Here is a 66,853-nt window from a genome sequence, read left to right on the forward strand (position 1 = left end):
GGCCCTTGGCACCCCGAGTAGGGAGGCGCCCTTGCCCACAGCAGGGCCATCTTCCCAGGGACTTGCCACCCCCTCCCCGGCCCCCTCCCCAGGGGCCCCCAGGGCAGCTGCCTGTGAAGGGACCTTTCCTCCTGCTCTTGGGGGGAGGGTGCGGGGTTCCTAAAATACCAGCCCCCCTCCTCACATACAGGTGAGGTGACCCCAGCCTGGGGGCTCCTGTCGCGGCTCCTCAGAGCCACCTCCTGGGCTTCGCCCCAAGGAGATACCAGGGCCAGAGGGAGGAAGATGACCAGAAAGGGCTGGAAGGGCACGGGGTGCAGTCTGCCCTCGCAGAGCTGGGAGAAGCCCACGGGGAGGGCCTGCAGGGCTGGGAAGACCCAGGTAATGCCGGAGGCTGGCGGCCTGGGGGCGGTTTCCCTAGGGCTGGTCAGGGGGCCTTAGAAAGGGCCCTAAGCAGCCTGACCGAGCTCTGGGGGCGGCAGAGGCCCAGGCGACCCCCACCCACCCCTCAGCTACTGCCTCAGCGGTGGGGACAGTGAGGATGCGGGGCGAGGGGCAGCCCTACAGCGCAGTCAGCCCCAACCTGGCGTCCAGTGGCCCCGCACTTTGAGCCCCCCAAATCAGCTCGGAAGCTGCCACGAGCCTGGACCCTAGCGGCGCTGAGGCTCGGGAGCCAGGGAGCCGGCCGGGGGGCGGGGCCGAGGGCCGGGTGGGGCCGGGCTGGAGTGTGAGGCCGGCCGGGGCGCCCGGCCGCTGGGGGCGCCGCTGAGCCGCGGGTGGCGGGTGTTGACGCTCTCCAGGGAAACGCACGGGCCACCGCAGCCCGCGGCGCAGCGTTGGTGGGGCGCCTGGGAGCCCAGCCCCGCGGATCCTCCAGAGGGGCGAGCCCACCCCTGCGCCACCCACCTCCAGCCAGTTTGGGGCTGCGCGTGAGCCTTTGCCCTCCCTGTGCACCCCGCACCAGCCAGTGGCCCTGTGCGTGCAGGAGTGAGTATGTGTGTGTGTGCACGTGCACCCGTGTGCGTGCGTGAGCGTGTGAACCCGTGGCCCATGTGCTCGTGCGTGAGTCTGGCTGTTGGCGCTGACGGGGTCCGGGCTGGTCTGCGCCCTCTCTGGGAGACCGGAGGGGCAGGGCTGATGGCATGGGAGCTGCTTCTTCGGGCCCCAGGGTGTGGGAGGGCAGAGGGCACAGCAGGGCTGGTCCGCATCTCAGAGCCAACCCCGGCCTGGGTCCAGGGCCCCTCACCACCGCCCAAGAGCCCCGCAGGTGCCCCTTGGCAGCCCGGCACCCACTCCCGCCCACACTGGGCAGGCGAGGCCGCTGGGTGGAGTGTGGCCCGAGGTCTGGTGGGCCTGTGGCATCAGTGCTGGGGGGCCAGGGGTGCTCATGTGACCGGAGGTAATGAGGGGTCCGCCTTCCTGAGGGGCCTGTGCCAGCATGGGCTGTTCACGGTCCCCTCTGCGGGGGAGGGGGCTGAGGCCCAGAGGGAAACGTGGGCCTGGAGCCTGGCCAGGCAGAGCCCAGTCAATGCCCCAGCCCAGGGAGTCCGCCCGGGAGCAAACTCCACCCTGACAGCTGAGCCCACCCTGCTCTCCCTCAACAAGGCACCACACTGACGCTAGGGTCTCAGTGGGGAGGGCTGGGTGGCTGCTCGGAAGCAGGGCTGGGGGCTGCAGGGCCGAGGGGCTGACCGCTGTCTGAGCACTGGCCACAATCCCCACTCGACTGCAGGTGCCCGTGTGGACTGGACAAGGACCCATCAACGGCACAGGAGTGATGTCGGCCCAGGAGCTCGGGGCCTGCCTCTGCCGGGAGGGCGACCGGCACCTGGCCCTGGGGGAGCCGCCGCTGGCCACCGCCTTCTACCTGGCTGCATTCAGCTGCCACGCCCCTTCTGCGGTGCGCAGTGTCCAAGCTGCCCTGGCTGAGGCTCGGGGGTCACCCGTGGTGGCCACCCTGGAAGCCTGGTGCCGAGGGGACAGCCAGATCCCAACCATCCACTGGGACGGCATGGCCGTGGTGTCCCTGACGGGGACCCTGGCCTCCGCCTTCCTGGCCGCCCTGTGCCCGGACCACCCGGCCGCAGTCCTGCACTCCCTGGAGGGGCTGCTGGCCCACGGGCGCCACGGAGAGGCGGTGCGGCGCTGCGATGCCTTGCTGGACGCACACTCCCAGCAAGCCCTGGAGCTGCAGCTGACCCGCGCCCTGGCCTGGGTCCTGTCTGGGGAGCAGGTGGGCGCTGGCCTGGCCGACTACCTTCAGGCCTTCACCTCGCGGGCCGACCGCACAGTGGCCTTCGTCCTCACCCACCAGCAGCCCTACCTCCCAGTGCTGGTCAGCGTCCTCCAGGACCACATCTCAAGGAGTCAGCAGGCTGGGGACAGTGCCAGGCAGCAGGACACCGACGGCCAGAGACTCCTAGCAGCCCTGGACCCCGGGGGCAGCTGGAGCAACGCCCTGTCCCCCGAAGCTCTGCTCCACAGTGGCCGGTATAAAGACTGCCGGGCAGCGTGCAGCCGGGCCCTCGCGACCGACCCGACCAGCGGCAGACCCCAAGGTAGGAGTGCGGGTCGCAGCTCCCTGAGGGTCAGGGTGAGAGTCACTCCGGCCGTCCCTTCCCAGCACAGTTAAGTCTTGCCTGTGGTGGGGGCAAGAGGTCGTGCCGAGGCCAGGGACACCACAGGGACCAGAAGGACAAGCCCCTGTCCTGACAGAGCCCCCAAGAAAGGAAGCAAACCAAATATGTGCTTTGAGAAATGTAACACGCAAGGTGTGCCTCTAGCCAGACAGTCAGGGAAGGCTTCTGGGAGGAGGTGTCATTCGGGCTGCAACAAGGATTCAGACAGCAGAAACTGCAAGTGTCAGGCGGCTGGAGGAGAAAGAGCCTGGCATGTCCATGACCCTGAATGGTGGCTGTCGGGGGTGGGGGGCAGGAGGGGCAGCGGGAGACCAGAGGCCCTGAACACAGTAGCCGTGGCTAAGTCCTCCTGACCGGGAACACCCTCTGAGTTTACCCAGGGCAATGAGAGCCATGGAGGGGCGGGGGGGATTGAGACTTCGGTGGGAGGTGCCCCTCCAGAAGGAAGCTGCGGTAGAAGCACCCCAAATCAGGATGAGTGGGGAACCACCCCAAAATGAACACATTTTGGATGTTAAAAAAGAGAGAGAGAGAGAGAAAAGAAAATGTGTATCACGCCCTTGAAATGGTGGCACCGGTAGGTGCTCCACGGGCTGTCCCTCGCACTGTCAGGTGGACGTGTGATTGGCCCGCTGGACACGTGGGCCGGGTGGTGAAAGGACGCTTGGTTTGAAGGAGGGGTTGTGGAGTCGTCCACTCCAAGGAGACACTTCAAGTCAGGAGTCTGGATGGAGGACATGGGGCAATGGGACACTCAGAGAGGGCGTGAGTGTGAGGGGCCACCTGTCACACACGAGCAGGCAGACCCCATGCTGGGGGCTGGATATGACGCGTTTTCACGGAGTCCCCTCAGCTGCCCTCGGAGTGGGTGCGGCTGTGTCCCTGGGGCCCAAGGGGCTGCCGAGGCCACACGGAGTGTTCGTGGCAGGCTGGAATCTGGCCCCCCGGGTGTTCCTCACCACCCATCACACTGTCCCCCAAAAGAGGGCCCAGCAAAGGGGACGGGGGCACAGGAAGGAGGAGGAAACCTGGGAGGCTGCAGGGCGCTGGCAAGGGCACCTGCAAGGCACAGAGCAGTGCTGTGGGGGGGAGCCACTGCCGGGGGTCCGTGAGGACCGAACAGGGGTGTAGGTGCCATGGGCCTTGGAGGGGGTGCCCCAGTGTGGGAGGGGACAGAAAAGGGAGTGGGCAGGTTGATTTTGGACATATGCTAGACCAGACACCCCCAAATCCTCCCACTGTAAAAACGCTCGGCAGAATCACAAAGGATCCTGAGCTCATGGAGAGGAGGGGACCCGCCCGCCCAAACGGAAACGTGTCGTCGCGGCTGAGCAGGGAACAGTGCCACGGCAGGTCGGGCACTCAGCAACTCCCGGGGGGTCTTCCACTTTACTGACCAGTAGGGCCCTGCAGAAATCCAGAACCCCCCAAAGAGCTGCAGCCCAGACAACAAGTGTGCTAAAAAAAAAAAAAAAGAAAAACGGTGCCCCGGCTCCGCAGGGGAGGCTGCCGGGAAGCCTGCCTGTCCCGACCCGGCTCTGACCTGGGCAGGAGCTCCTTCCCTGAGGATCACTGCGTCCCCTGGACCTGAGTCATCTGTGTCACAGGGAGTCACCTGTCCCCACCAGCAGCACAAGTGGGGATTATGGTGCGAACAACGAAGTTTCCCATGACGTGCCTTTTACTAATGTCGTTTCCCATAACACACGCTTTCGAATCTTAAGGTTACTAACCAAAAAGCCCTTGCAGACATCGAACAGCCTCCCTATGTTTGGAAAGCGTTCTGCCCTTCTCAGCAAGCAGACACGCGGGACAAGACGCCGCGTCCAAGGGGCTTCCGCTCAAACCCCCTGGGGCACAGGCCCCTGCGCACCGCGGCTTCCGGAGCACTCGCCCTCCCAAAGCACCCGGGCAGCCATCTCCTGTGGGTTCAGCGGTCTTCGTTAAGACCTACACGGAAGGGCCATCTACATCGAAAACACCCTGGTGAGAGGGCCGCATGTTACTTCTAGGATACTGTTCATTGCCAACAGCTACTGTTCCTTGAGGATTTATACTTAGCCCCAGCTGCTGTGGCTTGGTGCATTGAGTGCCAGCCTGTGGACCAAAGCGTTGCTGGTTCAATTCCCAGTCAGGGCAGCTGCCTGGGTTGGGGGCTGGGTCCTCAGTTGGAGGCACGTGAGAGGCAACCGCACATTGATGTTTCTCTCTCCCTCCCCCCCTCCTCTCTAAACATAAATAAATAAAATCTTTTAAAAATAACTTTAAAAAAAACTACCAAAAGCGTAATACTTAATGGTGATATTTTAGAAATCTTGCATTTAAAATCAAGAATAAGGTGGCTGCCCACTCTACCATTAATCCATCATTGTACTGGCGATGCTGGCCAATGCAATAAGATAAGAAGGGAGGAAAACAGGTAAGACAGAAAAGAAGAAACAAAGTTATTATTCCACACAACATAAGTAGCTATGTAGAAACCCCGAAAGAAACAACAAAAATGTATCAAACACAGGAACAGGATTTAACAGCTTATACAAAAAGCATTTACATTTATAGACACCAGCAAGAAATAGAAATTTTGTTGTTTAAACACCTACCATTTACTAAAGCAACGGAGACTGATTGATTTCAGCATCGTCTGATTTTTATGAAGAAAATTATAAAACTTTATTAAAAGACAATAAAGAATAATTATATAAGTACAAAGAGATTAGATGTCTATGGTCAGAAAGATTTGATAGTAGAAGAGAAAAGCAAAGGACCAATAGTGGACAAGATGAAGGAGGAAGAGGAGGAGGAGGGAGGGAAAAGGAGAGGAGGGGAGGGGGAGGAGATGGAGAAGGAGGCGGTGCTGTAAGGGTCTGCTCCACCGGCTGGTGCAGAACTCTCCTGACCAACACCGACTTCAGGGGGAGACAGAGAGACCAACAAAACAAACTTGCCGGGAAGAAAGCCACCTGGAAGCTAACATGGGAGCATTACAGTGAATCCCTATAGCTTCGCTGCAAATCCACAGTGAAAGGGGAGGGGCCTTTGTGCCATGGATGTATGCGATACGCTGCTTCCAACCACGCGAAAAAGTGACGTCCACGGGGACTCTGTCGACAGCTAAGGTTTGCAGGAATGAAAGTATGAGACTATATCCACGAGGCCTCTGTGAACAGCTGGGCTTCTTAAGATACAAAAAAAGCAGAAAGCATGAAGGGAAATTTGATGCATTTGATGAAATTAAGAATCTTAACTTTCTGTTTTGCCCCTAACTGTAGAAAATGAAAGGACAAACCACAACAACAAAAAAAGAATATTTGCAAAATATACAATGGGCAAAAAATTAATAACCAGAGCAGCTGAAGAATTCCTACATGTCAACAAGGAAAAAATCAACCTTGATGCAAGAACTGGCAAACGGATCTCCCCACAGAGGACACACAGATGGCTAACGAACTTGTGGGAAACGTCCAGCATCCCGGTAACGACACAAATGCAAATTAAAGCAAGATGCCCTGTGCTACCCACCAGATTGGGGGGGGGGTACTTTGAAATAAACGAGCCTCGTCAGTAATCAGGAAAATGAAAATTAAGCCAACACAAGCAGAGCATCTTATGTCCCCCTTGACGGCCAACATTTTTAAGTGTGATGATGGAAGAGGCTGGCCTCCAGCCGAGCAGAGCAGCGGAACTAGACGAGGTGCCCGCAGACGGCAGTGATGAGGTCGGGACACAACATGAAAGGCAGCCGTGGGCAGGCACGGGCCAGCGGGCAAATGCGGCCGGGAACCGGGCATTGGCCCTGAAATACGGGGGTTGTGGAGGTGAGGTTTGCACACGTGCAGCTTTTCCCCGAGGGAACCCTCAGCCCAGGTTCCATGCGTGTGAAGCAGGATGCGGCAGCTTCACTGGCGTGCGCTGTCCCAAGTCAGGGTGCCCCGGGTCAGGGTGCAGGGCTGGGAGAAAGTGGCTGGAACGTCAGAAGGGAAGTCCTGATAGGAGGAAAAGTCTGTGCGCCGAATCCGCTGCCAGCCTCAGCCGAACACGGGCTGCACGGACCGGGGAGAGACTGGGTGGGTGAAGAAGCAGAAGCTGGAAACTGCAAGCATTTCACGGACATTCCAGCTGCCAGTCTGACTCCGTCCAATTCGGCTGCTAAAACAAAAGTCTCTTCTCTTCAGAGGCGCGTGGCTAGGTCCAGGCTCCACAGAGCGTCAACCGGACGCCCAGCGTACACTTTCTGAAAATGCTAGGCAGGCAAAGAAGCGGGGAGATACAACGTGGGCCACAGTCGGGAGACCGGCCTGGAGATGATCCGTGAGCTGAAACCAGCACACTGAGGACTGTAAAGGAACTGTGAGCACCGCGCTCAGGGCCTAAAGGAAAACGTGGCCGCAATGAATGAACAGACGGGAAATCGCAGCCAGTACACAGAAACTCCGGAGTTTGGAAAGCACAATAGCAGGTGAAACATTCCGTGGCCTGTTGAGGACGGCAGAAGGGTCGCCGAGCTTACCCGAGAGCGCAGACAGAAGACTGTGGGGGGCCTCATGCCCGGGGACAACGCGTACCACCAGTCCAGTGGGGGCGGCCGCAAATGCGGGGGCAGGGCAGAGAGCACACTGCCTGCCGTAGGGGGAGGAACAACCGCTCCCCAGGCCCCACGGGCTCTCCCCCTGCCGCCACCAGCGTTATTTTGTTGGGGGTTGGTCACTGACGGAAAAGGCTCAGGTTGTTTCGTTGTCGTTTCTCGTTTTGTTTCTGTTGCTTTTGCTTTTACTTTGGGCCACCAGGGTTAGACAGGGCAACCTGCCGCTGGCTGCATCGCTGGTTGGCTGATCACAGGGCACTCGAGATGCTCTTCTGTACTTGGCCCTGGGCTGAGAGGTGACGCTTCCCCACGATGACAACAGAGCAGGGCGGTGGCAGAGGGGCTTCCGTGCCTGCTCCTGTTTCCTGGTAAAGGACTATTATTATCGTAAAGGAAACACTCTGACGATTCTGAAGGACCGTGTGCAAAAAGCGCTCCGTGGGGGTTCAGAGGCCTGGGCTGGAGACACGCAAAGGGCTCTGAGGGCATCCCCACCCCGCCACCCCTCCCTAACCTGTAACAGGTAATGGGGCGCCCCTGACCTCAAGCTCCCGCCAGCAGAGGTTTCTGGGTTCTCTCAGGGGCTCGCACCTGCCCGGGGCGCTGCCGCTGCTGCGAAGCCGCCTGGCTTTCTGTACTGACTGCGCGCTCGCTGAGTAATGCTGCCCCTCCCACCTGTTCGGGGCTCTCGGCCCCCTTAATCCAGTGCATTCTCTCAGCCCTGCGACTGTAGCCCTCGTCACCCCATTCTAAAGCAGAAGAGGAAACTGAGGCAGAGGAGGTGGCCTGAGGGCCCCTCTCTTGCCAGCGGCACCACCTTCGCTGGGCCTGACGGAGGTCCCCGTTTTCCGCGAGCGAAGCACTGAGTCCCCACGCAGCCCAGAGAAGAGCAGATGAGCTATCTCGAGACAGCCGCCCCCGCGCAGGTCACAGAGCGGGGCCTCGGCCCGGCCTGCAGCTGGTCTGGGGAAGGGGAACTCAACCCTCATATTGATGACTCAGAGGCCGGGGCTGGGGGCTGGGGAGGAGGTGTTGTCATTAAATCTTCTTGTTGGCAGAGCGGAGAGACTGACTCTGGGCCAAAACTGAGAGGGCAGGGCTGCGGAGGCCTCCAGGGAAGCTGCCCCCCACCCCACCCCCAAACACACACGCGCTGTCCCCCGCCCCATTCCGATGCTGCTCCAGCACCCACAAGCTTCTGGCCTCCTGCCCGCGCTCTTCCTGGGGCGCGACGTCCTGGGAAATGCCACCCGAAGCGCTGGACGGTTGGGGCGCCTACAGCAGGCACCCCGGTAGCACCGGGTCCCACAGGTCCTCTGTTCTCTACTCCAGGTGAGCGCCTGGCTGCCTTGCTGGTCACCCGCGCGGCCGCAGCCTTCTTCCTGGACAGCGGAGCCCAGGACCTGCTTCGGGACCTGCACGAGGCCTTCCGCGAGAGCCCCTCGGGGGCGCGGAGGCAGTTTGAGGCCGTGCTCTCAGCAGAGGACCGGGAGCGCGTGCGGATCCAGGCGCAGGAAGTGGCGGACGTGGGTTTTGCCCACTTCCAAGAGGCCGTGCGGAGCCGCCCCGAGCTCCGCGAGGATTCCGACCGCGAGCTGCTGGCCCCGGTGACCCGCGCTCTCCGTGTCCTGCTGCGCGTGGCGCCGCCCGGGACGCGCCCAGCACTGGGAGCCCGCCTCGCCGAGTGCCTGCTGCTGGCCGGGGATGCGGCGGGCGCCCGGGCGCTGTGCGAGCGCCTGCTGCGGCCCGCACGCCCCAGAGATCAAGCCGGCGAACGCGCCGGGGACCGCGCGCTTCTGCTGGCGCTTCGAGGCTTCTGCGCGCTGCACACCGGCGACTCGCGGTGTGCCCGGGAGGACTTCCAGGAGGTGGTGGAGCAGGGACCGCCACATCCAGCCGGCTGTGTGCGTGCGCTGTGCGGCCGCGGGCTGCTGCGCGTGCTGGCGGGCAGCGCGTTCCTGGGCGCGCTGGACTATGTCACCGCCTGCCGCCTGCGGCCTGACGAGGCTCTGCTCGTCGCCAAGGCCTACGTGCCCTGGAACCAGCGGGGGCTGCTGCTGACCGTGCTGCGGGAGGAGGGCCGCAGAATGCTGCAGCGGAGGCCGGACCCGGGACCCGCGGGCGCGCGGGGCCGACGGAGGCAGGCCGCGGAGGTGGACAGCCCGGCGGCGCCAGAAGGGTAAACACTAGCCCCGCGTGCGCGCTCCTGGGCTGCTTCATTCCGGGCTCCTGCGAGGCAGCCAGGTGTGTGTCTTCCGTCTTGAGGATGGGTCGGCCGTCTTGAGGATGGGTCGGCCGGGGCAGGGAGCAGCTGGGTGATGTCCCTTAGTCGGCGGTGGCAGATTCAGCCCCAGGGCCCAGATCCCAGTCCTTAACCGTGACGCATTAAGGACTGATTTATAGAAAATCGGAAACTGAAGCACGGAAATGGAAAATGACCATCCCCACGGAGAGGCACCCACTAGCCGGTCCTCTGTGTGCGTGGAAACCTGGTTGGCAAGAGGACCTGTGCGGTGCCCGGGGTTTGGACCGCTGGGCTTTTCACTCAGTGGATTGCAAGCGTGTCCTGTGCCGCCGGCCCGGTGCCCGCCATCCAGGACCACGTGTGGTGCCGAAGCTCTGCTCTTAGCTGTCTATGCCCCCTAGTGCTGTCCTGTCACCCCGAGTTCTGCCCTTACCTCCTGAGGCCAAGGGGGAGCCTGGGTCAGGGAATGTGGCCTCGAAGGCGCCGGACTTTGAGAGCTGCCCGCCTGCCTGTCTGGGCTCCACACCCAGCCCCGAGTTTCCTTTGCAACCTTTCACCAGCCCTGCGGTGACTCCACAGCCGTGCTGAGCTACAAGCACCGAGCTGGGGCCTCCTGGGGCTGTGTTTGATGTCACCACACACCTGTGCACACACCCGTGTGCACACCCGTGTGCACACACTCACACACACACATCCGCTGCTCCCTGGCTGTTTGATTTGCATTGCTCTGATTTGCTAGTGAGGAGGAATCTTCTTGTGGGTGCCCCCTTTATATTTGTTCTCTCTGGGGGTTTTCACATTCCAGGCTCCCCACCCCTTCTCCCAGGGGCAGTTCGTCTCAGTTTCCAGGGGCACTGGGAGGGTAGGTGCCCCAGTTGGTTTCCCAGCTCTGCCTAACAGGAGCCCCTGAGCCCACCAGTGCAGACCTTGTGGCCTTGTTTTTGCCAAAGAGGAGAGTCAGGCAGGGTCCGCTGAGGTCCGTCCTGCCACGCCCAAGATGCCTGCCCCACCAGGCAGTTGGTGGGTGAGGGAGGGCTGAAGGTCCTTCCAGCAGCTCCCTGGCCCCCGCATCTCTGCCGAGAGGCAGCAGCCTGGCCCCAGCGCGTGGGCCAGGACTGGCCTGTTTCCGGCACTCAGGGTTGGGGAGCGGTGGGAAGGGCAGACAGAGGGAGGGGCCCACGCTCCACCGCTTCTCTCTTGGCAGGAACACCCAGGGCGTGTACCAGCTGGCCACGCTCCTGATGGAACTGGACGCGGAGGACGAGGCTTCACGCCTCCTGGCCGCTGACGCCCTATACCGCCTGGGCCGCCTGGGCGACGCCCACAAGGCCCTGCTGCTGGCCCTCCCCCAGAGGCCCCAGGCAGCCCCTGTGCTGGTGCGGCTGGCCCTGCTGCAGCTGCGGAGGGGTTTCTTCTACGACGCCGACCAGGTGAGGACCAGGTGAGGTCGGGGCCCCTGGCTCTGCACCCCACGGCCCAGACTTTGAGCAGGCAAAGCTTGTCCCAGCCCCAGGCTCCACACCTGTGCTCGGGTCTTGCGGGTTGTCATAGGAATTAGCTGAAGTAGGTGTCCCAGGCCCCAGCAGGCCTCCAGCACGCAGTAGGTGTCCCGTATTTGCTTGTGTTGTGCCATGAAGGAAGAGTCCAACGCAGACCGAGCTTCACCCAGAAAATTCCATGTAAACTCGTAACTCGGCTTTGAGGTGACCCTGCCCTGGGACAGCAGGTGGGGGGACAGTGTAGACGCCCTCAGGTCCTGCTTGTCTCCCTCTGAGAGTGCTCTGCTCTCAGGAAAAGCAGAACTCTGCCTCCTTTGGGTGTTGTGAGAGCTTCCTGCTAGAATGTGGTCAGAAGGTTACAGTCCAGGGGAGGATGCGGGGCCTTGGGGCACAGGCTGTGTGGCCCGTCAGCGTCCTCCTTCCCCTCCGACCTCACGTGTCTGGTCTCCCTGCCCTGGGCGATGCGCGTGAGAAGGAAGGATGCTTTTGGACCTGTGTCCCCGGTGAGCAGCCAGCAGGAGCACCATCGGATCTCTTCGGAGTGAAGCTGCTCTGCGCTCCGAGGTTATGTCTGTCTGGTGTCTTGCTCCCAGAACAGGCATTGATTGGTCCCAGGACTTTTGCTCCTATCTCCCATGTACAGAGGAGAGGGCGCGAGTCAGGAACACTGGGACACCCCAAACCCCCGCAACAGAAGGGACAGGAGCAGCCCTAAAGGACGCTCACACCTCCAGGCCCCCAGCCTTCCCAGTGCTCCACACCGGAGACAGGCACGCCTCTCCCCGCCTGAGCCACGCCCCCATAGCCACACCCCATTGCAAGCCACGCCCTCTCATTGGCCAGGGCCGGGAACACGGGGGTGGAAAGGACTGGGGCACAAGGAGGAACTGCGCTGACTGTCCTGCCTCCTGCAGCTGGTGAAGAAGGTCGTCCAGTCTGGAGACACGACCTGTCTCCAGCCCACCCTGGATGTCTTCTGCCGAGAGGACCGGCAGCTGCTACGGGGCCACTGCCACTCGCGGGCCCTGGCCATCCTGCGGGCACAGCCAGGCGGGGCCGAGGGCGAGGCTCACACCAGGGAGGCCATCGCCTACCTCTCTCTGGCCATCTTTGCTGCAGGTGGGAGCTGCCTGCCCGCCCACAGGTCCCCCATCCTGCGCCCGGTGCACGGGGGCATCGGGAGCCTCTGCCGAGCCAGGGGTGGGGACCAAGGGTTTCCAAGGCCACCTTTGGTTCACGGGTTCCAGAGTCGTGCGCCCTGAGAGGGCGCTTTGCACTGAGGTCCTGGCTAAAGCCCAGGAGAGGAGCCGGACCAGGAGGAGCCTGAGGGGGGCCCTCACCACACCCTGGGCCCTGCGGGCAGGAGGGCCAGCTGAGGCTCCGCTACTAGCTTTGCTCATCTCCCTCCAGCCTGGGAGGTCAGAGTTCAGCTTCTGCAAGCCCTCTCTGGAAGCAGTGGGCCCACATCTGCATGTATGTGTCCGGCCCCCCGACTCCCCCAGCCCACCCACGGGCCTCGCCGGGCAGGGTTCTGGCCAGAGGCTGGCAGGATAACAAGGGAAGGTTCATTCCCAGGGAGGCGCCGTGAGCTCCTGGGGTGCTCAGGATTCAGCACAGACTTGGGGTCAGAATGCCAGCAGATTTCTGGCTCTGCACTTACGGGGCACCTCCCCTCCAAGGGGGATGATGGGGACACCCCAGTGCGCTGGGAGCGAGGGTTAGGTGCGCTGATTCTTGGACAGCCAGGGACAGAGCCCGGTGTGAGTTCGCCCCCCGCACACGTTAGCTGGGAGGGGGACGCAGCCCGAGTGCCCTGCAGAGCCCGAGCAGTGTTTCCTGTGCCTGTCGCTGGACACACACGCAGAAGAAGCACAGTGGGGAGGGGACTCGGAGGGCTCCTCCCCGCCCTCCTGGCACCTTCGCACTTGTGGCCACTCCATGCCCACCCCCCGAGGTCCCTTTCTCCTCCCGCCCCCTCCCCTCGGATGCGGCTGCAGGGAACACGCCCCTTCTCTTGGAAGCCCCTCCTGCTGCCCACCGGCCCTCCCAGGCATCACCACTGCTCCCTGTCCTGGGCCCCAGGGGTCTGTGAGCCCCCTGAGGGGCCCGCAGCTGTCACAGCCTCTAGGTTTCTCCCCTCCCTGGGCTCCCCACCAGGAGGCGCCATAAGTGCTGGATGAAGACAGACCACTGTGCCCGCCTGTGGTCGGTGAATGGCCCTGACCCGCCCCTTCCTCCCAGGGGGTCAGGCGAGTGAGTCCCTGCTCACCCGTGCCCGGTGTTACGGGTTCCTGGGCCAGAGGAAGACGGCCATGTTCGACTTCAACTCCGTGCTGCGGGCCGAGCCTGGGAACGTGCGGGCCCTGTGCGGCCGGGCGCTCCTGCACCTGGCCCTGGACCAGCGGCAGGTACTGGCCCCACCCTCCCCGGGGGGAGCAGAGTGGAGGGTGCTCTGGGGGAGGGGCTGCCTTCCTTCCCAACCCCCTACAGGAGAGGCAGCAGGGGATCAGGCCATCCTAACGGTGAGACACCCATCAAAGCCCCAGCTGCCCAGCGGGGGTGGGGGGGCTCACGGGAGCCCCACCCTCTCAGCCCCAGTTTCAGAGTCCTTCCCTGTCACCTGGTGAAGGCTGTACCTCCCAGCCCCGGTCGGCACCGGGACATGTGCCAACCCTCAGGGCCACCACGGGCCCTCAGCTTAAAACAATGAGACCTTGGGTGCCACCCTGCCCTGTCTACACAGAGCCTGTGGGTCCGGATCATCAGCGAGCAGGGGCAGGGACTGGGCAGGCGGGGTTGGAGGCCAGGCTGGGGCAGGTGTTTATCACAGAGAAGACACGCCCGGAGGCAGCCACAGCACAGCGACCAGGCACTTCTCAGCCAAGAGCAAGCTCACTGGCCTGTGACTGCACGGGGCTGTTTGTCTGCCTGCAGCTTCGCTGGGCGAGACCGAGCAGCGTGGAGGCAGCTCGCCTGCCAAGCTCCTTCACTTGCTGCAGGGCTGCAGCCCTGGGGAGCAACGGGAGCAACGCAAGGGCACCTCGGCGGCTCTTGCTTCTGCCCATTGGGGTATCCGCTTCCCCCAGGGTGCTGGCAGCCTGGGCACACCTGTGGTCAGAACCCAGCCCCTGGGCGCCCCTGCCTGTGCCCAGCAGGCAACATGGTCTGCGGAGACAAGCCCATTAAGCTGAAATGGGATCCACCAGGAGCACCTCATTTGGCTGACACCCCTACCCCAGTTGTGAGAGAGAAGGGACTGGACTGCCTACCCCTCCCAGTGTCCCCTGGGAGGACAAACACCCTGCTGGGATCCCTTCTGCCACCCACCCTCACTCTGCCCTTGCAGGAGGCTGTGGACGACACCCTCTTGGCCCTGCAGCTGGACACGCACACGGCGGTGCCTGAGATCCGCTCCCTGAAGCCAGAGGCCCAGGCCCTCATCGCGCAGGGCCTGTCCTCCCGCTGCCGGGACCTCCTGAGCCAGTGGCTGGACACCAGGGTCTCCATCAGTGACAGCAACACCCAGGGCCTCCTCGCCGTGGGGGAGGCCCTGATCAGAATCCAGGCGGGGCAGCTGAATGGGCACCTCCTCCTGGTGGACGTGCTCACCGCAATGGGTACGCAGCAGCCGGGCGTGGGCACTCGTGTCCATCCCAGCTCCTCTCAGCCCCGGGGTCTATTCTGTAAAACAGGAGAGAGATCCAAGACTCAGTGGCTTCCCGGTCCGTTCCACCTGAATCCCAGTTCCTGGGACCCAGTCCCCATGTGGGCCTGGTGTGTACATGTCTTTAGCTCCCAGACACCTATGTGGTCTTGCCTGCAGGGAGACATGGGGCTTCCCGCTGCACTCAGGACTCCTCAGTAATCCAAAAGAGGACCGAGTGCCCCCGGGGCCCAGGCCCCTTGCTGGTGGGGCTACCTTACTTCCAAACATGCCCAAATGCTAGCCATTCCTGAAACAGTCTGAACATGTGTCAGCACTTGCTTGAAAGGGGAGGTGTCTGTGCAGCCTGCATGTCCCCAACTTGTCATCCTCACCTCCAGTCCTGAGAGGTGCCCTGACCCAGGCCTCCAGGGAGCCTAGGGGTGGCTCCTGCTCCCTGCTGTCCTGCTCCTGGGGCTGCCCAGGCAAGAGCAGAGCCATGTGACAACCATGGTGAGGGACTCAGAGCCGTGCTGCTCGGCCTGGGGGTCAGAGACTTGGGTGACACCCCCCACCTGGAGGCAGGGCTACTGGTAGCAGGCAAGTCCATGTGACCAGTGTGGTGTCACCATGTCCCTCTGCTCCTGGCTTTCCTCCTGGCACTGAGCCCCTCTGTCAGCCTGCTGCTCCCAGAGCCAGCACGGAGCAAGACAGGCTGTGGCAGGCTCCCCAGTGCCGCGGCCAGTGAGTCCCCTCTTTGTGCTGCAAAGCCACCCTGACTGCCCTTCCTGGATCCCCAACAGGCAGCTACGAGGAGGCTGGCGCCCGCCTGCAAGAAGCCCTACACCCCACCCCGCCATCAGAGGCAGCCCAGGCCCGGCGAGGCCTGCTCCGGCTCAAGAAGGGAGACGTGCCAGCTGCTTCCCGGGACCTACAGTGCCTGGCAGAGACGGACCCTGGGGACCTCGGCTTCCTGCTGCGTCTCCTGGAGGCCTCGGAGCGGCAGAGCCTGGCCCAGGTGCCTGTGCACTCCGCGGAGCCCCACGTCAGCCCTCCCCAGCACCCAGGGGCTTGGGTTGCTTTGCATCCCCTGGGTGCTGGTTCCAGGTGGTGATGGGCTGGGTGGGCATGTGAGCAGGAGGCACCCAGGCTCGCCCTCTAGAGCCCTGACCACGCCCACAATTTTTTGGCTTCTCTGCATGCGGAGCAAGTGGCTTGAGTGGGGGAGAGGGAAGGGACGCCCTCCTCAAAGCCAGGTGGAACCAGCCAGGAGCACCTTGCTCTCGCAGGAAGTCCACGTCACCCCCAGGTCAGGACAGGAGAGATGGGTCCCTTGCAGTAAGAGGGCAGGTGGGGAGCCGAGAGGGGCCTGCGAAGGGATGTCAGGCTCACCACCTCTTTGACTGACTTTTTCATCTTTCATCGCACTCTTGCCGGGCAAGAACGCCAGAGCACCTTCCACCAGGTGCTGGGGTGGAGCCACACCCCGCCCTGTGGCCCTCAAATCTCAGGGGAGACAGCGGGGGTTCACTTCAGAGAGTGTCCATGTTGTAGAGACCCTAGGACAGGGCAATGGCGCACTGAAGCTGAAGCCAGGGTGGGGAGAGACAGGCCAAGGCGCGGCCTGGACAAAGGGCAGAGCTCGGAGTGCAGAGCTCAGAGTGCAGCTGACAGGGCGTGGAGGGGGCGGGGGCTGGGATGGGAGAGACTTTCGGCCTAAGCTCTCCTGGAGCCCACCTCGCAGGAGCCAGCGGGCCAGGGCGGAGGGCAGCGTGTCCTGGTCTTGTCTGACCACCTCGGCCCCTCCGCTGGCCCGAGGCAGAGGGTGGGCACGGAACCTGCGCTCCCCGGTGCAACTGAATCGAGCCTTTGCGCGGAGGGAGGGAGGCCAAGAGCACAGCAGGCTTTAGGGTCGGAGGACGAGGGGTTCGCGCCCGTGTGGCCTGGAGCGTCCAGGGCTCTCGTGGACCCCAGCACTCAGGGTCTGCCGGGAAGAGACACAGTTCTAGGTGTTTCAACAAGGGGTTGGTTTAACAGAGTTGGCTACACGCAAAGGCCAATGCGTCCTTCGGGAGGACGCTGCCACCGGGGGCCGAGGGAGCCAGAGTGAGACAAGGTCATCGGGACCCAGAACGCAGACAGGGCCGCCTCGGAACACAGAACGAGCTGCGTGGGCCGGCCTGGAGGCGGGCTTCCGCCGCTGGGGGTAGGGGAGGAGGAATCCGCGCGGCGCCCAATGACGCGCATCCCCCCGCCCCCCCCCCCCCCGAAAAGGAGCCGGAAGTGGTCGCGCCCCGCTTCCGGCTGCGGCCTTGCGCCTGCGCATGGCCGGTAGTACCGCCCCCGAGTCCGGAGGGCGCCAGGCCCTCAGGGCGGCTCGTCCCAGAGAGGCGGAGGCGAGCTGGACGCTCAGGGTCTGGTGGGAAGGCAGAACCGCAGCGCCCGGGAAGGAGCGTAACGGCGATGCCGCGGACACTGGTCCCGGCCAGGCCTCCCTCCCCCAGCCAGACGCGCACGTCTGCGTCCCAGCCTGGCGTTTGTGCTCCCAGACAGCGTCCCTGCTGTGTCTCCGGGCGCCCCGTGGGGACAGGGCGCGAGGGGGTGTTAGCACAACCCGACTGCCTGGAGAAAAGGGCGGGCGGGACAGCGGTTCAGGCAGGGTCTTGATTTGCCTTATTCTTTGGTGGGGGCCGCGGGGACAGAGAGGAGCCATGTGAGGCCAGCGGGGTACCCACGGGCGGAGGGAGAGGTTTGGAGGGCGGGCTGCAGCCACGCTCAGGAAAGGATGGTGAGTCTGGAGAGCAGACGTCCAACGAGGCCCCGGGGCTCGCGCTGGCAGACGCTGGGGTCAAGTGCGGCGGCGGCCTGTCCCCAGCTGTGTCCCGCTTTGCCGGGCCACAGTGAGAAGCCCACTCGTGCTTCCTGACCTTGGGCCGTGGAGGGGGTGCAAGGACAGGGCTGGGCAAAGGCAGTGTCTGCCTCTGTCACCAGGACCAGCTGGACAGCCTCGAGAGGGCGGGTAGGGTGCGAGGCCCATTAGAGGGGCCTGTGGGGCAGGTGACTTTGGAGAGAAGCAGAGGGAAGAGGTTGCCCGGGTGAGAACCGCAGTGGATCAGGGAGGGAGAGGGGCGTGAGGAGGACCCCCTGCAGAATTTCCGGGCCAGTGGGATTGCAGTCCCGGTATGCACCACCAGGTCTGCAAGTTCCACCGTGGCCTGGTGTGATGCATGCGCCCTGGTGGGGTGGCAGTGGGAAGGTGGGCCAGGGACAGGCTCAGAGCTGGCCAGGTGGAAGTCCCCCAGCCCAGAGCATTCGGGCAGCTCCTCTGCGGTGGCGGGCTGTGCAGGGCCAGTGGGCGGCTGTGACATTCTGGGCTGACCTGTGCTCCCTTCCTCTGCTCCCTCTGCAGGCCGCAGTCCAGGAAGCCCAAAGCCTCCTGACCGCACGGCAGCCCAGGCAGGCACTGGGCTACTGCTCGCTGGCCGTCCTGGCTGGTGGTGGTGGTGCCTGCCACCTGCGCCTGCGGGCCACCTGCCTGGCGGAGCTGCAGGAGTTCGGCCGGGCACTCAGAGACCTGGACCTTGTGCTGCGGGAGGATGCAGGGGGTGGCGACCTCGCGATGCGGGCAGAGGACTTGTGCTGCAGAGGTCGCCTGCTCCTGAGCCTGGGGGACGAGGCTGGGGCCACTGGGGCCTTCACCCAGGCCCTCAGGCTGGCACCTGCCCCTGCCCAAAACAGCCTGCGGGTGCAACCAGGCCGGGCCCCCGCCGCCCAGGCATTGCTGCGCCAGGGGCAGCGCTGCCTGCAGGGCCAGCGGTATGCAGAGGCCTGGGCAGCGGCTGAGAGTGGGCTCCTGCTTGACCCTGAGCACAGCGGCCTGAAGAGGCTGAGGGCGAGGATCCGCAGGGAGGCAGCCTCCGGCTGTCGGCTCCACTGACCCCGCGCTCCCCAGGCCCAGTCACAGGGCCCCCTTGTCACGTTTCCCCTAAACCAGGGGGGTAGTCACCCCTCCCTCCCTCCCTCCAAGGCCTGGAGTGGGTGGCTTCTCAGTGGACAGCCAGCCCTGGGAAGCAGAGCGAAGGGAGACCCAGGAGCCCTTGCTGCAGTGGTGTCCTGGTCCCCTGGGCCCTCGTAGCCCCGGCTTGGGGCCAGCAGGTTGGACAAGGACTAAGGTCAGCCCCAGGTAGCCCTGGGGAGAGGGGGCATGAAGCTGCCTTTGATCTTGGCCTCAGCCTCAGACAGGTCCCCCAAGCACAGAACTCCCCAGCTGGGGCCTGCTGGCTGAGACTCCTCCTTTGATGAAGCTGTTCTCCTGGGGAGCCCAGGGCCCAAACCCACCACTGCAGCCACGGGGACGATGGGGCCCCACCCCCTGCCAAGCAGAGAGAAAGAAAGAACCCACCCCCTTAAGAAGCAAAGAGGCTGAGGCAGGGGTCCACAGGGAGAGGCTGGGCTTCTCTTTGACTCTTCTGTTAAAGCGGTGGGAGTGTACAGAGCACGCCCCCCGTGGATTGAACTTGCCCTCAGTTGGCTTGGAAAACCCTCTCAGGCTGCGGGTGAGGAGTGCAGTCCTGCCCGTGGCCGTGGGTTTGCCTCACAGAGGCCAGGGCCGGGTCACAGGGTTTTCTCCCAGATTCGTGAACGAGCTGTGCTAGATGGACCACTGAAAACCTGGACCTGGGACCCTTCCTGCAGTGGCTCATGTGGACAAGTCAACTCCAAGGCCATGAGGTGGGGGCTGGCCCAAGGGTCAAGGTTAGAGGAGAAGGCCCAGCCCCCAAGCTTCAGGAAGAGGGCTAGTCTGGCAGCATCATCTGCGTGTATTTGCATCTGCTGTGCCCCCCTCAGGGCTTCCTGCCCCCACCTTTCCACTCGGGCACCTCCCGACAAGGTGCTCACCCACCACTGTTGTCTTACACCTATGTCACCATTCTCCGTCAGCCTGGGCCTGGCCTGGCCTTGCTGTCTGCCCTGAAAGCAGGTGGCCAGGCCTGAGGGCTGGGGGGCAGGCCTCATTTTCCTGTGCCACCCCCCCTGCCAGGAGGGTTCCAAGACCACTCAGCAGTGACCCCCATGCCCCACCGCCACCACAGCCTGCAGGGGGCTCCCCAGGGCTGCTCTGGCCCCGAGTCCCAGGACCTGGTGCTCTGCAGACTCACCTGTGCTCCTGGGCAGCCCCCAACCTGCCTCCTGCCACCAGGTCCTCCCTGACCACCTGGAGGCTGGCACAACCCAGGTCCAAAAGTGTCCTGGTAGAGGGCATCCCTCCCCTCAAAGCCTGGTGACCTGACCTCACCTCCGCCCCCACTGCTGGGGACCAGACTGCTCCCAGGTGCCCGCCCCCCCCTGCCCGGAGCAGGCAGCCCAGAAGCCAAGAAGATGGTGCTGACTGCTTACCAACAAGCTTGCCAGCTCGGTGGTACTGTGTGGCATTCCCAAAAGGCTTTCACTCATTCCCTGCTTTCTTCTCCTCCCTAAAGACCCTCCAAAGTAGCCTCATCCCACTGGAAAGGGGGGCTGGAAAAGTCCAGCAATTAGCACACAGTCACAGTCAACTGGGAGGGGGGGTGACTGAGAGCCACACCCAGCTTGGGTCAGGGTCCTCAACAGAAGACAGCCTGGGGACGCTGCAGAGGGGCCCAGCCACCACACCCGGCTCCCTGAGCAAGTCCTGTCCTGACCCAGGCCCAGCCTGCCTCGGGGCACTCCCCCGCCCACTGCAGGCAGAGGCAACATGGACCCTTACCCCAGCCCCGTGCCAGGCACTCAAGTGGGCAAAGCCCAGCAGGCCCCACGCAGGCTCTGGGGCGGGTCTGAAGGATGTATCGCTGGGCCTCCAGGCAGCGAGGCATTTTTTCCACCCCCTGAACATGAAACAACTCTTGGATTCAAGGGGAAATCCAACCTGGAACTGCGGTTTTGGAAACAGCAGTGACAAAAACAGTCTGGGGCACGGCGCCCAGGGTACAGCCTCGGCCCAGGCCCAGACTCCAGCGGAGAAGGCACAGGATGCAGCAGCCCAGACCAGCACCGGTGACGTGCGAGCCCAGTTTGAGAAGTAAGAAAGAGACTGAAAACGAAGGACATCTGAAGGCAGGAGTTAGGATGACCACAGAAGTTAGTAAATGGGGATAGGAAAGTGGAGGAGCTAAAAAATAAATCCAAAATGTGGTCATTCAAAAGTGCCCTGAGTGGATGAGTTGATGGCAAGCACAAGCACCGACCTCTGTGGCGCTGTTGGTCGGGTGACGGCCCACGAAGCAAAGCGTCACTGGCTTAAGTCCAGTGCCGGTCAGGGCACGTGCTTAGGCTGTGGTTGGGGAGCACGCGAGAGGCAGCTGATCCAGGTTTCTCTCCCTCCTTCTCTAAAAAGTAAATCTTTAAGGCAGGAAGAAGCACAAAGACACTGTTGTGAGGTCCTGACCCATTGACAGGGACGCTCCCTGCCAGGAAGGCCCGGGCGCTCTTCCGGGCCTGCTTACCTGCCGAGGACTGCAGACATGTCCCCGTGTGGGGCCAGTGTCGCCACTGGACCGGTCCATAAGGTTGTGACACGAGGTGGTTCAGCAGCGGCCATCAGGGAGCTCTGGGGAACAGGGCTGATCTCTCACCGTCTTGGAGGGTGCGTGTCCCATCCGGGGTCACACAGGAGGTCGAGGGGGGAGAGAGGCCATGGGCCTGGGGCTCTGCCTCATGGGGGTGGATGTCTGGGCTGTCTTGGGATCCCTCCGCGTGGGCTCATTTGGCACATAGGGGGAGGAATTCAGTCTCGGGAGACGGGCGGCAGCATCCCCTGCTCAGACGACTATGTGGCCCCCAGAGTTTTCAGAGAGGAGAACTTCAAGGTGATGGCGGCGGCCTCGCTCCTGGTCTGAAGGTTTGCTGTTGGCTGTGGCACTCAGCTGGCAAAGTGTTCGAGGTGAACGTGTTTTCAAATGGCGATTTCAAACAAAATTGTAAAAAGTGGCAAGGACAAAATGACAGAGGAAACAAAAGGAGCAACGCCATAAGGCTCAGATGACGTGGATTCGTTCTCCGGGAATATCGGGTAACTACACCGACCCCGGAAGAGACCCGAAGTCACGCGGCGGGAAGGGAAAGGCGGCGAGGGGGCGCGCCCAGCGGGGAAACGCTCGGCCCCTAGAGTGCGGTCCTCCCCAGGCCTCCGGCTCCTTCAGAGCCGAGGAGCAGGTTCTGTTTCAAAGGAAACGTGACCTCAGCCGAGTGGAAGTCCTGACCAATTTCGTGCATGAGGTACCGGCTCTAAAACCCCGAACAAAACGCCCGAAAACCCAGACCCGAGGGCAGCACAGAAGGAGGACGCGCCCTGAATGCAGGGCTGCAGGGCTGGTCTGCGCTGGAGCTCTGGCCGGGCTTGACAGCGAGCACGGCGATTCTCGGGAGGGGTGCGGCCGCCGTGGGTGCCCGGGTCGGTCACACGTAAGAAACCTCCCAGGCGCCCTCCCCCTGCACCTCTGGACCCTCCTCCCCGTGCGTCACACCGGGCGAGCCCGGCACCTCCCCCTTGTCCCCTGTGGACCCTGGAGGCCGGGCCGTCCACCAGATGGACCATCGGCGTCACTCCCGGCAGCAGACGCCGGGCGTTTCTCGTGCAGCCTGGTTTCTCATGCGGCCTGGGAAATCCTGCAGTTATTGGGGTGCCTATACCGTTTCCTCCTGGGTCAGCGTTTGCACTTGACCCCTGACCCCACACGCTGGGATCTGACCCTGCCTGCTGCGGCTGGGGTGGGGGGAGGGCTGACTAAGGTATGCGCCCTCTCCTGAGGGCCCCGGCCCGAGCATTTCCTCACAGTGTCTGTGTCAGCGGCCTGAGTCCCCAGCACCCCCCCGCCCCCCCCCCCCCGGCCTGGGTTCAACCTGAGAGGCGGCCTGCATGTGGACTACAGGCTTCCAACAAGACCCAGCACGGGCCTTAGGGTGAGGACCCCAGCTCTGGGGCCCAGGCCCAGCCAGTCACCCTCAGAGAGTCCCAGGGGCCTGGGGGGACCACTCATCCCGTGGGGTTCTGAAACAAGCAGAAACGCACTGGTGGCCCGGTCAGGCATGGAGGAGGGAAGTCCGAGCTCTGACAAACCCACCCTGCCCAGGGCCCCTGGCCCCTATCGGCAGGGCTGGGGCAGCTGAGCCTCACCCTGAAGCCCTGGGCACCCGCCGAGCCCAAGCCCCTCCCCTGCCTCCCAGCCAGGGTGTCGGATCGAGCCTCAAGTCCCCAAGGGCCAAGAAGGCAAGTCCCATGCTAGCTAAACGTGGGTGTCTCTGGTCTGGGGCCCTCCCTGGCAGCTCTGCCCACACCCATCACACACTGGGCGAGGCCCCCAGAACCTCCCTGAAGACTGACAGGAAAGGAGGCCCAAGATGGAGGTCCTGACCACACCGGTCAGCCAGGTGGGCAGTGTGGGAGAAGGGGCTGACCTTCCTTCCCAGCAGTCTCTGCAGCCCCCTTGGATGGAGGAGTCAAGGAGCGAAGGCAGAGAGGACCAGGAGACAGGGTCAGAGGCTGTGGAAGGGACACCCACGCAGCAGGGGGTCGGGCAACCCAGAACTGTCCTCAGCCCCGCCCCCACACCAACCCTGTTGGAACTCGGAACTCAGAGGGCCCCTGCATCACAAAGGGACCTGGCAGCCACTGGGCCTGACGGAGGCCCTGGAGTCACTGCCTCCTGTGCTTGGGAGCCCTCCCTACCCAGCCCTGCCCTCCGGGACGGCTGTTCTGAGCGGCCTGACGGTGAGCCGCTGGGGGCCCTGCCTGCTGGACCAGCTTTCCCGGCAGCACCCAAGAGCACCCTCCACACGCTGAGCCCATTGCCCAGGGGCAGGCAGGGCACCTCCTGTACAGCTTCACCTGTTCCTGGGGCAGGAAGCTCCCGGGCACTTTGCCCTTCCCGTAGGGACCCCCATGTTTGCGGCTGCAACAACCTCGAGGGGCCGCGTGCAAGGCTGGCTGTCGCCTGCCCCAGCCCAGCCATGTGGCCCCTCTCTGTGCCCAGCCCTCGGCTGGAAGGTTTTCACTGCCCTGGAGCAAGCAGGGTGGGCCAAGCAGCTCATCGCAGTGAGGGAGGGAACTCCTCATCCCACCCCTACCCTGGTCACTGGTGAGACCAGAGCCCCAGACGCTTGGCCAGGGCCCAGAGCTGGCCCACTGCCAGACCCACGCATTCACCCACCGCCCATTCAGTCAGAGATGCTCACCGATGCCGAGGCAGCCGGGCCCTGGGAGACGGCGCCTGCCATGTGGCACTGACGTTCCCAAGGGGCAGGTGGAAGTGGGAATGGAAATAAGGGGCGGAGGTCCCCAGTAAAACAAATAAGTCTGGGGTGCAGGGGTGCAGGGGCTGACTGCATTGAATCTGAACCCCAGGGAGGCCTCGCTGGGGGCCCGTGTGCAGGGGTTAAATTGGCAGCAGGTCTGGGTGGGGAGGACGGCAGGGGACACATGGGAGGTGATGGGGGCCTGGGGTCCTGAGCACCAGGCAGGCCTGGCTTCTCTCACACTGGGGCAGGTGACGGGGGACACCCAGAAGGTTAAGAGTCCGACTGAGATGCCCCGTGAGTCAGGACAGAGGGCAGGCCAGCCCTCAGTGTCGGTGGGGAAGGACATCTGGCCTGGCCCCCGTGGTCTTGGCGACCGGATGCTCCCTGCAAAGGGGGTGCCCACACACATGTGCCCACACATGTGCATGTTCACACAGGTGTACGGAGCACACATGCTCTCGTTGCACACTCACATGCATGCTCTCATCGCACACTCATATGGGTGTGAGTGGCCCCTGGCCACTGTTTCTCTGTAGCAGTCCCCCGGATCTGCCACGTGGACCCCACGCTGTGAGCACTAGGGGGTGGGGGGTCCCCAGACCAGTCCCTGCCAGACTCGGGACTGGGGGAGGCTAACCTGTGAAAAAGGCTGCCATCAGGGCCAGCAGGCTGGGTGTCCCCCCACCCCGGGGCCCCAGGCACTCAGAGACCCCAGCCTGGGAGGGTGTGGGCAGCCTGCAGCGTGGGGGCGAGGGCTGGGGTATGCACTTGGCAATGGAGAGAAGGACTGAGCTCTGCACCTGCTCCCAGCCAGCGTCAGGCCCTTCCAGCCTCAGGCAGGGCCTCAGAAACTCCACACCGTGTGGCCCCTGCCCTGGGTGGGCACCGCCCCTGCCCTTGGCCTTGGGGTTGCTCAACTGTTCACTGCTCTTGCCTAGAGACTCAGCGATGGGGCAGCTCGAACACCCCATGGGGGTGGTGGAGATGGCCGGCAGGTCCAGGCAGAAGCGCCCCGGCTTCCTGGAGGGGAGCCTCCTGCTCCTGCTGGTCCTGGTGACGGGTGCCCTGGTGGCCCTGGGCCTCCTCTATGCCCAGAGCAGAGGTGAGTATGGGCACCCTCCCCAGCCCCCTCCCCACTTCCCTCTGAAGGGGCCAGGGGTCAGGGGCGGGGGAAGCAGCCCCCTCCAGTGGGCCAGGCAGAGGTCTGCACGGGGCACCGAGGCTGCAGGCTGCGCTGCCACCCCAGCGAAGGGCCACTGACCGGCGGGGAGCCTGGGCGCCTTGCTGAAGGCTCTGCCCTGGAGCGGGCTGGAGCGCGGCTGGCTCTGCAGGCCCCGAGCCCACCAGCCTCTGCGGGACGCCGAGATGCGCAGATCAGGTCCCCACCTCTCCCACGCCCCGTGCCTGCCCTGCGCCACACAACGCCCACCGCAGTTCCCGGCCGGCCCAGCAGCAGGAGCCCGAACTCCAGCTTGGGACGGGCAGCGTCTCCTGCTGCCTCCATGGCCTCACTCGGGAAGGACCTGCCAGGCCCCTCCTCCCCAGGCCCCTCCTCCCCAGGCCCCAGGAAGGCCCCAGTCACAGGGGCCCATGGCTGCCCAGACAGACAGGCTGTGTTGCTGGTGGGAGCTGGTGGGAGGGTGCCAGGCTGGGGTCCCAGAGAGATGGGAGGGGCGACCGCCACGTGCAGCCCCCTCCCCAGGCCCCTCCCAGGCCTTGAGGAGCAGGGACTGTCCCCCTCTCAAGTCAGGGAGCAAGGCAGGCACTCACATGCACGCATCAGACCCCCGCTGCACCCTCGGGGGCCTGTGCGCCCAGCGGGCACGACAGGCAGGTGCTGTGGGCTCCTCCCGCGGGCTCAGGAGACCTGCAGGAGAGGCCCTCATCCCTCTCAGCCATGGGCACCACAGCCTTTGTGCTAGAATGTTCCCCCACTAGACAGCACCACCTGCACCGTTTGTGGTGAGCCCACCCCAGGCAAGACTGCGCCTGAGAACCAGAAGCAGGCTCGGGGTGTGAATGTGGTGGGCCTCCCCACACTGGGCTGCTGCCAGCCCCACCTGCTGCCCCCGCTGTGGCTGTGGTCCAGCCCCCCTTGGTCTCCTCCCAGGGTGGCCCGGCACTGCCACCTTCTTGGGTGTGGCAGGGGGGAAGGGAGCGGGTGGCTGGTTGCACAGAGAGCCCTGGGGAGCCCAAACCCCAGAGTACCGCTGCTCAGGGCTCCCCAGCCTGCCAACACCCAGCTCAGAGGCTTTCAGGGAACAAGGATGAGGTCGCCCATCCCGGCTGTGGGGTGCTAGGGGACCTGGCCTCTCCTCAGTAGTGAGGAGCAGCAAAGCCCACGTCAACGAGGGGGACTGTCCCTGCCCAGCCTGCCTCCCCCTCCTTGCCATCCCATAAAAGCAAGCGCGGGCGCTGCCAGGGCTCCCCCATCGGGATCCTGGGCCCACAGCCCTGGAACCAATGCCCCCGCCGACCGCAGCCCAGCCTGGGCTCGCGAAAGCGTTTCTGCGCCCGTCTGTTATTCTTTATTTCTGCATGTTTTATTTCCACTCTGGTTTTTTATTGACTCGTGAGTTGTTTAGAAATGTCTTATTCTCATTTCCAAACGCACAGAGGTTTTTTTAGTCACTTTTTAAAATTGGTTTCTAACTTGATGGCCTTTGTTTCTAACTTAATTACTGCTGTCAGACACCACGATTTACGGGGACATAGATGCTTTGCCACCTGCTGGGTCTCCCCGAAGGCTAACCCGTGGTCGGGCTCAAAAGCCACCCGCGCACGTGTCTGGAATAGAGCCGTCAGCTCTATTCCAGATGGGGATGAAGCGGGGACATAGACACAAATACATCCATCAGATGCATCAGATCTGCTGTTTGCTTGTTTCATTTTCTGAGTCTTTTAGTAGGTGAGAGACGCGTGTGTTAAACGTTGCACTAGAGAACTATCCATTTTCCTGGTAGTTAAGTATCAATTCACCTACTCTGAGGTCACATTATCTATGTGAATACAAATTTAAAAGTAGTCTGCCCTCCGATACGTGTAGTTCTGTTCTGACTCCATCTTAATGCTGCTTGTTGCCGCCCCGAGTTCTGTTTTCCTTTCGATTCTCCTTTGCCTGATAGAAGAGAAGACGTGAATGCGCCTCAGCAGCTGCTTCGTCCGTTTCTTCCACTCGCTCTGTTGAAACTTTGTGTCTTTGGCGTTAGATGTGGTATCTCCCGCAACAGCGGTAGCCGGATGCTGTCTCGCTCTGGGACCTGGAAGGTTCAGTCTGTCCGCATCTCCTTCGAGATGCCAGACTGCGTTCCGGCCACCTCTTAAACCTCTTCTCTCACCCCTTTGGACCAGTCTGCTGGTTTCCACTCCCTTCTCCCCGGTCTAGCTTGGAAGTTTTAGAGCTCTGTCTTTTGCATGGTTACCTTAGCTGGTTCGTTTTAATATTTGGTATTTTTAAAGTTGAAGATAAACCCTTTTTGGAAAATGAAATTTTTTTCATTAAAATCCCCCCGGGGAAATACCACCTCTTGCCCACAGTCCTGCCCACCCTGGAAGGCCACTCCTGGGAAGCAGCCACAGTTGATGTTTATGTGCAGAGGCTGGGAAACCACGCCCACTGCCTGGTTTTTTAAATAAAGTTTTATTGGAACACAGCCACGCCGTTCATGTATGTGTTGCCTCTGGGCGCGTTTGTGCTGCCCGAGCTCGGAGACCAGGTGAGACCCCCTCTGTGTGGCCCACAAGTCTGCAGCGCTTCCTGCCTGGCCCTCCACAGGAAAGCGTCGCCGGCCCCTGACCCGGAGTGTGTCCGTGTGCCCCAAACCTTGATGTTCAGCCCTCCCTCCATACCCATGTGAGGTCGTAGGAGGCATCAGGTTGGGGCTAACACCCCGGCTCCTACGTCTGACAGTGCGGCTAGGCAGCCCAGCCCCCTGCCCCCGCTGCCCCACATTCCAGCCTGCGGCCAGGGGGGGTTTCCTTCAGACCTCTGTGCCTCCGTTTCCCTGTCTGCGCAACGGAAGGTAACAGGCACCGTGTGAGAGGCTTGCTGGAGAGTCGATGACTGAGCGTGACAGAAGCACATAGAAAAAGGTCCACGGCGCTGTTCACAATCCGGTCCCGCACCAAACATCGGATGTTGACCTTGGCTTGCTGTGGGTTCCACTTCTGTGTCCCGAATGGGAGGAGGGGCCCGCTCCTCCTGCAGCCCCCTGGGCCCCGCCCCCCCATGCAGGGGCTCCGCTGCCTTTGGACACACCCACAGTGCTCGCTGGCCGAGTTTCCACGGGGTGCTTTTCACAACTGAGCTCTGAAGAACAGCCGGGTTACGTTTTCCTTTCCTGTTATTTGGCTTTCTTGTCGTCAACCGCTACCTCGTTTAAGGAGTTTCCTTCCGGCCAGATTACTTGATTACAGGCCTGTCTCGTCCCCTGCGGAGCTGGACCTCTTGCCTGGAGGACGCGCCCTGTTGTGGGGCGCCGCAGCCCACAACCTGGGCACCAGGCCCTGACATTCGCAAGCGGCGCTCCCTGCTAACAGCTCCAGGTGCAAGTCCACTCGGGACCACGTCTCGAAATCTCAGGAGTCTTTCCCCATCTTCTGATCTTTTCTCCAAACACTCGGTCGGCAGGGAGTAGCTATCAATGGGGGCAGGTTGTCACAGACTGCTGTCTCCCACGCAAGGCCGCACGCTCGCGCGAAAGGGTCCCGGCGGCCTCCGAACTCGAACAGAACCCCGGGAGAGCTCTGCCCGCCTCCCCGCCCCCTGGGCGCCTCCATTGTGTTCTTCTCAGAAGAGGACGTTTAGCAAAATCCTTGAGACCCCGCTCGTCTCTGTAAGCCAAGGACTCCGTCCACACACGGAGCTTCCGCGCGGCAGCAGCCCCGTTGTGATCAGGGGTGGGACTTGAGTCTCACGAAAGCAAGGAGACGTGTTACCCCCCAGCATTCCACGAACCCCCGATCGGGGTGAGTCTTACCCGATTCACTCATCTCTTTTTTTTAACCATTCCCAGTGCTCTGCGTTATTCATGGAAATTTAGAGTCTCATCTGGCGCCATTTTCCTTCCTTTAACACTAACGGTAGTTAAAGTGGGCCAGAAAGGAACTCCCCCAGCTCTTGTTTGTCTGAAAAGGCCGCCACGTGCTCTGAACTGTCAGAGTTCTTTCCCGGGGTGTAGAAGTCTGAGGTGACCACCCCCCGCGCCCCCCGTCCGCTCACCCTGTGGACGTCTGGCTGTCACGGCTCTGGGTGGGGAGACCGCCGTCTGCCCCTCCGTGGGGGCTCTTCTTTCTCTGGGGCCCTCAAGGTGTTCTCTTCTCTCTGGTTCACAGCAGTTGACTGGGGTGTGTCTCGGGCTGGGAGGGGTGCGTGTGAATACTTTGGGAACTACACTGCTCGTGGGCTTGGGGGCGGTGGTTATGTTTCAGTCATTTTGAACATTTCTCAGCTCTTCTCTTTTTAAATATTCTCCTTTCTCGGCCTCTCCCGGGCTCCACATATGTGGCTGCTGGGGGTTTGGTGTTAGCCCACGTTGCGTGGGTGCGCTTTTCGATGTTGGTTCACTCGCTCCCTCCTTGTGACACAGTGTGGAGAGTGTGGCCCTGATTAGAGTTCAAGTTCACTGGCTTTGCCTCAGCTGGGCCCAGTGCTCTGGTCAGCCTAAGGGTGTCTGCACCTCTAATCGTGTGCCTCTCGTGTCCCTTGCTTCTGTGTGACTCCTTTCATCATCTCCGTCTCTGCTGGAACCTCTTGCCCGTTCATCCGGGCCACCCCCCTTTTCCCTTAGAGCCTCTGACACACAAATCGCAGTCTCTGCAAAGTCCCCTCTGAGAGTGCCGACCAGTGCCGGGGCTCCGTCTGCCTTCAGTGCTACCGACTAGTTTCTGCTGTGACGATGGTTCGCTTTCCCTCGCTTCTGGGCCTGCGTGTCTCACACGTTGTCACTGTGCTGGACATTATGAGAGGAAGACCAGAAACTGAGAGAAGAGGATTGTTTGCACCCGTGAATGGGCACGCCTGCCCTGCTGTCAGGCCGTCCGTGTGAGGGGTTGAAGTAGTCTAGCCAGGCGCTCGCTGATTTGGGGGTTCGTTTTTGCTACTTGCTACCCCGAGGGCACCACAGACGTCCACGTCCTCTGGCAATGGGCTAATGCGACCTTAGGCTTCCAGAAGTGGGCCAGGGTGCCCACGGTCTGCACGCTCCTTCTTGCTGCAGCCTCGGCCGTCGGCAGTGCTGGGGGCCTGGGACGCAGAGAGGGTCCCTGCAAAACTGGGGCTTTGCTGTGGCCTACTGGTGCTAGGCCCTTGCTGGGCCAGGGGGATCCCTGACGCCCTGGCCCAGTCTCCGCCGAGTCACGCCTTGCGTGCCGCGGCCCCGGAGCGGGTCCCTCTCAGCATCCCTGCCCTAATCTCCACACCCACCACCTGCTGCCTAACCCCTGGGTTTCTTGCCCCGCCCTAGTGAGAGCAGGTCTCAGTGTGACACCTGTCTAAGGTCCTGGGCAGAGGCCCTGCACCTCTGGCCCTCGTTCAGACCCGTGGGCTTCCGCCCGGTCCCTGGGGGAGAGGGTTCACAACCCACCCTCTGCCCGAGGAAGTCCCCGTGGCGAGGAGGAGGAGCCCGGCCCGCACCTCCACAGAAGCAGAGAACCCGCACATATTAACCCTTTAACGTACGGACCACAGTTGTGTTGTTACACGGGTGAGATCTGCAGAGAGGGGCCGTGATCGGGGCCCCGGCTGCCCGCTTCCCCATGTCTCCGCTTCCCATACGAAACGCACACGCAGGTTTTACCGTTTCCGTTTGTCTGACAAACTCACCACCTCTCCGTGTGCGTTTCCATCTGTCCTTCGGGGGCCCTTCGCTGAATCCGCAGGGGCTTCAAACGGCTCCTTCGCTGACTCTGCCGTCAGCTCACCACGTCTCAGGGCTGCCGGGTTTTCTCTGGGGTATCAGTCAGTCACGTTCGCCCACTCCCTCCGTGCGAGGCTCCTCCCAGCTTTCTGGCGCTGTCCCACCCCTGCCTCTGGGCATGGCCACCTGGTGACCTCTCACCAGTCCACGTACAGCCTTGCCCAGCCCCCAGCTCCACTCCACATCTGGCAGAGGTCGGCGCCTCCCCCTCCCACTGGTTGAATGAAAGAAGCCACAGGGGCCTGTTGTCCCGGGAGGGCCGTCCCTCTGTCCCCGAGGGGGACGCCCACTGAGGGCCCAATCTAGCCCCAATCTAGTGCTCTGGACCACTGAGATGGGCAGACACCACGGGCAGCCGGGACCCACGCCCATTACCCCTGCACTTCCTTGTCCGGTCTGTGGGCCGTCCTCTCTGAAGTTCAGGTTTGCCCCCACGCACGCAGCAGGGAGCTAGCTCTCCCGCTCACTCCCGCCGTACTGGGGCCCCTGTGTGCCGGGCCCCTGCTGATGAGCCCTCAGACAGACGGGGGGTGGGGGGGGTGGAGGCAGCCCTGTACAGGAAGCCCCAGGAGTGCCCCAGGGTGTCAGCACTGAGGAGAAGGGCAGCGCTCTCCCAGCGTCCGTCCCCCAGGCTGCCTGGGAGCAGGAGGCCGGGGGACGGAGCGAGCGCTGTGTCTCTCCCCAGGGAAGCATCTGCCACCCCGTCTCAGCCAGCTGCGCTTCTCCCAGGAACAGGAGACCCCCGTAGCTCGAGAACCCCGAGGTAGACTCGCCCTCCCCACCAGGCATGCCTGGGCGGGCCTGCCCTGGGCGGACGGGTGGGGAGCCCACGGCCGGGCCACATCCACTGCAGGCCCAGGGTGTGTGGGCAGTGTGAGGACCTAAAGTCCCGTGAACACAGAGGACAGTGGCAGGAGACAGGATGCTCCCCGAGTGCTGGGAACCAGCATGAGTCAGCAGTCCCTCAGCTGCCCCTGAGGTCCAGCAGGGACACGGTGATGTAACCACCTGGACGGGGTAAGGGGAGTCGGATCTTGGGGTCCGGGTGTGCAGCACGGGCAGCCCAGGCAGGCTGCCTGGAGGAGCTGGCCCCTGACGGGAGAGCTGGCCAGGCAGGCAGGCAGGCAGGCATCATGACCTGCTTCAGCCCTGGGGCCTGGGCAGCTGTGGGGAGTCCATCAGAAGGAGACTCTGCCCCACTCAAGGCTGCAGGCCCGAGCCACCCAGGGAGGACGGGCGGCTGCCCTCTGGGCTTGTCCTCAGGGTGCCCCGCCGGACCACTCTCAGGGACTGGAGGTGGTGTGGAGGCCGGCCCCCCTCCCTACACGGCTCCCCACCCCATTGGCCCCCACCTGCGCCCCACCTGCTCCCTACCTCTCCAGGGCTCACACTGCTCCCTGCCCGCAGCCATCAAAGTGTCCCATCGGGAGGAAACCTGCACCAGCCCCGGCTGCGTGATAGCAGGTGAGCACCCTTCCCGCCTCGCCTTCCTCAGCCCCGCCCCACCCCGCCCCGCCCTGCCCTGCCCTGCCCTGCGGCTGCTGGTGATGGGGACTCTGGCCAGGCTGCAGGCCCAGGGGAGCAGCCCTGGAGGAAGCCTGCCATTGGGACAAAGGGCGGGCCCCGCCTCCGAGGCGGGGCGGGCTGAGGAATTTGGCTCTGCCTGGGATGCGGGGCCCCCCCCCCGAAATTAAAGAGGGGGGCTGGAGGGATGGGAGCCATCGAGGCGGGTCAAGGCTGTGTGGCTGCTTCGAGGTGGCTCTGGAAGTTGAACCCCCTGCGTCCAACCTCCCTGAGGCTCAGAGAGGATGCGTGCCAGGGGCCCACAGCCGGTCTCCCCTCTTCCTCTCCACCACGGGGACGAGCAGCCGCCAGGATCCTCCAGAACATGGACCCGTCCAGGGAACCCTGCGACGATTTCTACCAGTACGCATGCGGGGGCTGGCTGCGGCGCCAGGTCGTCCCGGAGACCAACTCCCGTTACAGTATCTTCGACACCCTGCGGGATGAGCTGGAGGTCACCCTCAAAAGTGGGCACCGGCCCTGCTCAAGGGGGGGCCCCCGGGGACGCCCTGCAGAGCCTGCCTCCGTCCCTAGGATAAAGGGACGCCCTGTTGCTGAGGGCGTTGGGAGCATGAGGACCCATGACCTGGCCCCCCAACATCCCCCTCAGGCCTCTGTCCAGCTTCTTTCTGGGCCCGCAGGGGTGCTGGAGAGTCCTGGCACTGAGGACCGGCCGGCCGTGCGGAAGGCGAAGGCGCTGTACCGCTCCTGCATGGATGAGAGTGAGTGGAGCGGGGCCACCCCTCGGGGTCCAGGCCGGGGGGCTATGACTGTGCCCGCCCTCCCCACCTGGCCACAGTGCACAGGGTTCCCGAGGGGCACCAACTCACTGCCAGCTGACCATGACCCTGCTCACCCCCTGCCCCCAGCACAGGCCACACTCTGTTCAGACGAGAGGAAGACAGGGAGGCCTGGCTGGGATCCCCAGGAAAAGAGTGGGTGTGGGTGTGGGTGCACATGCATATGTGTGTACGTGCCTGTGTGTATGTATCTAGGTATACGTGAGAGTGTGTGTGCATTTGTGCCGAGTGTGCATGTGTGTTGACTGTGTGCATGTGTGTATCTGTGTGTGTGTATGGGGGGGACCCAAGAACCCCAGAATGTTCTTCCAGAGGGCAGGCCCCTTGTAGTCCAGGCTTCCCCTGCTGTGAGTGCTCTGGGGACCCACCTGTATCAGCACACCAGTTGGTGTTGTTATGAGTGGCTGCGTTTGGCTTCAGTGAATTTTTTTTTAAGACTCTTTCAATGCGTTTGCCCCTTTGGTGATGGGGGATTTATGAGCGCAGCTGCCCACACGGCACGGAGTGCTCAGCAATTTTGGCCAAAATCGGCACGACCCCCGTGCCCCGCCCTCCGCATTCACCCAGTCTCTCCCCGAGCAACTTCTTTTTTGTTTCCCGGATGAAAAGTCCTCAAAGGGAAACGTTTTGCCGACGTGGAAGAGGTGAAACGAATGGCGGAAGCGCTAAAAGGCGTCAAAATGGAGGAGTTCAAACGCTCTTTTGAGCGGTGGAAAACCGTCTTGACGGGTACTCCATCGATGGAGAGGACTTTGCCCATGACTGAAGTTTAAACGTGTGAGGACAAGCACACAGTTTTTATACATCCGTCCCAGGGCTCTGGGGTCTGCCCTTGTGTGTGTGTGTGCATGTCTGTAGATGCGTGTGTGTGCATGTGGGCATGTCTTACAGGAGAAGGTCCCCCTGGCACCTGCTGGTGCTGGGGGTGGGGCTGTTTCAGCCCTCCCAACAGCTGCGGGACCACCGGCACGGGCTATTGTGGGGGGCAGGGGATGAGGACTCGGCTCCCAGGACCAAGTTGGCCAGTGGGGCCTTGTGGCCAAGGAGCCGGTGGGGGCGTGGACAGAAACTTCCCAGGAGCAGCCGCCAGGAGTGGGGGACGGCGGCCAAACCAGCGTGAGGGCAGAAGGGGGACTGGAGGAGCTCTACCAGGCTGTGCAGACGGGCCTTGGAGGCAGCGCCAGAGCCGGCCGAGCCTTGGCAAGAATGCGTGTGCACATGTCTGTGTGTGTGTGCTTGTGTATGTGTGTATGTCTGAGTGCATTGTGCATGCCTGTGTATATGTGCATACACGTGTGGGCCCGTGTGGGCATGGCTGTGTGTGCATGTGTTTGTACGTGTATGAACATGTATGCACATGACTGTGTGCGTGTCTGTGTGCCGATACATGCCTGCACGTGTGTGTTGGTGTGTGTGTGTGGGTGTGTGTGTTGTGGGGTTCACTGCGAGCTTTCTTGGCTCTTCGGTTCCCAGCAGGAGGACTCACACATCCGGGCACCTTCATCCTGTCTGTCCTGAAGCCCCTGCTCAGGGGCTCACAGACCCAGCCAGTGGGGCAGAGGCGGGTGGCCAGCTTTCCGCTCCATGGCGCTGGGGTGCGGGGCCGGCTGTGTTCTGGGGTCTCCTGGGAGGTGGGTTGCTTTCTCACTGGGACTCCCGCTGTGTGAGGGTACTTCCTTGAGCCCCCTGCTTGCACAGGCCCAGGCTCACCCCCCATCCCTGTGGAAGCTGAGGGTCTGTTCGTCAGGCTTGGCCAGACCCCGCCAGGAAGGGGACTTCCTGAGCTCCCCACCACAGGGGGTTCCTGGCCTGAGGCAGAGTGTGGAGAAGGACAGTGGCCAGGCCACCTGTGCAAACCCGAGGCTCTGCCGGGGAGCCAGTCTGTCGCCTCGGGCAGCCGTCCCTCGAGGGGCCCCATCGGTCACCGGCTGCTCCCTGAGTTCTGTCCGGGCTTCCAACAGGGCCAGCGGGAGCCGAGGGTGCCCTGCCCTGCCCTGCAGAGGCCGTGCCGCCGATATCAGGACCCCCAGTGGCCCAGGCCCTTCTCCCCACGAGCTCCCCCCACCGCCCACCCAACACCCCAGCGTTTCTACATGGGCGTCTCCCTTCATCCCCACGCCCTGGTCCCCGCCTTCACCTCATCTCTGGGCCATGTCGTCCCAGGCTTCCCACCAGCTCCTTGCTGCCCGGGAAGAGCGACACTTTTTACTACCTATCCGGCCTGTGCCCCAAGCAGGGCCCCTCCCCTCATGGGTGCCCAGGGGCCCCCAGCATGGCTCTGAGCCCTGCCCACCCCTGTCTGCAGGGCCCCCTCAGACTGGCTCGCCCACCACCACTGGCCGGTTTGTAGCTCCCAGGTCTGGCCTCCCCTCCCGGCCTCCTTGTCTGGGGGCCCCTGTGAGTGTGTCAGCCCCTGCACCCCCTTCCACACCTTCATCCCATCTCCACTGTTTCCAGGCCCTTTCGGGCCCTGGGCTGCAGAGCCTGGGAGGAGGGGCAGGCTCAGCACCGGCCGTGCAGCGTCCCCTGGGGTCTGTGTGGCCACGGTGTCGCACCGGCCGGTGTCTGGGTGAGCGACCACCCACTCCTTCCTCCCCCAGGCACCATAGAGAAGCGAGACTCTCGGCCCCTGCTGAATGTCTTGGAGGCAGTGGGAGGCTGGCCGGTGGCCATGGCCAGGTGGAGGGACACTGGAGGTGAGGCCAGGGCCAGGGCAGCTCGCACAGGCAAGGGACCCTGGCCCTGGGGCCCCTCGGAGCCGAGGCCTTCCAGGCCCAGGCTGGGGACTCCACACCAGCAGCAGGCTGGCTCCCTGGGGCTGTCCCCTCCAGCTCAGAAGACCCCTGGGAGTGACTGGTCTCCCAGACCCAGGCCCAGGACACACCCAGGGCTGCCAAACCCCAGCCCTCACTGCTACCCCCAGGGCCCTGGTGTGCCCTGTGGGGAAGCGTCCCCCAGCCCACAGGCCCACAGGCGAGCCATGCAGGTGTACCCTGCACCCCCAAGGTCTGGGCTTAGGGGGCCAGGGTCCACTGTGCACCGAGCAGCTGGGCTGGGACCCCGCAGGCCCCAGTGGTCTCCAGTCGGGGCACTGACTCCCCAGGCTGGAAGCTGGAGCAGCAGCTGGCCGTGATGAACTCGCAGTTTAACAAGCGCATCCTCATCGACCTCTTCGTCTGGAGTGACGACCAGAACTCCAGCCGACACATCATCTACGTATGAGCCTCACGCAGGGGGGCGGAGCCGGGAGGCAGGTGCCGCACCTGGTGGGGGCTCTCACAGCACAATGGGGGCGGCCAGGGCCGTGGCCCGAGCGGCACATGAGCCCGGGGTGTGTTCCAAGGGCCCTGCTCTGGTCCAGGTCAGAGGTTTGGGGGGGCCAGTGACCGCAGTCCCGATCCGAGGCCCATGTGCTGGGCGGGTCCTCAGGACCAGCTGTTTAGTCCCTTGGCCCCTGGGTCCCAAGCCTGACCTCAGAGAGCCCCTGTGGCCTCGGCCAAAAGGCCGGAGAGACCCGTGGGAGGGTGAGGGCGAGAGCGGCTGGCACACACCCGCCTCCGCGCACTCTGCAGTCCGGCCCCTGCAGCCCTCTGCCAGTCCCTCACCGAGCAGGGCCCGGGCAGCACCCCGCTTCTGGGTGGTGGGGAGGGAGAGCGCCTGACCAGGCTGTGGGGACCCGCGGCGCCTGGCCCCGACTCACCCCCTCTGCGTCCCCAGATAGACCAGCCCACCCTGGGCATGCCATCCCGGGAGCACTACACGAAGAAGGGCGGCAACCAGAAGGTGAGTCGGGCCCGGCCCTGGTCCCCGGCCCCGTCCTGCCAGCCCCCTGGCCGTCACTTCAGGGCCCACCGGGGGCCCAGCTCCCCTGCATACCTGCTTGGCCCTTGTCCCCAGAGCCAGCCTTTGTGAGCACGTGCGCAGGTGGAGGCTGGAGCTGGGGGCTGGGGACGAGCTTTGCCGCCGTGGTCGGGAGTCTCCCTAAGCCTCGGGGATAAGCTCAGCCCGGCAGCCCCGCAGCCTGGGCCTCCAGTGATGCGGAAGCTCGGGACGGGCGCAGCTGGGAGGGGGGCCGTGAGGCGTTCAGCCCGGAGCTGCCTGGGCGCAGCCGCCGGGTCTAGGAAGCAGGCGTGGCCACCTGTGGGCAGGCCTGTCCGGAGTGTGGGCGACAGTGGAGAACCTGGCCTGGGAGGGCGTGACAGTTGGCAGTGCCCCTCCGTGCCACCGCGGCCCACGGGCTGACAAGCATCCTGGAGCCTGCTCCGCGCCATAGGCCCACCCCCGCCCCACAGAGAGCCCCACGGGGACCAAGGTGGCCGGGCCGCCCGACTCCACCTTGCGTCCTTGGGCCCAGGTGCGCAAAGCCTACCTGCAGTTCATGGTGTTGGTGGCCACCATGCTGCGGAAGGACGTGGGCCTCCCTGAGGACAGCCACCTGGTGCAGGAGGACATGGCACAGGTGCTGAAGCTGGAGACGCAGCTGGCAAATGTGAGGCCCGGCCCCTGGGGGAGCTGGGGGAGGGGGCACACGCCCGGGCCCTGGCCACCACCCCCATGTCACCGCCTGCCCCTGCCCCGTGCAGGCCACAGCCCCCCAGGAGGAGAGGCACGACGTCACCACCCTGTACAACAGGATGAAGGTGCCGGAGCTCCAGGCCAAGTTCCGCCTGAAGGTGCGGCCGGGCGGGGGCGCCACATGGGGCCTGGCCCCAGCGGGAGCAGGACCCAGACCCGGCCCCAGGCCCCCCTGTTTCCGGCCTCTCAAATTTAAGCCTCAGAAATGCTCCCGACCCTGAGCGGGGCCCTATAACTGGTCACCCACACAGGGACGCTTCCCCACAGGCCAGCAGGCGTCAGCCAGGCTGTCTGAAGCGGGAGCCACTTCACCCCTGAGGTGGCCGCTGTGCTGACCCTTTTCCCAGGGCCACAAGCTGCGAGGGTTTGCTGATTTGACCGGGCTGGGGAGACCCCATCACAGTCCCCCTCTGACTCCCAGCAGGGCTCTGCCCACCCGGGGCCCTGCCCACCCCTGACTGAGGGGCCCTGCCCTCACCAGGGGCTGAGCCCGGGAGGGGCCTCCTCCTTCAGATTTAGGGGCAGAAGTGTCGTTCCAGTCACTGCCAGCTGCTGCCAGGCCAGAGCGCAGTGGGCGTGGGCTGGGACAGGACCGGAATCGGAGGGAGGAGGCTGGGACACACCCCAGGCCAGAGGTTTCAAATAGTCCAATTAATTGACTTATCAAAGACAGATGCCCCTATTCTTCACGGCTGGTGTTCTTGGTGTTCTGCTCGAGAAACCTTGGCCCCCCACCCGCCAGGGTGGCTCAGGTCTACAATCAGCCCTGAGTTTATTTTTTACGGAGAGCAGCGTAGAAATCGTTTCCTTCCGTGCCGATGGCTGAGTGGCCGGGTGCCATTTATTGAAAAGAGCCCCCAGTCCAATCCCCACTCTGCTGCTATCTCCGCTTGAAACCAAATGCCCGTGTGTGTGTGTGTGTGTGTGTGAACACTCTGTGTTCCCTGGGTGCCTTCGTCCGCCACCTGCCAGCCCCCACTGCCGTCACCACACGCACAATTCGGATAATTCTCTGTCGGACCCAGCGTGTCCAGCAACCTCCCTTGTCCTTCCGAGTCCTCTGGGTTGCTCTTGGCCTCGTGCACTTTCTTACGAAACTCGCCGTCAGCCGCCAGCCCCCGGAGGCCTGCGGAGGTTTGGTGGGGGGCTGCGTGGATGCTCAGAGTCGGTTTGGGGGAGGCTTCCAGCCCATGGACCTCATGGACGTCTCCGTGTGTTTGCGTGTTCTGCTCCTTCTCTCCGTGGGTTTCAGAGTTCTCCATCGCCGGGCCTTCCACCCCTTTCACGAGATTCATTCCTTTGGTTCTCGCATTGCCGTGAGGGGTATCGCTGGGCGGTGTGGCTGCTTCACTGCCGGCACTCAGAGACACCGGTGATGTGTGCGGCGGTTTTACTGGGCGCAAGCATTGGTTCCAACGCCCTGTGGGCCCTTCCGAGGGCACATTCCGTGCGTCCGACATCCCGCCCTGGGTGAAAAGTCTTGTTCCTCCCCTTTCGAGCCCCGCCCCCCCCCGGCCGACTTCACCTGTGTCTCGTCTGATTGAACGTGCTGAGACGCCCAGCCTAGTGCCACAAGCGACATTGGTTTACTGCCTACAACACATTTACATTTTCCCTTCCTTCTTTGGTCGCTTTTTGCTAACCTTTCGATCCCACTCAGGTTTCCAAAAAACGCGACCACACAGTCTCTTCCCTCTCACAGTCCGCGGGCTCTGTGATGAGGTTGCTGGCTTGGACTGTCTGCCCCTTCTCTGGCTTCCTGGCTGTTCTTCGGTGGGGGCTGGGGGCTCGGGTGCCGGCACGGGGCCCAGCTCTGCCACTCTCGCCCGCAGAGGTTTAACTGGACTCTGTTCATACAATCCGTGCTGTCCTCCGTCAAGATCAAGCTGCACCCAGATGAAGAGGTGGTGGTCTACGGCGCCCCCTACCTGCAGAACCTGAAAGACATCATCGATGCCTACTCAGCCAGGTGCAGCCCAGGGAAGGCCCCTTGAGGGCTCCCCATCTGTGCCCCTGCCCTTCCCCTCCCCCACAGCTCCTCCTCTCAGGAGTGTGTCCCACAGAGCCTGGAGGAATGAGGCCCAAGGGTGGGGGGGTTAGCGGCCAGTGGAGCCTCACATTAGAGATGTGAGCCCCTCCTTGAATACCTGGGGGGCATTCTAGAGGTTGTCCCGCCACCCTGAATTCCCGGTTTTGGGCAGAACCTGCCGACCAAGGGCCCACAAGCCCTACCCTCTGTGGGCAAAGACCGCCGCTGCGACCTGCCTGCCCTCTGGCCCCGCCCACAGGACCATGCAGAACTACCTGGTCTGGCGCCTGGTGCTCGACCGCATCAGCAGCCTGAGCCAGCGGTACCGGAACGCACGGGCCAACTACCGCAAGGTGCGTGAGACCCTGCACCAACAGCTGCGGCCGCAGCTGGAGCCCACCCGCCGCTCCGGCAGTCGGTCTGTGACACTGAGCACCTGCTGGGGCTGAGGTCACGGGGTCAGATCCCGGGAGGACCCGCCCGCTTGGGGCAGCGGGACCGAGGGCAGTGAGGAAGCTGGGGATTTGCCGTCTCAGAACCCACAGGTCTGACCTGAGGGCAGGGCGGGCTCCCCTCGGAGGGGAGACTGGAGCCCTCAGAGCACAGAAGAGCTAAGAATGGAGAGACAGGGCAGAGTCCCAGGGGGCAGAAGGAGGTGGTGGGGCGGCCCTGGCCCTCGGGGGCAGGAGGCAAGGTTGGGGAGGGAGGCAGGGCTGCCCTCTGGGCCCCGGCAGAGCCCAGGTCCATGGGCTGAGGCTCTCCTGCTTGTGGTCGCTCAGGCTGCTTGGGGGAGAATAGAGGCAGGGGACCCGCAGGGGCCCTGTGGCCATGGCGGCTGTTCTCAGACCATGACTTAGGGGAGGTGGGGTCGGAGTGGAGGCAGCAGCGTCACTCGGGTGTACAGGGCTTCAGACAGGTGCTGAGGACAGACGGGTGAGATGTCCAGATTGGCACGGGGCAGGAGGGACCCAGGAGTCGGCGGGACAACTCCGCCGTTCTCTGCAGAGCGATGGGCAGGGTGGAGCCCTCCGCTGCCACAGGGACACGCAGGTCGGGGCCCGTCTGTGCCCCTCAACAAGCGTGGGCTTGTTGGGCTGCAGACTAGCCCGTCAGGAGGGGCGGAGCCGAGCCTCAAGCTCTGAGGTGACGGAAAGGGTCACACTGGCTCCTTTGGGGGCAGGAAACCCCACAGTCCCGGCAAGTGGGGCAGATGTCACTCAGAACTCTGGGCTGGCCGAGATAGGGGGCCAGGAATCTGAAGGAGACGAGTTTCCATCTCATGCCCCCACGTCCCTGGGACAGATGGGCAGATGCCCTTGGCTCCACTTGGGTGATAAGAACAATGCAAGAGCTGGGAGCCCGGCAGGCAGGGTCTCCAGGGCCAGCCTAGGGTCAGGGCTGCCTCCCTGGCAGGCAGAGTCTGGCCACACAGCCTGGCCAGGGTGGCAAGGACAGGGGATGGGGAGCTTGGGGCTGGGTGGGTCCGCCCATCCTCCAACTCCTGGCCTGGGCGGAGCCCCTCCCTCAAACCTGCACACCCCGCCCTCCCCGTACCTGTGCCCAACATCCAAGGGGAGTCTCCTAGTTCACCCATCGTCCGCCGACCCTGGGCACCCCAAAGCTGAGCACAGGGAAGTGAATGGGAGCGAAGGCAGTGGAAGGAGCAAACGAAGGAGTGAGTGAATGAATGAATGGCTGCCAGGCGCTGTACGGCAAGACCAAGGAGGAGGCACGCTGGCGGGAGTGCGTCAGCTATGTCAACAGCAACATGGAGAGCGCCGTGGGCTCCCTCTACGTCAAGGAGGCCTTCTCCCAGGACAGCAAGGATGCGGTGGGTGCCTGGCACCCAGCTGTGGTCAGGGACCCCACGCAGCACCCACAGGGACCCAGCCCTGTGAGGCTGAGGCGGGCAGGGCACATCGCCACCAGGGGGCACTGTGACTCAGTGTTCTCATAGAGGGGCCCCAGTGTGCTCCTCCCCAGCAGCACGGGTGCGTTGGGGGTGGGGGGTTGGGAGTAACAAGTTTGCCCTGGTGCCTGCTGGGGGAGGCCAGGGGGGCCGTGCCTGTCAGGGGCTTGTGGCCCCCGGCCAGGCCTTGACCCAACAGGCTGCCTGGGAAAGGGTTCTGTGTCTAGGGGTGAGGGGCCCCAGGCACCCCTAGGACAAAGTGCAGCAGCAGGGACCCTGTCCCAGAAAGGTCACCCCCACACCACCTCCGGAGCAGACAGCAGCCTGGGCCAGGCTTTGGGCCAGGCTTTCGGCCGGTCAGCCGAGCCGTGGACCGTGCTCCCCCAGGTCAGAGAGCTGGTTGACAAGGTGCAGGCAGCGTTTGTGGAGACCCTGGACGAGCTGAGCTGGATGGACAAGGCCACCAAGCAGAAGGCCCAGGAGAAGGTGGGCAGGAGGCCAGAGGGCAGAGGTCAGCGCTTGCTGGCCCACAGGAGGGGCTGCTGCGGGGCGGGCCAGGCGGCGATCCCTGGCATGCTCACTGCACGGGGAGCACAGCGAGTCTGGGGGCAGCAGGCTCAGGAGGGGCCTCTGGGCAGAGACAGGCCTGGGAACCAAGCCTGGGAGACCCCCCAGCACCCCAAAAGCAGGTGAGGAGACCAAGACCTCAGGAGCAGGACACCCACCAGGAGCCGCTCTGTGTCTGCCCCAGCCCCAGCCCCACCGGACCCCCCAGCCAGCTGCTGGGCACAAAGCTTGGCCTGGGCCCAGCCCATCCACGGCCTGGCTCCATTAACCCTGCCCACACAGTCTATGGGGAGGGGACCAGGCCCTTGCCCCTCACCCACACGGCCAGGGGGGAGCCAGGACGCCCACCGTGGGCAGACATGGCCCCCCTCTTTGCCAGGCCATGAGCATCAGGGTGCAGATTGGGTACCCCGACTACATTCTGGACAAAAGGAACAGACGCCTGGATAAGGAGTATTCCAAGGTGCACGGCCCCAGCCAGGGGACCCTCAAAAGCCCCCCGTCTCCTCGCTCAACCCCATCTGCCCATGGACCCACCCTCTGGTCCACAGGCCCTTGATTACCAGGGGTGGGAAGGGGCGGCTCTGTCAGTAATTAGCTACCTCACCAGGGAGCAGCTGCAGCATCACCCCGTTACAGAAGGGGAAACTGAGGCCCCAAGGACAAAGGGGCTTGCTCAGAGACACGTCAGTGTGCAGAACCAGGGGTGCCCACCCCCACCCCTGTCACCCCTCTGCACCCGGATCCTGTAGGCCACACACAGGACCACCCTGCACGTCCCACAACCGGTCCCCTGCACCCCTGGCACCCTGCCCGGGTCCACTGGGCCACAGTGACACCCCACCCTCCCACAGCTGGACTTTTCAGAGCATCGCTACTTTGAGAACAGCCTGCAGAACCTCAAGGCTGGTGCCCAGCAGAGCCTCAAGAAGCTGCGGAAGAAAGTGGACCAGAACCTGTGAGTGGGGACAGCACAGGGCAGAGGGCAGGGCGGGACACCGACCCAGGGCCACCCCTGCTTTCAGGGGCTGGGCTGAGGGAGGCATCACATGTCTGGACTGGCCAGGCCCTGGTTGTCCCCAGTGAGTGCGTGGGGCTGTGGCCTGGGACCTCGGGAGTGGGCTCTGGCAGCCCAGGGGTGGCCCAGAGGGAGGGTCGCTGGGGGCAAGGACTGCAAGTGACCAGCTCACTTCGCCCAGCTGGATCATCGGGGCCGCCGTGGTCAACGCATTCTACTCTCCAAACCGGAACCAGATCGGTACGACCCGAACCTGCCCCCCGCCCCGCCCCGTCCCTCTGATGCCAGAGGTGAGCCTCAGGGGCCCGACCCTTCTTCCTGGGGGCACCCCTGCCCGATCTCTGAAGGCGAGAAGGTGCCATCTGTCCGCCTGTAGGAACCTCACACTGTCCCCCGTGTGGACGTCCAGGGAGGGGAGGGTTTCAGTGGGCAGGGCAACAGAAAAAGGTGTGGGGCGCCCAGACGTGGGTCCTGGACCCGCCACACCCTGGCGCTGCCCTTGGGCTCTGAGCCCCTGGGCTCTCATCTGTGCAGTGGGCGTGTGTCAAGGCCTCTACTTCCCGGGCTGCAGGATTATACAACAGGACCCCAGAGGTCCGGGCACACGGGGGTGCGCCCACTCACAGGCCCTTCTCTCCCCGCCCCTCCCCCACCACACCCACCACGGCAGTGTTCCCCGCGGGGATCCTGCAACCCCCCTTCTTCAGCAAGGAGCAGCCACAGGCCTTGAACTTCGGGGGGATTGGGATGGTGATCGGGCACGAGATCACCCACGGCTTCGATGACAACGGTAAGGGGCTGTGGTGGGGTCAGATCCGCAGCTCGAGTCCCGCAGCCCCTCCACCAAGTGGCAGGTCTGGAATGGGACTGTGCCTTGGGGTCCCGACAGGAGGCCCTGGGGCTGACCGCCCACCCCCTTTGTGGTCAGGCGGGAACTCCGAGGACTGGAAGGGCCTTGCCAGGCCCCCAGGGGAGCTGCGGTGGCAGAGGGGTCTCGAATGGCAGGCTCGGCTCCTGGCTGGGGGCAGAGGGGTGGAGGGCCTGCTCCGCCGTGCTTACCGCCCCTCCCTGGGCCTGTGACCTGCGGACAGCGACAGCGACACCAACACCGTGTGCTGTAGTTCCCAGTCCTGGCTCAAGACGCAGCCAGCCTGGGGCCAGTCCAGGGCAGCCGGCAGCCTCCATTCTGACCTCCTTCCTCTGGGTGGGGCCCCCCTGCCTGGTTCTAGTGGCCTGTCACCAAACAGCGGGCCTACACCTGCAGCCCAGGGAGGCTGGTTGACCATGGCACCTTACGAGGGCAGCCCCGAGTCCCGGGACCATGCCCCCTGTACCGCGGCTCCCTGGGCCACAGCACTTCTGGGCCCCGGGACCTGAGACCCCACGCCCTAACCTCGAGGGTGGTGTGGGAGACCGCCGAAGCCTGTCTCTCCCGAGGCCTGAGCCCTTGTCCCTTGGCCACGCGCTGACCCCTTGGAGCAGGCCAGTGCCCTTCGGGCCCATCCTCTGCTTCCTCTGCTCACAAATGAGCTCAGACGCCGGGGCCCCTGGCTGCAGCGGCAGGGCCACAGGCTCAGCCCACCTTGCCCCGCCCCCAGGCCGGAACTTCGACAAGAACGGCAACATGTTGGACTGGTGGAGTAACTTCTCCGCGCAGCACTTCCAGACGCGCTCGGAGTGCATGGTCTACCAGTACGGGAACTACTCCTGGGACCTGGCGGAGCAGCAGAAAGTGAGTCGGCCGCCAGGGGCGCAGCTGCGCCAGGGAGGGCGGGAGGCCCGGGAAGCCCGGCCGCTGCCCGCCGACCTGTCTCCCGCATGCAGGTGAACGGGTTCAGCACCCTTGGGGAGAACATCGCTGACAACGGAGGGGTGCGGCAGGCGTACAAGGTGGGTCCAGGAGGTGGGGACGGAGCCCTCAGACCGACACGGACTGCCCCCTGCTCGAGCCCAGGTGCCTCCTGTGGGCGCCAGGAGACCATTCCAGGCGGTGCCCTGTCGGGGGTGCCTGGGCAGGGGGCCTCCACGGAGCCCAGCCTGTGTAGGCAACCGGCCGGCCACCGAGTGATTAAGGTGCGAGCACCCGCCCTGGGGGCTCAAAGGGGGGCTCAAAGGACCCTCAGCGGCAGAGGCAGGGCCCACACCGGGACAAGCCTTGGAGTCAGACCTTCATCCCGGCAGCACAGCCCTGACCAGGGGGCGAGCTCCGGCCCAGCCCCCAGTCGGTGCCCAGCCCGGTCGGTGCCCACAGGCTTACCTGAAATGGAGAGCGGAAGGCGGCAGGGACCAGCACCTACCAGGACTGGAGCTGACCTTGGACCAGATCTTCTTCATCAGCTACGCCCAGGTAGGAGCCATGAAGCCCCTTCTCCCCTGCCCCCAAAGTTGCTCCCCTCTCCCATCTTTGGAGTCACCCATGCTGGGGGACACTGTGGGCGGGCAAGCCAGGCAGAACCGGAATTAACTGACCTGGAAGGCTTCCAGAAGGAAGAGGTTGGGAGGGAGGCTGAAGGCAGGGAGAGTTGAGAGGCGGCCGAGAAGGTTGGGAAGGGAACTGCTGGCCTCCAGTGTCCGCCACTGCCCCCTCCCCGCCCTCCGGGCCGTCTCCTCCACCTGCTGAGGTCTCTCCAACCCTTCCTCCAGTGCCCAGCCCCTTGCCTCCTCTCCCCGAGTCCTGAAGCCATGCCCCTCCTGCGCTCACAGGTGTGGTGCGGGTCCTACCGGCCGGAGTTTGCGATCCAGTCCATCAAGACTGATGTCCACAGTCCCCTAAAGTACAGGCAAGTGCTCCCCACACCCTCACACCCCCGTGCCTCCACATGGCTGCAACCTCAGCCCCTCCCTCTGCCCACAGGGTGCTGGGCTCCCTGCAGAACCTGGCCGCCTTCGCCAACGCGTTCCACTGTGCCCGCGGCACCCCCATGCACCCCCTGGTGCGGTGCCGCATCTGGTAGCCAAGGCCAAGCTGCAGCACGGCCCTCACCCACCCGCGGTCCTAGGAATCCCCACCACTCTGAGACAGTGCGGCCAGAGACTGTGCAGCTGGTGGGGACCTGCCTGCGCCCCGTGTGGGGCCTGGAGCAGAGGTCCCGCCCCGGACACCCAGGGGTGAGGGAGCCCAGCCCCACACCCAGCTGCCGTGATAGCACGCACCACCCCATCTCAGCCCCGCACATGCATTTAACTCCCACTGAAAGCTCTTTGTCACCAAAAGTCCACAAGCTTCGGACTTGAGCTGAGTAAACGCTTCAAAGAATCCTGCTGCCTCGTCTTTCCAGGGCGGATAAGGGCGGGCGGCCATGTCGGGGGGGGGGGCGAGCACTCGCTCTGACCCCCCCACTGCATCTGGTTCTGCCACGACCTACGGAGGAAACGACGGGTGCTCTGGGAGGGAGGGGCGCTCCTGACAAGTACCCCCACCCTAGGTTTTCATGCAGGGGTCACAGCAGTGGTAAGGATGTCCCCAAATGGTGGCCCTTGGCCCTCAGGAACCACACATTCAGAAGGAGAGCCACTAACAGGAAGAAGCTGAGGTCACAGGGAGCAGAGGGGACCCCGGAGCCACAGCCTGGCACTGAGTTTGGGGTCTGTGGACCTGGGAGCCAACCGAGTGCCCCGGCTGCCAGTGGAGGTCCTTGCCTGTCCCAAGCTTTTAAAGACCACTGACGGGGAGAGGGAGGACTGGGCCCTACCCGGAGCGGGGGGGGGGGGGCAGGCAGAGAAGCCCCCAGGAGGCCACTGTGGTCATCGAGGCCCAGACCAGGGTACACCGCGGGGAGACCCAGACGGTCGTCCGGACCCACTCTGACCAGAGGGCACGGAGGAGGGGGGCCGGGGAGTTGGGCGCCGCACCTGTGAGTGGGAAGTGCCCCTTAGGGCAGGTGAGGGGGTCTGGGGGGGAATCCCAACTGGGCCAAAACAACCCCACCATCCACTCCTGGCAGGGGCAAGTGACAATTGTCACAGTGAGGTTCCTACAGGCAGACCAGCTCGTTCCGTCCACGTCTCGGACCGTCCTCCCAAACCCAGAAGGTGGACGGAGACCACCTTCTCCCAGGAACCATGGGTTCCCACCAGACGCAAGGACTGGCCCAAGCCCTCCAGGCTGGGCTCCCGTGGGATGGTCTTTAGGCCTCTGGCTCTGCTCTGCCGAAGGCCTGAGCTCTCTGGGGTAGCCGCAGCGACCCACGCCTGCCCTGCTGGCCCTGGGGACGCAGGCTCTGCCCACAGGAAAAGCTGCCCCAAAGCAAACCCGGAGGGTGGATGCCCAGTGCTGCCCGCGAGACCACCGCAAAGGGGAAGATGACCCCTAGCGACCGTGAGCACACCCAGCCCGAGAAGGCGGTTCCCAACACCGTTCTCCAGAAACACAGCCAAGGCAGGCGGGGGTGGTGCCAGCCCTGGAACCGGGGTGGCAAAGGGCCCGATGTGCCCGGGACATGCTGTGGGGCCGGGAACTGTGGCTCATGGAGTCCCTTCCAAAGAAGCCAGCTGGAAGGGACCCCACCGGGAAAGCCGGGGACACTTTCGGCATGAGAATCAACAGGAATCGTGGGTTGGAAGCCAAGGGACATGAAAAACCGTGAGGCCGTGGCTGTATCAACACACACGTGAGAGAGTGAACGCGTGAGGAAGTGCCCCCCCCGCCCCCCCGTCCAGGGAACTTCGCTGTCTGGGCAAGAGAACCAGTGGACGGGCACAGATGAGGAAGGGGGCGCACTCGCAGCCTCAGAGCCCCCCCTCCAAACGCGCTGCATCCTCCGCGCCCCAGGTTTCTCCGGAGGGCGGATGGAGGTGCAGTTACACACCCCCAAAGCATCCTATCAACTTTTAATGGACGATAAGAAGAACGGAACACACCTCAACCTGGAAACACCTTTCAGGTGTGATACTCATGTAGTAACCCACGCAGGGTCCCCAGTGCCCAGCCACCCCCCCAGGAGGTGCCCGCCGGCCCACGCTGCAGCTGAGGGTCCTTGGGCCGGGCTGGCCAGTTAGGTACCAAGAGTGTCCCGTGGGGGCGTCCACATGGCGCAGGGGTGAGGGGAGGGCTCAGGGCCCTTCACGAGGATCACGGGCAGGTGGCTGTGGTCCCCAGTGCCCCTGGGCTGCACAGGTGTCCTCCGCTGCCTGCTGTGGGCTGGCCACCCAGCAGTGGGTCCCAGTGGCCCAGTGGCCCTGTGCGTGGCCCTCAGGGGGGGCTCAAGTACTCTGCGGCCACTGGTCATCAGCTGGGTCTCTCTTAGGGAACATGGCTGCCGTCTCCTCCACCGCCACCGTGGTGACATCTGGCAGGAGCTGGGTGACCCCCTGGATTTGGACCGCTGCGGCATGGCCTTCTGCTTGCTGCCTGTTGCCCTGCAAGGTAGCTTCAGCTGAAGACCCTGTGGCCAGCCCAGACCCCCATCCGGGACGCTCAGGGTCACCCCTTGGATCGCCGGCAGGAGGAGCTGGGGCCCCGCCCCCCCGAGTGAGAACCTGCTGGCTGAGGGTCTCACACCCGCAGCGAGCTGGGACCCCGCGCAGCCCGGCCATGTCACCACCAGCGTGAGGACGAGCAGCACTACCTGAGAAAGCCATCGCTTGCGGGCGGATCCTCCTGCCAAAGAGAGACACTCATGTCAGGGGAAGCCACACGGCCAGGGGACCGGGAGTCCCGGTTTTCACCGCACCCTCGCCCGGGACACCGGGCCTCTGGCAGCGAGACTGATGCAGACCCACCCGTCTCTGGGGGCCACGGCAGGTGAGAGACAGGGCTCCCTCCCAGCGGCCAGATGGGGTCCCTAACTCAGCCCAACGCGGCCACCAGCCAGGGAGCGGGTTGAGCACAGAGGACTGGGGGCCGCGGGACTGGGCAAGAAAGGTCACCGCCCAGCGGCTCAGAGTCCCGGGCGAGGACACAGGACAGACTTGAGAGCAGCCCCGGGGCCTGCCGGCCTTCCCTTTGCCCATTTCTGCTCGGTGCCTGCTCCCCCTGCCGGCTCAGGCTCCTAGCCTGGCATGGGGCTCTGTGTGGGGGGCAGGGGGCAGGGGGACAGCGGTGAGGGAGGGAACGAAGGACCCTGGGGCCTCCCAGCCCACCCCCGAGCTTCTCTGTCCCCTGAGGGCAGACGGGACATGGGTGCCCACACTTTGGGACCCAAAGCAGTGTGGCCCAGGGCTCCAATTTGGAAAACAAACCCCAAGAGGACCAGGGGCTTTCGCTCACCACACGGACACTTTCTCACGACCACGAATACAGCTGCCACGCTGAGGACGAGCAGGATGGACAAGAGGAGGAGCCAAGGCACCAGAGAGGAGCACGTGGCGTCTGCGCTGTTGGTCCCAGGCTTGGCTTGCAACTGAAACGGGTGACTGCACCTGGGGAGGGGAGCGGGGGTGTGGGGCTGCAGGCGGAGGGGAGGGCTGGGGAGGGAGCGGCCACCCAGCAGTCCGGCAGCTGCAGGGAGGTGGGTGGGGGTGGGGGATGCAGGGGCAGGACAGCCCCGGGGAGCGGAGACACTCCCCGGGGGAGAGAGACAGCGATGGAGCTGACAGAGAGTGAAGACAGAGTTGGTGCCGGGATGCAAGACTGAAGCCAGTGCCACTGACGGGGGGCAGACCTGAGAGGGGACAAGAAGGGGTCAGGGGGAGGAAACAGACACACCTGGGGAGGGAGGAGGGGGAGGGAGGGGGTGGATGGAGACAGAGACAAACCGAGGGAGTGGGGACAAGAAGGAGAAGGGCAGGGCGGGGACAGAGGACCCCGGTCCCCCCCCAGGGCAGACACACCTGGTCACCCCAGCCTCCCCCCAGAGACTTGGGGCATCCTGGGGCCCCGCCGCAGGGGGCACGGCCTCACTGTGGGCGCCTCTCCCACGCCTCCCCTGGCACCAGGACAGCAGGGAAGCCCCTAAACCTGACCTGGGGGACACCCCAGACCACAGGGTTTCGGGTCCCCGGGGGCAGCAGCCCCGGGGCTCCGGGTCCTAGGACATGCGGGCTGTGGGAATCACCGGATTCAAGCTTGCGGCAGGCGTGGGCCCCGCGTCTGCTGGGGGAGGGCCCTGATTTCCCAGGGGAGCACCGAGAAGCCCCCTCCAAGGCCACCCGAGGTCACCTACTGAGTCCAGGGCTGGCACACCGCCAGGGTCCCGTTGGGAGAGAAGGTGCCGTGCGGACAGTCCTCACACACGGTGTCCTGGTGCTCAGTGCCTGAGAGAGGAGAGTGTTGGCGGGGTCTCCCCAGGGCCCCGGAGCCCTGGGTGGGGCCTGTCTCCGCAGCTGGGCTGTGGCTCACCTGCCGCCTGCACCCTCTGGCCTGGCCTGCAGACGCTGTGGGGCCTGCACTCGGCGCACTGGTCCTCGTCGGGCATGCAGAAGTGGCCCCGGGCGCAGCCGCACACGGTGTTCGCCGTGCTGGAGCACGCCTGCCTGATCCTCAGGCCCAGGTCTGCACCGCGGAGAAGGAGCTCAGGGCCCGGGCAGGGTGTGCCGTCCTCGGCGGGCAGGGCCCGGCCCGGAGGAAACCCAGCCCAGGGCTGGAGAGTGCCTGCAGGTGGACGGCTGCTGCCTGGCCTGGGGGGGGGCGGGGCGGGGGTGACCAGGACCCCAGGCAACTCGGTTCCCTGCAGAGACCTGGCCAGGTCGACCCCAGGCTCAGCCAGAAGGTACTCCTGGGAGGTCCCGCACACAGAGCATGAGCCCCGAGGAGGGGCGTGGCACGAAGGGGCGTGGCCCGAAGGGGGCGTGGCCCGACGCAGGGGCGATGGCAGAAGGATCTCTTCAACAGGGTCCAGGTGTCTTGGGGAGACCGAGACCTCCCAGCCTTGTCCGCAACAGAGTGAGAACCGGTCCCTGATGGGGCGCACGCCGAGGCCAGTCCCAGCCCCGTGGCATCCACCGGAGGAGCACCCCTCAGCCAGGTCCCCAGCCGAGGCTGGTCAGATGGCAGCGGCAAGATGGTGAGAGCCCCTGGGCCAGAGGTGAGGGTGGGGTGCCCTCCTGAGGGGCAGTGCTGTGCCCTCTGACCTCAGCTCAGCACTGTCAGGCATGCTCTTGAGGCTCCCCGCACCTCACTGAACTCCAAAGCATTGTGGCCTCCACTCTTGTCCTAGCCTTGCTCTGGGGTCAGGAAGAAGGCCCAGGGTCCAGTGCTCAGCCTGAGGAAGGACCCCAGGCTGGGTGTGCGGGTTTGGGGTCCTGAGAGCCTGCACTGTGCGGGGAGGAGGCCCGGTGCCCAGGCCCCCAGGAGTAGCGGTTTGCCCCAGGTTGGGGGCCCTTGGGAGGGGACAGAGCCCCTGAGTTCTGGAGGGCCAGGGTGATGGGATGGCAGGGGCAGGGCCACTGGCCCCTCTTGGGAAGGACGCAGGTGTGGCCCTGGGCCTGAGGGTCCCCTGAAGGGTCTCCAGCAGGGAGCACTCCCAGGAGATGAGGGTGGCCTGCCCTGGACAGCTCAGGGCCCGGCAGCCTTGAGAGTGCTGGGCCAGCAGGATTCAGGTGCTCTGCACCGCGGTGGCCAGCCTCACGTTCTCACCTGGGTCACAGACACGACACTGTAGACACTCGACCAGGCCATTGAGGTGGGCGGTGAAGGTCCCCTCAGTGCAGGGTGCACACAGTGTGGTCCTGGAACCCCTACAGGCCTCCTTCACCCGGTAACCTGCAGCCCAGAGAGGCCCCACGCTGAGGAAAGGAAGGGGACGGCCCTCGGGGGCCCGGCAGCCGTGACACTCCCACAGGGGCTCACAGGCCCCTGGGTGGTTCCCCGGGGCCACAGTGAGTCAGGGTGGGGAGGAGTGAGCCCATTTTGCAAGAATGTAAGCCTGCTTTGGACTCCGAGGCCCTGCTCTGAGACCCAGTCCCCTGGCCCTGCATGGGCAGGCCACGCCCCCTGTGCCACCAGCAAAGGGTCTCGGGCGGGAAGGTAAAGCTGCAGGGTGCACCCTGGGGCTCAACCCTCCCCAGTCCCCTCTCTGCCCTTCCAGGGTCTTCATGGCTCCCATGATGCTGGGTGCTGGACACAGGTTCCAGCCAGGGGTGGGACGTGAATGTCTGCCCCCGGCCCCAGCCCTGGCTGCAGCAGCCCTCACACAGGGTCCCTGCAGGGCTGCACCCACCTGGGCGGCACTTGGGGCAACAGTGGTCCAACACTGGGTACTCGTCCGGTTTGCACGAGGTCATCGCCAGCACGCAGTGGGGGCACCCCAGGAAAACGAGCACCAGGGTCTGCAGGGGATGCACAGGGTGCTGGAGCCTAGGTGCTGCCTGGGCTGCGGGGCCTCAGCCGCACCCTCAGGGACACAGGCTCCAGCCACCAAGCCCCGCCAGGGTGATCCGTGAGGGCCCCAGGACAGGCTCAGGGAGCTGCCCCAAGAGCTGGGGTGGGCCACCCCGACTCTGGCCTCTGCCCCTCAGCTCACTAGGGTGGGCACCCCATCCCCCCGGGACGGCCAGAGCCCCTCTGGCCCAAAAGACCTCCAGGCCTCCCCCAGGCCTGCCTGTGCGGGGCCCGCAGGACCCTGGGAGCAGAGCAGGACGCAGGCTGTCCACGGCCTTGGCAATGAGGGGTCATCCTGTCCCAAGGGGTGACCACAGGGCTGACCCAGAAACCACACAAAGAAGGCGGCAACCTCCCTGCCCAGTGTGCAAACATCTGGCCAGTGTGCAAACATCTGGCCAGTGTGCAAACATCTGTCCAGTGTGCAAACATCTGGTCAGGCCCGGGTGGCAGGCTAGGTCTCCAGTAGGGGGCGTGCGAGAGGCAACCAGTTGTTTATCTTCCACCTCCAAGTTCCTGTCCCTCTCCCGACCGTCCCCTCTCTCTAAAAATAAATAAATAATCTTTAAAAGAGAACATTTCAGTTCATCTCCCCAGAAGCCACACAGGCCAGGGGGCAGTGGGCTCACCATGCTGGTGGGCTAACACTCGGCCTTATCTCCCGCGACCTGGCTGCCGGCCTGGGGCAAAGATCAGCCCCGGCAGGGCTCCTGCCCAGACACTGCCAGTGGGCTCACGCCACGGAGGGCTGGGGGGCTCTCCTTTAGCGCCTGAGTAAGGGGGTGGGCGGGGGCGGTGCAGAGGAAAGTTCCTGGGGGGGGAGCATATGGCTTTGCTGCCTGTCCCTCCAGCCCTGGGGGTCAGAGAACTGAGCGTCAGAAGCAGGAACAGCCCAAGAGAGATGGGCTGCTGGGGACGCTGTCCCGTGTGACAGGGCTCAGCGAGGGAGCAGGGACAGGGCTCCAAGCAGGCACTGAGGTAGGCGGGACTGGGGCTCTGGGGGCAGTGGGACAGGAGCGGGGCTCGGGGTGACTCACAAGACTCAGGGCATCGACCACGGGCTTCGGGCTCCAGCGGGGTGGTTGCCAGGCTTGCAGAGGCTCCATGTCCCTCCTTAAGACCCCTCATTCCCCGCCATCAGTCTAGGGACCCCTGCCAGCAGAACCAACACCATGACCTTCCTTCTTCCCGCTCGGTTTCAAAGAGAAAGCGAAAGCAATCGACCTCCGCTCAGTTTCCTCCTCAGCTTCAGTCTCTATGTAAATGCTCGGTAAACCCTCAAGCCTCTGGGTCCAGGCCCTCCCCCACCAGGTGTCAGGCTGAAATTCAGCAAGGGCTGGGCTCTCGGGACAAAGGGAGTGTGTGTGAGGAAGGGAGTGGCCGGGGGAGGGGGCCGGGGGGGCAGGGACTGGTTGGGGGGGTAGAGAGGGGAGCTGGGACGGGCGAGGGCCGAACTAGGGCAGCTGCCCTCCACGTGCCCCTGCCCCCAAGCCCAGAACCTGGTGGAGAAGTGCCCCTAGCCCCTCTCCTGTCCGTGTGCAGCCCCCCTGAGTTTCCAGTAGAAGCGGGTGCCCCCCGAAGCACATCCTCAGGTCCCCCGTCGCTCTGCACCCCAGGGTGCCGGTCCACAGCTTCCGCACTGGCCGGAGTCCTCCCTACTTTCTGCTCCCCTCTTCCTGGGGCCGCAGGGCCCTGTCCACTGCTGCTCAGGTCTCAGGTGGGCACTCTCCCCACACCTGAAGCCTGGCGCCCCCATGAGGGGAGGGGCACTGTGTCACCCCAGAGGGCCTGGCGGCTCCCACCGTGTTCATTCACACTGCCACCTGTCCCCGGAGGGGCTGGGGCTGGGTCATCCCTGCCCCCGTGGTGCGGCTGGGGAAATGGGGGCTCAGAGAGACCCGCAGGCGCTCACTTCGGCAGCACGTGCACGGCATTGGAACGATGCAGGGACTAGTGGGGCCCCTGCGCAAGGCTGGCAGGTAAATTCGTGAAGATTTTCATGTTTCGACACGCCAGTCCAAGAGAACCCGTGCACCCCAATGTTCACGGCAGCACCACTCACGATAGCCGAGTGCCGGAAGCGGCCTAGGCGCCCGTCGGTAAGTGAGCGCATCCAAAACTGTGGCACATTTACACGAGGGAATGGTACGCAGCAGAAAGAGAGAAGGAGAGCCTACCCTTCGTGACCACAGGGATGGACCCAGACAGCATCACGCTCAGTGAGATAAGCCAGGCGGTGAACGACAAATACCACGTGATCTCACCCTCAGCAAGAATCTAATCAACAGAGCACCGGCCTGCGAACCAGAGGATCGAGGTTCGATTCCCAGTCAGGGCACATGCCTGGGTTGCAGGCCAGTTCCCGGCAGGGGACACACGATACATTGTGTGTCCTCGGCAGAGGCAACCATGCATTGATATTTCTCTCCCTCTCTCCTTCCCTTCCCCTCTAAAAAATAAATAAAATAAAACATTTAAAAAAAGAATCTAATCAACAGAACAGACAAGCGAGCAAAATAGAACCAGAGACATTGAAATTAAGAACAAACCAACAGTGACCAGAGGGCGAGGGGAGGGGGATAATGGGGGAAGGGTCGTCAGGGACCACTCTTAAGGACCCACGGACAAAGCCCAAGGAGGGTAGGACCGACCAACAGAGGGTGGGACAGGGGGGAGTCAGGGGGAAATGGAGACAGCTGTTCTTGAACAACCACAGAGAAGGACAGAGGCGCGGCCTGGCCCAGAGCCTCCCCTGAGCACACCCGGCTCCGAGTCTCCAAAGGGATCTCCCCTCCCCGCCTTCCCGGCACCAGGGCCGCCCCCAGCGCTAGGCATGTGTGGGCAGGCCTGGGGTGGGAGGCCCCCACACCCAGGAGGCATGCTGGGGGTTCCAGAGCGGCAGCCCAGCCCCCACCCCTGGTGCCCCCGGTGGGGACTGACTGGGGGAGCCTGCCCCCAGCCCCTCCGCTGCCACGTCACACCCGTGTCCCTGACACCCGTGTCCCTGGCTCCCGTGCTTCCTTCATCGGCGAGGTTGCAAACCCGACGCAATGTGGTGGCTCTGGTCTAATCAGACCAGCCCAGCCCCTGAGGCGGGTGCCCGCCCCCCAGGCCGGGGCAGGGCCGCTATCAGGCCCTCGCCAGGCCCGGGCCCTGCCCTTCCTGCAGCAGGGGCCGGGCTGGGGCCCCTCCTGGCACCAATGTCCTCAGACCCGCTACGTCATTTCACATCTGGAGACCCTGGTGAGGGGAGCCTGGGTGCTTTAATGGGGGTGGGGGCCACACGTCCCACAGGCAGAGCTGTGAGTGCTCAGAGGCCGGGTGGAGGTCGGGGGGGCCCCAGGGCTTTGGGAGCACCCACGAGCATCCCAGCGCCACGGGTTCCCCTCCGTCCCCACCCCGAGGGCCTGGAAGAGGGACACCCCCATTTCTCTCCCCGCAGGTCAACGGGGTTTCCAGAACCCCTGCGGCTCCCTACAGGGGCCCAGAACAGGCTCGGGGGTGCTGGGCCCCCCACTACTCCCTCCTGGGCCCCCACTCGCCTCCCAACGCCTGGGGCACTGGGCAGGGTAGGCAGGCCAGAGGGCTGCAGAGGAGGAGGGCCTGCCTACCCAAGGCCCCGAGGACCCACACCCAGTGAGTCAGCCCACCCGTCCCACCAGGAACCCCTCAAAGGCCGTTGTGTCCACCCCACCCTGGGCAGGTGGGGAAACTGAGGCAGGGCCAGCAGCAGATCTTACCCACAGGCATCAGTGAACGGCATCCTGAATGGAGGGCGGCAGTGCTGACTCCTCCCGGCCCCCCCGTGCCCCACCCTCCCCCCCACACCCCAACATCAAGCCTCAAGGGCGTGAGTGCTGGAGCCTAGAGCCAGGCCTCAGTAGGGATGAAGGGGTGGCCCACCAGAATGCCCTCTGTGCCAGGCCTTTGCTGAAGCCCCGCCTCTTCTGGGAGGCCTTCTCTGTGTGCTGGGTGTGGCACCTTGCCCTGTCTCCACCCTCTCGGCCAGACCTCCATTCTTTCCTGCAAGTGTTATCTGTGGGACCCCGACCAGACAGACGATGGGAACGGGAGTTTTGTGTCCCTGGGAGGAGGAGGACGACCTGGGTTCAGATCTCTGCATGAGCCACTCCCTCGCTCAGCCATTCCCTTGTTCGCTCATTTGCTGGTTTGCTCACTCCGCAGCAGGTGTCCTCCCAGGCCAGGCCTTGATCTGGGCCCAGCTCACCAGTGACAGAATGAGGCCGGCAGAGGCAGCTGGAGCCATTGCTGGCTGGGTGACCCCGCCACATTCCTCAGCTTAGACCCCCAGGCAGGACAGGAGTGGGGAGTGCCGCCCTGGGCTCCGTGCCTCTCTGAAGCTCCATGGGGCTCCTTCTCCCCATCTTTCCCTGGGGGGGCGGCGGAGCCCACCCTCCAGGGCCTCTCCTCTGTGACTTGGGCACAGGGACCCCAGGAGCCTCTTCTCCTTCCTCTCTTGAACCACCTGTCTGTGCCCAGAGGCCCCGGGGGCTTCACGGAGAGCCAGGCAGGGGCTTCAGAGGGCCTCCGGTGCCCACCTCCCACCAGTGCAGAGGGGAAACTGAGGCTGTGCCTGGCCAGGGTCACAAGCCTGCCCTCTGAGGCTGGGTGTCCGGGCCCCAGCGCTGGTGCAGCTGAAGAAGCATCCCCAGAGGGCGGGGCCCCCAGCCCCTCCTCATCCTCCCCCTCCGGCATCCCTGGCACTGCGCCCCACCCTCTGGTCCCCCAACTCCACTGTCTGGGTGCGGTCAGACCAGGAACTCAAGTCCTCGAGTCTCGGCCTCACAGGCCTGAGCACTGACCTCACCTCGGACAAAGCTCGGGCGCAGGGCATCGACCCGCAGAAGCTTCGCGCCCCTCGGGCCACTGGGGATGTTCTGGGGAGGCCCTGGGGCTGGTGTGGGGCTGCAGGATGAGGGCGAGGTCAATGGTTCCCCTTCGGTCACGGGACCAGGACAGGCGGCTGTGGTGGTCACAGGATGTCTCCCATGGCCAGCGTTGCCTTTTGCACACGGAGGGCCTGGGGGATAATTCTTGTGCAAACATCCTGGTTCCCATGTAACTGAAGAGCAACTGTTTTTGCAGAACATCACATGAAGGAAGGAGGGCGTTTTGTAACACTGTCTTGCTACAGAATGTCACCGAGAGCAAGCGGCCACAGGCCGGCCTCTCCAGTCAACACAGGGCCCGCTGGCGTCCCCTACTGTCTCACAGGCAGCAGCTGGGGGCCTTTTCCAGCTGTAAACCCACCGCCTGAGCCCCTCTCCCGGCACCCCCTCTCCCGGCACCCCCGTGCCCCCCCCAGTCTGCCCCCTCAGGCCCCGCTGGCCCTCACCTCAGCCCCGCACACCGCTCTTCCTGGCCACCGCTCTTCCCGATGGCTCCCGTGGTCCCGGTGACGGGGCAGCTTGTGCCCACCCCACAGGTTTGAGGGTGCCAGGCCCCGGCCTGGACTTACAGCCTGCGGCCTCCGCTCAGAGCTGCTGCCTCCTGTGTCTCAGCTCAAGAGGAGTGTCCAGAACACTGTCCGCGGTACAGGGCTCCCCTGGCCTCTGAGCGAGGCTGGCACCCACGGAGGGCCTCTGGCCACCACAACATGGGGGCCTTGGAGGCCACCAGCCGAGCCAGGAGGCGGGGGGGGGGGGGGGGGGGGGGGGNGGGGGGGGGGGGGGGGGGGGGGGGGGGGGGGCGGGGGGAGTTCGGGAATGGGAGGCGGAAGGGAAAGCAGCAGGGATGGGCGAGAGGGAGGGAGCCCAGGTGGGCAGACCCTCAGAAGACCTGGGGAGGAAGGCCTAAGGAAGAAGTGTCTGCGGGTGCAGGCGGGCACACAGTAGGCCCAACAGGGCAGAGGCTGGCGAACTGAGCCAGTCCCCCGACGGAGAGTGGGAGGGGTGGACCGTGCACGGGCAGCCTTCCTGGAAAGCGCTTGAGAAGTGAGGATGGAGTGAGTGTCTGCCATCACTGACTAGTTCACCCAGGGCCCACCCAGGAAGTCCCACGAGGAGCAGCGCGCTGTGAACGCACTCGTCCGAGTGCCCGGGAGCGCAGTGTCTTTACAGGAACAGAGGATGTTGGAAACAACCTAAGACTTCATCAACAGGGAACCGGTTCCCTCCAGCCCGGATGGAGCGGCACCCCCTGGACCCCGCCCTCCGTCACCAAGGCCAGGAACTGAAAGACTGTGAGTCAGCCTTTTTCAGAGACGTGGCAACTCAGACCTCCGGGACCCCGGGCGTGGGGCAACACGCTGAGGCTGCCCCGGAGGACAGGGTCGGTCCAGCTCCACGCCCAGACGCAGTTGCATGGTGGGGGGTGCGGGGTGAGGAGAGGGGTGACACAGAGGTCAGGGTGTGGACAGCTGCTGCAGACGGGAACCAGAGGCCGACTCCTAGTAGAGAGGAACCTGAACGAACAGACCGCTCCAGAAGTCTACGGAAGGCCAACCCATGTCCACCGGAAAACAAGCCGTGCCTCTCAGTACAGACCTCAAAGCACCAGACAGCGAGCAGGCGGGGCCTCGGGGCCGGGAGGTGGCTGGGGGCTGAGCAGCCAGAGGCGGGAGTCCTCACGGGCCACTTGGGCGTCCTGCAGACGCCAGGGGCCGTGACTCGTCCACAGGACTCTGCTGAGGGAAGACTTGTCTAGATCTGTCCTGACGAAGCTCAGAAACGAGCCCCCAAAAGGTCACAAGCCCCCCATGCAACTGCGCTGCAACACTCTGAAGAATGACTCAAAGAAAAAACATCTGGAGGGTAGAAGAAGTGAAGACACGGTGCCCAGCATGCCGTCAAAAGCCACCAACCACTACATCACAAAGCAGGCAAATGCGACCGTGAGAAGCCATTCGGGAGAAAGAGGCCTCCAAAGGACAGCAACGATGGGGTTACCAGACAAGGACCCCAGATGAGTTCCATCAAAACCCTTTTGTAAGGAAAAAATATAAACACGAGAAAGAGGGAAGCTAGGGGAAAAGACCCAAATGGAACGTGAAATCCCAGGTGGAAAACAGGTGGCATGGGTGTCCGGGCGGGAGGGCCTTCCTCCGCAAAGAACCGCCGAAGCCTCACGCTTCGTGGTTCTTCCGGCTGGAAGTCCAGGACCAAGGTGTCAGCAGGGCTGGTTTTCCTGGGACCCCTCCCCCGGGCTGCAGGTGGCGCCCTACCCGCTGTGTCCTCGCTCGGGCTTGTTGTCTGTGGTTCACACCGCTGGTGTCGTTAGGGTCCGCATTCCCGTTCTTGACAGAGAAGGGTCGCAGTGGGTTAGAGCCCACCCGTGTGGCCTCACTGGAACTTAATCACCTCCTTTAACATCCTACCTCCAAACACAGTCACGTGCTAAGGCACTGGGGCTCAGGATTTCAAACATGAACATGTTGCCCCCAAGCAGGGGACACACTTCAGCTGTCAAGGGAGGATTAACGACAGGTTAGAAGCTCCATGAGGTGTCAGTGACCTTGAAGGTGTAGTGATAGAAACGATCCTAAACGGGCGTCCAAGAGGAAGAAGAACGAAGAAAAGTGAACGGGGTCTCAACCCCCCTCCGAATGCCAAGCTGTGTAACAGATGTAATTGGACGGTTATTTTCAAAGAGAGAGAGGGAAAGACAAGAACAGAAAAGATATTTGAAGAAGGAAATTAGAGGGAATTTCTCTAAATTTGAAGAAACTATAAACCCACCAATGCAAGAAGACCAACAGACCCCAGGAAAAATAAGCGGGGAGGAATGTGCGGCGAGGAGAATCGGAGCGGAGTTCCTGGCAAACAGTGATGGGGACGGTCCTCATCCACCGGACAAAGAGGCAAGGACGGGGCTTGGCCTGGACCCCTGCGAGCTGGAAGACATTGGAGAGCATTTACGAAACACCGGAGGAAAATCTCAGCTCAGAATCCCATATGCAATGAAGCTATTTGTCCAAAGTGAAGCAAAACAGAGACTGAAGACTTGATTTCACGCTTTCAAACAATAGCTTAGACAATTCCCCACAAACAGACTTGGACTGTGTGAAACGTTAACAGACTTTCTTCCAACACCAGGAAATCGGTGGCAGAAGGAAACTTACCTCTACTCAAAGGAACGCAAAATGAAAGAAATGGCAAATACGTGAGTAAACATGAGTCATCTCTATCTCATTTTAAACATTTGTTTTGAAACCAATAGCATGCTTACAGCGAAAATGATCGTGCATGGCGATGTTCAGAGTGTACAGAAGCAAAATCTGTGAGAGTAACCGCCGAAGCGGCGGGAAGAGGGAGGCCAGGGCACCACTGTAAGGTCCTCCTGGTTGTAGGCTGGTGGCACCGCGCTGTGTGGAGGCGGCCTACGATGACACGGAGGGGTGCCTGTTGGGGTCCCCAGGGCAACACAAAAGAGGTACAGCAAAGATGCACAGCTAATAAGCCCATAGTGAAGCGGGTGAAACAAAATACTAGAAAACTACGCTCAAGAATAAGACAGGAAAAGAGGACACAGGAAATAGAGAAGAGCCAGTAACGAGCAAGATGGTGGACCCAAATCCAGCCATATAGAAAATTACACGGAAGGTAAACTGTCTAAACACCCCGAGTAAATGCACAAATTGTCATCTGGATACAAAACCAAGACCCAGCTGTAGGCTGACCTCAAGGAACCGACTTTACATATCAAGATACAAGGTTCAAAGTAAAGGGTTGGGGGTTGGCAGTGACAAGGGTCCAGAGACACGGGACCTGCACAAAAAAGAGCCCCCCGAGTCTGCAGAGGTGTCTAGAAACCCCAGGGCTAACCTCATATGTCGTGGTGAAGACCGTGTGCTTTCCCCTCCAGACCAGAAGCAATAGAGGGTGCCCGCTGGCACCACCTCCACCCAGCATTGCCTGCAGGTCTCAGACAATGCAGCAATGTAACAGCCAGGAGGGGCAGGTCTTGGACAATGCAACAATGTAACAGCCAGGAGGGGCAGGTCTTGGACAATGCAACAATGTAACAGTCAGGAGGGGCAGGTCTTTGGACAATGCAACAATGTAACAGCTGGAAGGTGCAGGGTCTCAGACCATGCAACAATGTAACAGCTTGGAGGGCAGGTCTTGGACAATGCAACAATGTAACAGCCGGAAGGGGCAACAGTGGAGGGCTGGAACCCACGGCACCATTCTTCCAACGTTGTTTCTGTAAGTGCCAACTCTGACTAATGTGTAGCTTGCACAGAAGCAGCGTGTTCTACAAACACCCAGGGAACGGACTTCAAAAGGTCCAGACACCCAGCTTCAGGTGTTGCCCGGCTCCGGGGGAAGCGCCAGCCTTCAACCATGGAGCCTGGGTGACTAAACCAGGATGACACACACGGGACTGTCACCTGTCTTGGTGGAAAGGACTGTGCCTGACTGAACGTCAAGAACTGTGCGAACCCTCCCCTGATCTGTCTGCTCTGCGGCCCCTCCCTCCTTATAAACACCTCTGCTGGCGCTGAGAGGGGGGATGGGCTCCGAGACAGGTGCACATCAGCACCTGTCTCTGGAGGACTGGCTTTTGTAGCCACAGGCATCTGGACCTGCGTTTCCATTCCAATAAAGCGAGAGAAAGAAATAGAAGGAGTGGAGATTGGAAAGGAAGGAAAAAAGGTTCTTTGCAGGCAACGTGACCAGGTATATCACAGTCCTCAGACATGTACTAAAGAGCTACGTGAACTACAAAATTTATGTAGCAGGGCCACAGGACAGAAGATCAATATTTTTAAACACGGGGATGGGGATTGGAATTTAGAAAAGCAAGCCCACGGTGTGAAAAACCATGAAACGCTTGGAGGGAAACCTGACAGAATGCCGGGAGCCCCGCAGGAGGACCGCGTGCCTGGGAAGGCGCACACCCTCCGGAAGTTGGGGGGCTAGGTTGTCATAAAACGGCCTTACCCCCACATCGATCTGCAGATCCAGCGTGATCCTGGCCCAAACTCCAGCAGGTCTGTTTGTAGAAACTGGCAAGGTGATTTTTTAAAAATAGTTTTTAAAGAGTTAATTCGTTTATTTTTAAAGAGAGAGGAAGGAAGGGAGAAAGAGGAGAGGAGAGACTTCTGTCGGTTGCCTTTGACACGCCCGCAACCGGGGACCTGCAACCCAGGCACGGGCCCTGACGGGGAGTCGAACCGTTGACCTTTCGGTCTGCGGAACGACGCCCAACCCACTGTGCCCTGCTGTTCAAGGCAAGATGATTTTTTAAATTTACGTGAACTAGAAGGACTGGTTATGGCCAAAGTTCACTCTGAAGAAGAGGAGAGAAATGGGAGGACTTCCACCAGGGGACTTACAGTGTCGAGGACACGCTGACCAGGCACGAACTCAGAGAAAACACAGTGACTATCAGGGCGCAACCCCTGGACCCCAGCTGCCCTGCCTCACATGAGGACTTCTGCCCCTCTCATCACCCACACAGCTGCAGCCCCTCCACGCGGCTGCGTCACCGGCACGTGGACCAAGCTCCCCGCCATGGGCTTACCCCGCTCCCGGCAGCCCTCACTCAGGAGCACAGCCTGGTCCCCAGCACCCCGGGACCAACGGTGCCTGTCCATCACCAGGACCCCTGGACCTGCAGAGCTGCCCGAGGTGGGTGACCACCCCGACTTCACAGATGCAGTTATGTCCTGGCTACAGGGCATGGGCGGTAGCTTGGGGACTTCAGGTGAGGTCACTGGGAGGTGACTTGCAAACAGATCTGGGACCCCCCCCCACGCACAGACAGGGACACCCACATCCCAGCCAGGAGGACAGGGCAGCCTGAGGATGTGAAAAGGGACAGAGAGGCTCAGCCTGTGATGTGCGGAGCAGGGGTGGGGGAAGGGAGCCATCACAAACCAGCTTCCACTTTCTGACTGATTCGCCTTTGTGTTTTGTGGGGTTTTTATAGCAGCATATCTTACTTTTATAAGAAAAGGGCTAATCCAGGAATGCATTAATATGCTCTGCTGGTAAAGGCTGAGCCACGGGGCCAGCCCCAGGGGGCCCCATGATTTCCCCCGAAGGCACTTCAGCCGTTCCTGTCTGCTGCAGGCTCTGTCCCCACTTCCTCTCTGGGTCCCCTGCGTCCTGCTCCTCTCCCCTCAGCCCCGGGCCACCACTCAGACATGAGTCTGGCCCAGCTCCTGCCCCCAGGAGCCCCGTGCTGGACAAGTACCCCCTCGCCCCCAGCAACCGGACCCACAGTGGCCCGTGTGCCCACACGTGGAGACGTCTACAGACCGTGGGCAGTGTGCACCCGAAGCGAGGAGTGAGGCTACGCACCTGGAGGACACCGTGCCGCCGAGAGAAGTCAGCCAGACAGAGGAGGGCAGGCACTGTGCTCTCCCAGGAGGGCCCTGCGGGGCAGCTCCACAGAGACAGGGCAGGTTCCGGGCGAGGGGTGGGGCGGAGAGTGCGGAGCCAGTGTTGATGGGACTGGGGTTTCACTCGGGGAAGAGGAGGAAGTTCTCCGAAGGGCTGTGCCGCCGCGGGAGTGAGCTCACGGCCACTCTGAGGAAGTGGAGGTGGTCAGTCTGTTACTCGGGTTGTATTGAAATTTTTATAAAAGATCTTACTCATTTTTAGAGAGGGGAAGGGAAACATCAGTTGCCTCTCCTGCGCCCCCTACTGGGGGCCTGGCCCACAACCTGCCTGTGCCCTGGCCTGGAATCCAACCAGTGACCTTTTGCGTTAGGGGATGGCGCCCAACCCACTGAGCCACACCAGTCAGGGCAAGTTGTATTCACGAGTTTTTTAAAAACCTGTTTAACAGACAGCTGGGGGTGGCGAGGACCCTTGTGGTGATGGGACACTCGCTGTCTTGGGCAGGGGCTGGGCCAGCGCCCCCCCGGGAAGCTGGGGAAGGGTGCACAGGGCCTTTCTGGGCTGCTTCTTACAGGGACCTATGAACTGTCTCAGGAGAAAAGCTCAATGGGAAAATGACACGGGAAGCACCGGGAACTGGCGTCTCGCACACGGCTGCAAGGTGGCCGGCCCGCCGGAGCACGAGGCCTGCCGGGTAAAGGCGGTTGGGCCCACACCAAAGGGCAGGGGGCCCACCGGCAGCCCACGGGCCCCCTGGGGCTCAGGACCGTGTGGCCCACGCCGAACCGAAAACTTACTTAGAACATCACGAGACTGTTTGGGGATTATGTGGCATAATGTATTCGACGTGTGGCCCAAGACAACGCTTCTCGAAGTGCCACCCAGAGCAGACAAAAGGCCGGCGCCCCTGGGACTTTACCACCAGCAACTCGAGTGCTGGACACGCCGTCAGACTCGGGAGGCGCCGCAGGCCCTGGGAACCCTCCCCCCAGGACAAAGAAGGTGCTCCATGACCTCCACCACCTGCCCTGAGTGAGGTGGTGGCTGCCACCAGGGCCTCCCTCCGCCCACGCCTCTCCTCCCCCACGCAGCCATCCTGGGCGAGGGCCTCCCCACCTGCCCTCACCGGCCTGGCCGGGAGATGCCCTGTGACCCGGTAACAAGAACCCTAAGTGTGAAGGGGGCTCGGAGGGGCACCGTTATGGGGGCCGCCCTGAGCCCCAGGAGCGGCAGCAGCCCTAACAAGGTGGGCCGCAGGCTGCCGGGGTCACCGCCCTCCGACGACCGGTCCCTGTCTCTGGTCTGACTCTGGGCTTCCCCAGGAGGTAACTTCCCAGCAGGGTCTCAGTATCTCCCCAGCTGCTTTCCCCAGCGTGGCCGCCCACACCTGGGCATTCCCCCAGCGGTGTCCCTGTGGCTGGGGCCGGCCTGAGGCAGGCCCTGCTGGCCACCAGGGGGCAGCAAACCCAAGACCCTGTGCTCTCCTCTCTCCTGGTATGTGGGGGGGGGGGCCTGCACAAGGTCAGGGAGGGGTGGGGCTCCGGTTTGGAGTCCCACACCCTTTACAGTTGTTCCCCCCACCCCGCCGACCCCAGGCAGAAGCAGGTTGCTCCCTCGCCAGTCCTGGTTCAGCGATGCACGCTGCTGGGCTCCAGACCAAGGGGCCTCTCAATCTGAGGCCTCATCGAAAAAATCTTTGTCTGGGGGAGTCCACAGGGGTGAGATTTGGGGGACCAGGGAGAGCAGTGTGGGGGGGGGCACTCCTTGCTCTGTTCAGTCCACACTGAGCAGTCCCAGCAGGGGCTGGGAGGGGTGACAGAGGCTCTGGCCTGACCCCACTGCCCAGGGACACCAGCCCACCCTGCCTCTGTGCGTCCTTGGCTCATCCCTGAGGCTGCGGTTCCTCATCTGGGAACCGCGGACACCAGAGCCCAGGGCAGGGGCTGACCGCCATGAGGGTGGACACCGGAACCCATGAGGGCCTCCCTGTTGTTGAGGACCAGGAGACTGGGCCGTGACCAGGGAAGAGGGCCGGGGTCTAGCCCCTTGTCACAGGGCCCCATTTGTACCCTGGGCAGGGACCCTGAATCTCAGAGGTGGCAGCCAGCTGGGGGGGGCGGGGCCTGTGGGCAGTGGTGGAGACCTAGGGGAGATGCGCACGTCCATTCCAGCCCCACCGGGGTCCAGCTCTGAGGCACACACAGCTCGTGCCCCCCATGCATCCATCCCCAGTGGATCCGCCTGCATCACCCTGGGGCACCACCGAGGTCCCGCAGCCTCCCTGGGGTCCAGCACTCGGCCATGTCTTTCAAAAGCTCAGCGTCCCGCTGCCCTTTCCTGCCTGGCAGGAGCAAGACCCCGCTGCGGGCCTGGCCCCCGGAGGCACTGCCCACTCACTCCGCTGTGGGCCACCTCAACCATCGGCAGCCTCTGTAACTCACAAAGCCTTTGCCCCCAGGCCCCTCCTTCAAGGTGAAGATGTGGGGGGGACACCTGTCCACAGACTGGGCTGCTGGGCCTTGGCCCTGTGCTGGGCATGAAATGGGAAGCAAACAAAGTCCCTAATGCAGGAGGTCCAGGGTCCAGGTCTGGCAAAGTCGCCGCCAGGGCTGCCACCCAAGCCCCAGTGGGCAGGGGCTGGGGGCTTGCTACTGTTTGGCAGCAGAAAGTCGTCTTCGGGCAGCGGGGCCTGGGTCTGCATGGCCACCGGGCGCGCAGGGAGAGCTCCGCCTTCCGGAAGTCCCTCTGAGGTGCTGGGGGTGGGGAGAGTCGGTGGTCAGGGCTGCAGGGACAGAGAGGAGCAGGTATGGGAGCTCCACCAGGCAGCTGAGGGCGGAGAGTGTGCTGGACCCCACCCCCCAAGGGACACCCACCCCCACCCCGCCTGGCCTGGCGCAGCGCTCACCAGGGAGAGTGCCACCTCCCTCTCCACAATGTCCCGTTCTCAGCTCAGAGCAGGGCGGGTGCCCTGAGAACTTCTGAGACAGAAGGGAGAGCAGAGACGTGGCGAGGGGCGCCCGCCC

General features: G+C 63.4%; 3 protein-coding genes across 6 annotated transcripts; 2 read left to right on the forward strand and 1 right to left on the reverse strand.

Annotated features, from left to right (window-relative positions):
* Nucleotides 1–821: 821 nt before the first annotated feature.
* TTC34 (tetratricopeptide repeat domain 34) lies at nt 822–21,100 on the forward strand. The gene is made up of 9 exons (XM_037062130.1): nt 822–987; nt 1,733–2,558; nt 8,554–9,400; nt 10,671–10,896; nt 11,880–12,084; nt 13,207–13,373; nt 14,312–14,582; nt 15,412–15,626; nt 18,018–21,100. The coding sequence occupies exons 2-9, from the start codon at nt 1,778–1,780 to the stop codon at nt 18,543–18,545; spliced, it is 3,240 nt and encodes a 1,079-aa protein (XP_036918025.1). The 5' UTR covers nt 822–987; nt 1,733–1,777; the 3' UTR covers nt 18,546–21,100.
* Nucleotides 21,101–24,751: 3,651 nt separating this feature from the next.
* Nucleotides 24,752–46,515, forward strand: MMEL1 (membrane metalloendopeptidase like 1). The gene is made up of 23 exons (XM_037062131.1): nt 24,752–24,983; nt 31,484–31,562; nt 32,195–32,262; nt 32,667–32,828; nt 33,003–33,083; nt 35,762–35,857; nt 36,265–36,377; nt 36,879–36,944; nt 37,516–37,650; nt 37,745–37,834; nt 39,569–39,705; nt 40,025–40,118; nt 41,468–41,596; nt 42,062–42,160; nt 42,621–42,704; nt 43,096–43,199; nt 43,441–43,499; nt 43,930–44,049; nt 44,858–44,991; nt 45,084–45,149; nt 45,511–45,606; nt 45,963–46,039; nt 46,114–46,515. Exons 1-23 carry the CDS (start codon nt 24,830–24,832, stop codon nt 46,211–46,213), a joined length of 2,343 nt encoding a protein of 780 aa, XP_036918026.1. The 5' UTR covers nt 24,752–24,829; the 3' UTR covers nt 46,214–46,515.
* Nucleotides 46,516–48,235: 1,720 nt separating this feature from the next.
* TNFRSF14 (TNF receptor superfamily member 14) lies at nt 48,236–58,121 on the reverse strand. 4 transcript variants are annotated; one of them, XM_037062146.1, is made up of 9 exons: nt 57,998–58,121; nt 53,556–53,670; nt 52,358–52,466; nt 51,775–51,900; nt 50,539–50,691; nt 50,363–50,453; nt 49,468–49,619; nt 48,827–48,858; nt 48,236–48,617 (listed from the first exon to the last, which is right to left on the reverse strand). In XM_037062146.1, exons 2-9 carry the CDS (start codon nt 53,622–53,624, stop codon nt 48,462–48,464), a joined length of 888 nt encoding a protein of 295 aa, XP_036918041.1. In that variant the 5' UTR covers nt 53,625–53,670; nt 57,998–58,121; the 3' UTR covers nt 48,236–48,461. The 4 variants fall into 4 exon arrangements, with proteins under 4 accessions (XP_036918041.1, XP_036918044.1, XP_036918042.1 ...); XM_037062149.1 differs by lacking the exon at nt 57,998–58,121 and adding an exon at nt 57,347–57,365; XM_037062147.1 differs by lacking the exon at nt 57,998–58,121 and adding an exon at nt 56,259–56,362.
* Between the last annotated feature and the right edge of the window lie 8,732 nt (nt 58,122–66,853).

The sequence above is a fragment of the Sturnira hondurensis genome, unplaced genomic scaffold, assembly GCF_014824575.4.
Source record: "Sturnira hondurensis isolate 20B ecotype Veracruz unplaced genomic scaffold, ASM1482457v3 Scaffold0013931, whole genome shotgun sequence".
Taxonomy (NCBI): domain Eukaryota; kingdom Metazoa; phylum Chordata; class Mammalia; order Chiroptera; family Phyllostomidae; genus Sturnira; species Sturnira hondurensis.

What these genes read in the sequence shown, in the direction of transcription:
- TNFRSF14 (XM_037062146.1), bottom strand. Translation starts at nt 53,624, where the DNA reads ATGGAGCCTCTGCAAGCCTGGCAACCACCCCGCTGGAGCCCGAAGCCC. An exon ending in TTGCCCCAAGTGCCGCCCAG is followed by an intron (nt 51,901 to 52,357) that starts GTGGGTGCAGCC and finishes TCTGGGCTGCAG; the next exon opens with GTTACCGGGTGAAGGAGGCC. An exon ending in CGTGAGAAAGTGTCCGTGTG is followed by an intron (nt 48,859 to 49,467) that starts GTGAGCGAAAGC and finishes TCTCTTTGGCAG; the next exon opens with GAGGATCCGCCCGCAAGCGA.
- TTC34 (XM_037062130.1), top strand. Translation starts at nt 1,778, where the DNA reads ATGTCGGCCCAGGAGCTCGGGGCCTGCCTCTGCCGGGAGGGCGACCGG. An exon ending in TCTTCTACGACGCCGACCAG is followed by an intron (nt 10,897 to 11,879) that starts GTGAGGACCAGG and finishes TGCCTCCTGCAG; the next exon opens with CTGGTGAAGAAGGTCGTCCA. An exon ending in AGCGGCAGAGCCTGGCCCAG is followed by an intron (nt 15,627 to 18,017) that starts GTGCCTGTGCAC and finishes CTCCCTCTGCAG; the next exon opens with GCCGCAGTCCAGGAAGCCCA.
- MMEL1 (XM_037062131.1), top strand. Translation starts at nt 24,830, where the DNA reads ATGGGGCAGCTCGAACACCCCATGGGGGTGGTGGAGATGGCCGGCAGG. An exon ending in TGGATAAGGAGTATTCCAAG is followed by an intron (nt 42,705 to 43,095) that starts GTGCACGGCCCC and finishes ACCCTCCCACAG; the next exon opens with CTGGACTTTTCAGAGCATCG. An exon ending in AAGAAAGTGGACCAGAACCT is followed by an intron (nt 43,200 to 43,440) that starts GTGAGTGGGGAC and finishes CACTTCGCCCAG; the next exon opens with CTGGATCATCGGGGCCGCCG.